At 46.2% G+C, this 57297-nt stretch overlaps 3 protein-coding genes across 5 annotated transcripts; all 3 read right to left on the reverse strand.

Moving 5' to 3' along the window:
- Positions 1–11952: 11952 nt before the first annotated feature.
- Positions 11953–35247, reverse strand: PCBD2 (pterin-4 alpha-carbinolamine dehydratase 2). Of its 2 annotated transcripts, XM_062638074.1 has the most exons (4): positions 35104–35247; positions 32590–32721; positions 15521–15601; positions 11953–14103 (listed from the first exon to the last, which is right to left on the reverse strand). In XM_062638074.1, the coding sequence occupies exons 1-4, from the start codon at positions 35197–35199 to the stop codon at positions 14008–14010; spliced, it is 405 nt and encodes a 134-aa protein (XP_062494058.1). In that variant the 5' UTR covers positions 35200–35247; the 3' UTR covers positions 11953–14007. The 2 variants fall into 2 exon arrangements, with proteins under 2 accessions (XP_062494058.1, XP_062494059.1); XM_062638075.1 differs by lacking the exons at positions 32590–32721; positions 35104–35247 and adding an exon at positions 22019–22077.
- A 288-nt stretch (positions 35248–35535) lies between these two features.
- On the reverse strand, positions 35536–39034 carry TXNDC15 (thioredoxin domain containing 15). The gene is made up of 5 exons (XM_062638073.1): positions 38890–39034; positions 38381–38802; positions 37710–37873; positions 37379–37509; positions 35536–36864 (listed from the first exon to the last, which is right to left on the reverse strand). The coding sequence occupies exons 1-5, from the start codon at positions 38939–38941 to the stop codon at positions 36668–36670; spliced, it is 966 nt and encodes a 321-aa protein (XP_062494057.1). The 5' UTR covers positions 38942–39034; the 3' UTR covers positions 35536–36667.
- A 1832-nt stretch (positions 39035–40866) lies between these two features.
- CUNH5orf24 (chromosome unknown C5orf24 homolog) lies at positions 40867–53929 on the reverse strand. Of its 2 annotated transcripts, XM_062638077.1 has the most exons (3): positions 53787–53928; positions 45154–45583; positions 40867–43281 (listed from the first exon to the last, which is right to left on the reverse strand). In XM_062638077.1, exons 2-3 carry the CDS (start codon positions 45578–45580, stop codon positions 43241–43243), a joined length of 468 nt encoding a protein of 155 aa, XP_062494061.1. In that variant the 5' UTR covers positions 45581–45583; positions 53787–53928; the 3' UTR covers positions 40867–43240. The 2 variants fall into 2 exon arrangements, with proteins under 2 accessions (XP_062494061.1, XP_062494060.1); XM_062638076.1 differs by having other exon boundaries at positions 40867–45583; positions 53787–53929.
- Between the last annotated feature and the right edge of the window lie 3368 nt (positions 53930–57297).

Below are 57297 nucleotides of genomic sequence, written 5' to 3' on the forward strand. Positions count from 1 at the left end.
AAGCAGATCAGAGGCAGTCAGTGCCACGGTTATAGGGGACGATTCCTCCTCCCTTGGCATGTGTGAACTGGGTACACTGAGAGGGAAGACCTGGAGTTTGTCACCCCCCAAACCAGGCTCCCAGGCACTTCCTGGGCTGTGTCCTTCATGCACAGGCCTCCTAGAGTACCACAGCAGCATCAGAGCTTCGCGTGTGCAAGTGCTGCAGTGGGGTGGGCACAGGCTGGAAAGCAGCAATGGCATGGGCAGCTCCAGAGGGCAGCTCAATGGGTGTCCAGAAAACAGCCCCAGGCATGTGCATGCAATGTATGATCATGCACCAATATACACAGACAAGAAAATGATGGTGGGCAGAGGTTTATACTAAACAGACAAGGTCCTATTGGGTTATGAGACAAAATAAGTATCACTTTGGTTAGAGCTAATTAAGAGCAGTTTTATAGGTGCAAGATCCCGCTGTGCCATAGACCAGTAAAACCATGCCTGAATCTTCCAATGGATGTGCACAAGGATGAGTGTAACACGTGGGCCAAACTCGTGCTGAAGGTGTGCTGGTGCCTGCTCATCTCACCTCGTCTGCACAACAGGGCACTGTACATGGGACCCGATTCCCCTCTCATGTCCACGCAGTGGACATTCAGGCATGACTCCACCTGCTTTAGGGGAGCGCAGTCTGATTCCCATCATGTCCAAACCCAAAATAGAGGGCCATGCTCCCAAAAAGCTGGACCAAATATATGGAATTGACTGGACAGAGTCTTTGCAGGTCAGTTTTGAGACAGCAGTGAAAGAGCAGTGCTCAGAGATTGAGTTTGCTCCATTTCCCTATGATCTGGCCACCCAACACCTCCACACTGGGCATCCAGAAATGGCATCAAGCAGCAACAGCCAGAGCCAGGCTTTGGGTTTTCACAGCTCAACACCAGCAGAACGGGCAGGAGGCCGTTTCCAAGATGCCAAAAGGGAAACACAGTGATGGGACTCACGCTTCCTGTCTCCCCATGCACAGCCAGTGAGGGCAGTGCTTGGTTAAACCATTGCCGGGGGCTCAAGCTCATGTTCCCAGACCAAGGCAACGTTTTTAGCAGGCCAGTTTAAACCATCAATAATTGTCTGTTCAACCCCTGCAAGCTCCCGATGCTATGTAAACACAAGTGAATTAAAATGATTTTTTTTCCATCGCTGTTTAAAATGTGTGATGCTTTTTCTAAAGGGCCCCACAAGCGAAAGGGAGAGGCGGGGGGTGGGAGTCTGAAACGGTTCCCTGGACCCCAGCCAGGGCCCAGCGAGTACTTTATATGTCCCTTCAAGCTGGTCAGAGCACGGGGCTTTAAGAGGCTTTGAACACAAACAGCGTTAGGTTGGTTAAGTCCTGCTTCGAGCATCCGAGATGTAAACAGATTTCATTTGAACCAGGCTTAATGTAAGTGGGGTTACAGAGGCACAGCTGATGTCGCCATACATCAGAAGTGGTGTATATTTAGGGTGGCAGTGTGCAGTGAGCAGCATAGGTGCCCCAGCACCAGCACTGACCCCCCCCCCCGCCTCCATGGGCACCCCAGCATCCCCAGTGCTCCTTTATCTGCAGAGTGGAAAGAGCTGACCTGCTTCACAGAGCAAACCTGGAATCAATTAATGTCTAGCCTGCGTTTAGGAGAGGCAAAACACTATATAAACATTATGTATCATTTAGCTTCTGAGGAAAAGCCATCGCCTGACAAAAGGGGCCTCTCCTCTTTATTTTGTGTAGCCCCGTTTACACCGGTGCAGCTCTCCTGGCTTTTTTGGACTGGTTGCAATTTACACCAGCCCGAAGTGCAGGGGCAGCCAGCTCCCAAAGCACATTAATTTCCTTCGTTAATACACAGGGCTCTGTTTGCTGTGAACCCCCATTTCATATCTGGTTGCTCTGTGAGCCTCCCCAGGACAAAGCCAAAGGGCAGCATCACTCCGTGTGTGTTGGGCACGAAAGACACCGGTCAAAGGGGTGTTTCACACTGCCCAGCCTATCCAAAGGGGTTGAGCAGCCTCCTGATACATTCAGACTATGCAGGCAGCATTTCTGGAGGGGTGAACGGTGTGGGAATGGCGAGGGGAAGGTCAATGCCCCACATCCCACCGGTTATCCAGCTCACTGGGCCATACCCCGTGTAGCTGTCGGAGAAAACCAGGTTTTCATCTTGTTTCTCCACTAAAGGGTCGCACCATGCATTAAAGCACCGCACGTGTTCCCATCATGTGGGGGAGTTTTAGGAAGTCTCCCTCGTAAACCACAGAATTGTTACAAATGAAAACAAGCAAAACCAAATCGAGCAGGAGCTCGTGCTGTTGGTTTCTCCCCAGCCCTTTTACAAGGAGCTCCTGTTAGCAGCCCGCAGCCCTCTTGCACCAGCCACCCTTTGGGGCACAAACCCACTGCAAACAGCAAGCCAGGGCTGGCATTGAAAGGGATGCTTTGGAGAACCATGAGACCTCTGGGATCCAGAGGCAGGCAGGGCCATGGCAGCAGCAGGAAGAGCTCTGCTCACTCAGCCCACCTCCATGCAGCCTCTGCTAATCCCTGTTGCCTGCATGACCACGATGGGTCAGGGTGGATGATTCATCATCTCAGGCACATCAGGCACCACCATCAGGGTCCCTGTGCCAGGGCTCTGGGGCTGTAGCTCTGTACCAGTACACCCTGTGCTGTGCAGAGGAACGGCTGCTGCTCTGCAGCACTCCTCTTTCCTTCTCCAATTACCCAAATCCATGCGGCGTGTTTGCGTTAAATCTGCCAGATGAACCCAAGCGGGTTGCTCCAAGATGCTAATCAGCATCAGAGCACAGACATGAGCTGCTTCATTCAGAGGTATCACAATCCATTCCCTTAACATGGCTTTGCTCCAACTCAGCAGCTCCTTCCCTATGCTGAGGTTGCTTGGTCTTAGAAAGAGGGAGCTGGCAGGGAGAGCGCTGGGGGCTTGGGCTCTATTCCCAGCCTTGCATCCACAATGGTGATATCAGAGTGGCAAAAACTCTCTTTGATGTCATCCATAAGCAATCTGACATCTTCACCTGCAGTATCTTGAGCTGCAAAAAGAACAACCCCAGGAAGAAGATGCTGTTCCCAAGGAGGCGACCCTTGGGACTGTCACCCTGTAGACCCCTCCATGTGCTTCACACTGGCTATGGGCTGGAAATGGGGTTGTCTGTGACCCCTATCCCTAATGCACTTTTAGAGCAAGCAGACATGCCAGGCAGTGCTGGAGTTCCAGGGCACTATGGGGATGGGGATGCCGTCCCATGGGAGGTAACCCAGGATCTTCCAGCACGCATCCAGGCAGGCAGGTCTGGCAGGGACCCAGCAGGGACACCCACCCTTGCCCTTGGGACCCAAACCACAGGCCCAAATCGGTCACCCAGTCTAATACTCGGATCAGTGATTCTGAACAAGAGCACTCAACCAAGCCATTCTGAGCTGGTTAGTTTTAAATGACATTTGCTAAGGGCAAGAATGAGCAGAAGAGCTGGGGGGAAACAGGGAGGCACGTTGCTCCAATCATTTACATCTCAGTGACAGCTTTACTGCATCCATTTCAAGTCAGCTTTGCAGAAGCCCTTTATCAAGCAGTGCACAGCTCTCGTGCAGACGCTGCAGCGCGTGTTTCAAGCCTGTAGAAGCATTTTGGATACGTCATAGGGATGGGCTGTGAGAGCATGGAAAGGAGCACGACCTCCCCTGAGAGCCTGCAGACAGCGAGTCCAAGCCGTTTCTGGACGGGGCTCTTGGCTTGACATGATCAGAAAGGATTTCTTGTTAAACTTCTCTTTGAAGTTAAACAAACTCAGACACAACACATCCAAACCCATCAAGAGGGTTTCCCCCACCTTTAGCATGCTTCAACCGCTATGTGCCATCATCACTGTATCCTGGGCTACATCCAAAGGAGTGTGACCAGCAGGTCGAAGGAGGTGATCCTGCCCCTCTGCTCTGCTCTTGTGAGACCTCACCTGGAGCATTGTGTGCAGTTCTGCTGTCCTCAACATAAAAAGGACATGGAACTGTTGGAACAAGTCCAGAGGAGGCCACGAGGATGATCAGGGGCTGGAGCACCTCCTGTATGAAGACAGGCTGAGGAAGTTGGGGCTGTTCAGCCTGGAGAAGAGAAGCTGCATGGAGACCTCATAGCAGCCTTCCAGTATCTGAAGGGGGCCTATAGGGATTCTGGGGATGAACTGTTTATTAGGGACTGTAGTGATAGGACAAGGGGTAACGGGTTAAAACTGAAACAGGGGAAGTTTAGATTGGATATAAGGAGGAAATTCTTTCCTGTGAGGGTGCTGAGGCACTGGAATGGGTTGCCCAGGAAGCTGTGAATGCTCCATCCCTGGCAGTGTTCAAGGCCAGGTTGGACAGAGCCTTGGGTGAGATGGTTTAGTGTGAGGTGTCCCTGCCCATGGCAGGGGGGTTGGAACTGGATGATCTTACTGATTCCAACCCTCACTATTCTATGATTCTATGATTGTATGAATCCTATCAGCTGCATGTATGATGAGCCAACCAAGAAGGCAAATAGGATGCACAGCCTGGGCTGGTATAAAAATAAGCAAGGAAGGAAAAGGTAATTTCTCCTCCATTGAAGGTTCATCCACAGCTTGTGCTATTCAACATCTGACATTTGCAGCCAGCGCTCCCCACTCACAGCTGACCACAGCCCACCTGCTCCAGAGTGACTTGGTTGCTCGTGTTCTTCCCCTGCTCTTTCAGCATCTCCTGTTTCTTCAGCACACGCAGCAGCCGCCTCTGGTGCTTTGCAGTCCTTGCACTTCTAAGGCAAACCCTGCCGGTGGCAGACAGCAGGGATGTGCGTGAGTCCCGCAGCTCACAGGTGGTGGGGGAGAGAGGGGTCAAGGAGAGATCCTGAAGAGGAGGTTGCTCAGTGGGATAAACATGACCAGGAGCACGTGGCTGCTCCTAAACCCATCCATCTTGCACTGTAAGTCCGTCCAAGCATCGACCTGCAAATGTAAGAGAGAGCAGAGAGTGAGTTCCAAACCACAGCATAACTCAGAAGCTGTATGAAATCTTCCTCTTCCTTTTCTTTCTCTTTATAAACTGAGCAGTTTCTCTGTTCCTCAGAGGTGCGGGTTTAAATCAGCTACTACAGCTTCACAGATTTACCCCTCTGAATTTGCAATGCTGGGTAAGGAAGTTTGTCTATCAAAGCAATTGTTCCCAGGGATCTGGAATAGGAAATCACTGCTGAGCAGTTCATACTCTCCCTAATGAAACCACAGGTTAATCAAATAGCTTCTTCAGCAGCACTCAGTCATTTGGCTGAGACAGAGTAGAAAATGCTCTGTACTTGCAGTCACCAAACTGAACAGCTTGAGGAAGGCAGCCTTAACCTGCCCCAGTTTTTAGCGTCTCTGGTTTTGGGATCTCCATCCATGTCCCAGCGTGGCAAATACAAACATCAGCAGGAGCAGCAGGATGAGGGTGTGCATCACTGCACCATCTGGCCAAGAGTCTCTGTATAAACCTGCACAAGGAAAAACAAAGGTGTGCTCCACGGGCGAGGGAGATGCTCGGCAGGGATGAAGGCTGGGAAGTGGGGCTGGGGATGCGGGAGGTGACGGCCTCCCTGGACCACCTCTGAAGCAGCTCCCTTACCTGCATCCACAGGGTTGTGCTGGGAATTAAGGGGAGGGAAGGGGCAGCCACCACGATGCAGAGGCTGTGGCCATGCGTCGGTCTCTTAGACTGGGAAATGGTTCTCGTAGGGCTCAGTGGTGAGTAAGTGGCAAGACCAAGGGCTGCCTGTTGGTCCTGGAAGCATCACACCCAGCACTGTCCATCCATCCATCCATCATCTCTGACTGCCAGCAGCATCTCAGGTTAATGCTTTGGATCGCATCCAGCTGCTTGGATGGTACTGCTTGGAGGGGAAGTTTGTGCAGAGCTAGAACAAGGGGCTTTTCCCCTGTCCTCTGCCTGCCAAGATCCTGAGATGGGTTAAGGATTCCTGCAGCAGCTCCCTACTTTTGCAAGTCATACTTGTCCTAGGTAATCATCCCACCACGCTACGCATGGGATGGGCAGCACCCAAAAGAGACAGCACACAGAGCTGTGCTGTCTGCAGAACCACCTCAGAAAGCCCAAACCAACCACCCTAAACCCATGGAGATTCCTGGAGGAACCAATGGAAGGTTTTCCTGCCTCTGTGCACACGGAGGCCGCTCCAGCAGGCGCAGCAGGGAACAAAAGCCATTCAACCCCCAAATTCAGGCGGCATTTTTGCCATGTTATGTCATGGCATGGGGCAGGTTTGGGCTGTGGCATCTGGTCATAAAGCAAAGCAGCCACCCAGGGCTGGGGGCGGCAGGAGGGCTGTAAGAGTGCCTCCCATGCAGGACCATCACATCAGCTTCAATTGCCAAGGCTTCTCCGGCTGCTTCAGGAACCACTGTGGAGTCCTCTGAGCTTTTATTAAGGAGCTTTGTGGTCTGCAGTCTGCACAGGCAGTAAACTACATGGGAATTAATCCCAAATATATTTGTAAAGGAGCAAAAAAGTGTTTTTTTTCCCTTCCCCCCCCCCCTTTTTTTTTTTAAGGAACAACCTGGCATTTTGGGAGTTTATTTTGAAATTGAAATGAGGATGAATGGGGCCTACACTAAAAGAGGGATTGCAGCAAACAGAACGTCTCTGTATGGAATACAACAAGGAAATTATTTCCTCAAGGTGGAAATTTATTGCTCCGAGGTGGAAGGCAGAGTGTTTTAAAGAGGTTTTTAATTAATAAAGGGAAATGTGCCAAGAATGTGTTGCATGTCAGAGCTCCCTGCATTAAATACTGCTAACCTGTTGAGGGCTAATTGAAGCTTTAATTAATAAACACCAATGCACACAGAGGCATAAACAGCCTCCTGCACCTTCAGCAGAATGCATTCAGCCCTAGCACACGCTAAAGCAAGTTTCAGGCAAAGAGATGCTGTCTCTTGGGATGCCAAGTGGCTCAGGGCACTTGTCCCATCAGGTCAGGACACAACAGCAAGGACCAAATGCCCCTGGAGCTGGGAAGCAGTGGTGCTGCAGGGTTTTGCGGGGCATTTATAGCATCCCTGGAACAGGAAAGGGACTGTGAGAGCCTGAAGAGTTTTCCTCTTCGGTGTCTTTCCCTTGGTAGTGCCATTCGAGGCATTCCCACCCCAAGCCAGGATGCGATTTCCCAGTGGCCCCAGTCCCTCAGGTGTTAAGTCCCATTGACTTCCACCCACCCCTAGTGCTGCATGGCCCAGGTTTTCCAAGGCATTTAAGCTCTTTAAACTTGCAGGTTTGTGCCAAGCAGGGCTTTTTTTTCAAAGCACCTCAACATTTAAAGTGTCTCAGGGGGGGAACGGTGCCAAATCTTATCCTATGCAGCTTCTTCCTTGCAGTCCCCAGATGAGGCATCTCCTGGCTCAGTTCCTCATGTGCATAGCGTGAGGCTCAACCCAACAAACACATGCTTACCCTCATTTAAATGCCCCCCGGTTTTGCCACGCATCCATTTGCTCCCTTATAATCAGCCAACCCAAACTGGAGCATCTGATCCCCCATGCTTAACCCATTCGTTATTTCATGCCCTCCTACGTGTCCCCCCTTCTCCCAGTGACACAGAATAATTAACATATAAAAGTCCGGTGACAAGTGAAGTTTACGATGCAAACCAGAGGAACAGAGGCTCAGAAGTGAACATTATAAGAGCCCTGTGCCCATAAACATCCCACTTCTGGTGGGCTACCCAGCCAATTAATCACACACAGAAATGCTGGCTGAGCATTCGTGGTCCACATAAGCTCCTTGCTGCAAAACAAACCTCCAGAGTGGCCAGGAGAAAACTAAGGAGGAGGTGGTGTGATGGAGGGAAAAATACACGTGAAAAATACATGAGCAAGAATAGGATGTGGTCTATGTCCTATAGGCTGGGTTTTTTTGGTGCCTACTTTGCTGTAGTAAAAAGTCAAATCTCTCCTCTTCCTTTGGGGAAGAAGAAACAGGGGGAAAACCAACAGCCAAGCTGCTTAAAGAATCAGGAATGATAAGTTTTTGCCTTTCCTCATGAGCTGCCACAAGCATCAGTCCCTATTAAGCCAGGCAGCCCCCAATACCTGGGTACAGCAAAGCCTTCCCCTCTTCCTGGGCTTGGGATTCCCCATGTCTGCTGTGATTTAACCACTGACCAGCGCTTTACCTTCATCCTGCTGCTGTGCTTGATGAGCTTGAGTAGGTGGGAGGTCTGAAGACCTCTGTTTGTCCCTTCCAGGTGGGTCCAAGTGGTGGTGCCCATGGGCAAGATGTGCTGGAGGAAGGCAATGAGGGGGATGATGGCATCTGAGCTGTTGTAGCCGCTCTTGCAGTCTCCATCACTCCCAAGTGATGGGATCCATGAACAGCTTCAGCAAAAGCTCAGTGTGATGAAGAAAGCATCCGTGACTTGTACAAAGGAGGAGGTGACCCCAGGCAGGTGCCTGTGGCTGCCAAACCCCATGCACCAAACCAGCAATTCCACATTCAATATCCCCAGCAACATCCCTCTGCCCATGGGGACCATTTCAAACGCGAGCCAAGCTCACCCTGCTGCAGCCATCGTCATGGCTCACTGCCCAGCACAGGAAGGTCCTGGCCACTTCCCAGCACATCATGCACCCCACTGGCCCCTCAGAGCCATTCGCTTCCCTTCACAGAGCCTGGTCCTGCAGCCAGAGCTCTCAGAAACGTCCAGCATTCGTGACTGGGTTTCTTGACATTAGCCAGGCCTGGCTATATATTACTGGGATATATAATTAAGGCTCAGAGGTCTGCATACAGTAGCTGGCTTGTGTAAGACAAGGAAATCAAGGAGCATGACCAAAAGGGATTTTTCAATGTAAAAATGAAGTATTAAAAGGGTGCTTAAACTATATCTGTGCTAAAACCACAGGGAGAAAAGGGCTGCCATGGAAAGGGCTGAACAATTGCATGTTAAGAATGATCATTATCGGATAAGTGAAGGGATCTGAGGCTGAAATGCATTCCATCCAGGCCCTGGGCTAGAGCAGGCAGTGGCACAGGGAAGGAACAGCAGGCTGGAAGCCACCCTGAGCATCTGTAGGGCCTGGACCCCCATCCCCTCCATCCAGCCCCTCCTGGGTACCGAACCTCACCTCCAAATAGGAACCCCAGCACAACAAGCAGCAGCGGTTGGTCCCCACAGCCAGGGAGATGGTGCTGGTGGAGATGATGCAGATCATGAGCATCGCCCAGGAGGGAGGCACAGAACTCGGTGCCCTTCTGCTATCAGAAACAAGGGCAGAGCTGGAGGAGCTCTGACAGCCCTGCCTGGACTCCTTCCAGCGTTCATGTGCAAACGAATTGTCAGCTCCTCACCAAAGGGTCCAATCCTGCAGCAGATCACCAGCCCGAGCAGCGCTGACACGAGCACAGCCTTTGATGTCAATGGGGTAGCTCACACCCATGTCTGCTTCTTGCCGTGGTGGAAGACCTGAAGGTAGCTCACGCAGAACTCATCGGGCTCAGTTAAGTGGCAATCCCTTCGTCAAGCTGAGGGTGGAAAGGCCAGAGGAGATGCGCACGCCTCTGAGTGTGAAGCGCAAGGCTGTCAAAACTGTGCTTTGCATGACTGGAAAGCACAACGAGGAGAGGACCTGGCAGGCTGTGAGGCTGGGCATGGAGGCTGTGCTGGAGCAGGGATCAGGCAAAGCCAGGAATTGTGCTCATCACCAAAGAGCGGGGACGCTGCAGGCACCCCTGAGCCACGGCCAAGCCGCTGTGGGGACAGAGAGCAACAAAAAACTCTGGTCCAATGGGATCTGCCCTGTGGTTTCCCTGTGTTGAACCCCAAGGGCTGCTGGTGGGGCTGTGACCACTGGCACAGCAGCTGGGAAACATCCCAAGGGATGCTTCGATGCCTCCAGCCCCATCCCGGAGTTGGGAATGTGTCACAGACAACAGGGAAGCATCTGGGAAGTAACCACGTCAGTCTGTCCTTCCAGCCTTGAGGAGCTGGGTGAGGACACATCCTCTTCGACCTTCTGATGTCCAAAGAGCCCTTGATGAGAGAGGTTAATTAAGAGCAAACCAACCTCCTCCCCAGGCGCTCCACCACTGCCCCAGTCTGGGCAGCCAGGAGGATGAAGGGGAAGGGCAGGAGGAAACCCAGCACAGCCTGAGCCTAACTCACAAACCAGCACAGGCTGCTGCTTTCTAATCTGACCCTGCAGAGCTGCCTGTGGGGACTCCATCCCCAGAGCCCTCCCAGGGCCAAAGTCACCCCTTTCAATATGATTTTGGCAGTTTACTGGGCCTGAGCTCCCACTCTAGGGAGAGGAAAGGATTATCCCTGGCCCTGGTTCAGAGGCAGTCCTGTGAAGGTGTGATCTCCAGCCTCGCAGGACCGGAGCAGTGATCCCAACCGCTTCGCATGCTGCCAGCATCCTTCCTGCTCGGCTCTCTCAGCCTTTGCTTTTTAATTTCCTGTGGTCACAGAGCACCATATGAGGGTCTCCCAGGGTCGGTGTTTCCCACACTGGGTTGGGGGGAACACAGTGAGTTCAATCAGTCTCTGCACAGGGAAGTTACCTGCAAGGAGGAGCTGGATTTCATGATGGATTATCCACATATTTCAAGCCACAATCAGTGTTAAAGCAAAGAAAACCCCAAATATCCCAGGGGAATATTTAAGCTGGTGGCTGCCAGCCATGAGCTGAGCCTTGCAGTGAAGAGGCAAATGGGATTAGATTGCAGGAAGAGCATTGGGGTGCAGGCACATGGGGACCAAACACCAGCCAGCACAGCCAGGAAAGCTGCATACTGCTTGACCTGTATCATTATGGAGCATCACGTCACCTGGAAAAGACCCAACCCCTGCACCCTGGCTACTTTTGTTCAGAGCAGAGCTGATGATGCTTTTCACAGGAGAAGGTGCCTTAGGCTGTTTCCTGGCCCAAATCCAGCGCCTGTCATTAAATCCTTGCTGTGTACATCTGCTGTGAAGCTCCAGCTCTGTCAGGGAAGCTCCCTCCCCATGGTCCTCAGCATCCTGCACTCACCACACACCAGCAGCACAGTGCTGGTGGAGAAGAGCTGGGGAGATGCAGCAGCATGGAGAGGCTGCAAGCTGGGTGCTGTGGATTTAAGGAGCTACACGGAGGTGGGTCAGGGCTCCTCAGCATCACAGGGCTGAGATGCTGCTGAGATGGGGCTGGAGGTGGAATTCAATGGGTATTCATTGCAGTTTTGGGATGCGCTTCAGAAATGCTGAGAATCTTGTCCATAAAAAGCACCACCCCAAAATAAAAGGTTCTTTTACCATGAAGGAAACCCCTGGGTTCCGGCAGGGTGAAGCTTCCCAGCTCACACAGGGCAGCAGCCAAAAAAAACCAAGCAGGGATGGAGGCAAAGGCACTGCCTGGGAGCCCTGAGGGAACCTCTTCATGGCATCAGCAGCAGCAGGATTTCACTGGTGAGGCTGCCCTGCAGCCAGCACTCGCTGGAAAAGAAAGCAGAAGCCGTTTATTCCCTATTTTCATTCTATTATTGTTGGTGTTGCACAGCAACGCTCGCAAAAGGCACTCACAAGTCTGTGGGATGCCCAGAAGTTAACAGGGAATTGTGGCTAAACAAGTGCTGACCTAGAAACGCCGAGTGCTTCAAAGACATCCTGCCCTTTTCGGGGTGTTTTTGCCTCTTTGCTGCTCAGGCTCCTCCAAGCACCACGGCTGCACAGCTCTGCCATAGCTGGACGCTGCAGCTCTGCAGCAAAATTGGCTGGTGGGGATTCTTTTTGCCTCGGAGTATGTAAATAAACATCAATATTCTAAAGCAAAGACCTCCCAGTAGCTAAACGTTATTTATCTTCAATTTCTCTGAAAACTAAACAGCTTTGTCACATCTGTACAATAATAAAGAAGCAAATCACAGTGGAGGAATTTGATGTGATTGGTTTTATTCGGAGCGCACGCGTTCGGTACCCATTGCTAACAACAGAGTTTTCACAGCTCGTTAGAGATGTTGTTACAACTTTGGGGGAAGCTCCTTTCACACCCCCACCAGTGACAGGAGACATCCCAGCCTCCCTGTTTGTTTTAGCTCTGTTCATCCCTCACAACAGTGACCGCTTCCAACCATATCAGGGAAATACTTCACTGGGGAAAGGCACTTTGTGAGCAGCGAACTTGGAACTCAGAATTTGGGTCTTTTTAGGTCTGAATGCGATCCCCCAAGTAGTGTTACCAATAATAAATACCAACATAGAACCATAGAATAGTTAGGGTTGGAAAGGACCTTAAGATCATCCAGTTCCAACCCCCCTGCCATGGGCAGGGACACCTCACACTAAAGCATCTCACCCAAGACTCTGTCCAACCTGGCCTTGAACACTGCCAGGGATGGAGCATTCACAACCTCCCTGGGCAACCCATTCCAGTGCCTCAGCACCCTCACAGGAAAGAATTTCCTCCTTAGATCCAATCTAAACTTCCCCTGTTTCAGTTTTAACCCGTTACCCCTTGTCCTGTCACTACAGTCCCTAATGAAGAGTCCCTCCCCAGCATCCCTATAGGTCACCTTGCTTCCTGTGACCAATTAGCACATGACAGTGCACTTGCTAAGGATTAACAAAAAATACCTTTCTTATTTTATCCACAGCAACACTCGCGTGGCAGCCACTGGCATTTTGCATCCCACATATCTGAGAGACCACACACCTCGCGTACACCCCCCGATATAGACGCTGGCGCTCGTGGATCTCCCTTCTCAGTAGCTGATGGCTGTGTCATGCGAGCAATGCACTCAGGCATTTGGGAGGTGTCAATCTCCCCCCTGCAAGAGCTGCTTGCAGGGCATGACAGTACACGTCGGGGACACTGCAGCGGGATTGCGGAGCCCAGAGGCCCTTCTGCAAGCCTTAAGCAGGTTGAAACCTCCCTGCCGGCAGTGGAAATCTGTCTCGGTGAGGATCATCGGATAAAAACAAAGACTTTGAAACCAAGGCAGAAATTAAAGCTCGTCAGAGGGATCTGCAGCTCTTGGAACAATGTTGGCGATGAGTAATTGTAGCTACAGAGGGGGAAAAAAAGGGTGAGCATAGCTCCAGAAGAGCCCAGCTTAGCAAGAATCCTGCTAATGCCGCTTCCTTCACTGCCGGCAGCTCTGGATGGTGCCTGGATCCAGCGGGTATGAGTGTTACAACACAAATAATGGCTCAGTCCCACAAGATGATGAGTCCTGACCTGGCCCAGCCACGCACTCAGCCACGTGCTGCACTTCATGGTGTGAATCTGGGCTCTTTTTGTACTTGCTGGACCAAAAGCTAAAGTTTTCAGCAGCTGCAGGACCCAGTGCTGCATCTGAGATGGGGAAGGGTTCTCAGGCAGCCACACTGCTGCTGGGCTGTGTGTGCAAAAGGGCTCAAAGAGCCAGCAGACAAGCACAGAAGAAACACTGAACTGCAAAGCTGTAATTGCCAGTTGAGCTGCAACTCCAAGGAAGCAGCAGCAGCTTGCACTGATCTCACCAGCACCCCTTGTACTTGCCATGGGTCGCTTGCAGAGATGAAGGGACCAGTTCAGAGGGACTGATCCAGCCTGGCTGCTCTCCCACTGTTTGAAGTGCAGAGATGTATAAATCTATAGTAGGGAAGTGCCTGGGCACGGAGCAGGCTCCTGTGGGCCTGGGGAACACCGACCCCTGTGGCTGGGCTCCTGCTTTCATTCCAGCTTGTCAGAGGTTCTAGAAAAGCACTGTTCAAAACTTACTTGTTGGTGATTTATCTGCTACATCCGTGTGCAGTGCCAGCGCCAGCAAAGGACAAGCACAGGCATCCAGAGGGGTCACAAGACTAAGATCTTAAAGGCCAAGAAAGCTAAGCCACTCTTTACAAAGCATCCTGTCTCAGGAGATTTGGGAAATAAGGGTTACAAGGAATGAGGGATACCATTTACATAATACTGGTGGACGCCGTATTGAAGTGGTTTACATCCTGGTTACACTGAGGCAGCAGCTTTGTCAATAAACTGAGCCAGCTTCACATCTCTTTTGGTCAGTCCACCGCAGTCGTGGGAAATCAGAGTTATCTGAACCTGTCAGGAAAGAAAAAGAAAGGGGTTACAAAACCATTCTCATCTCAGACACAGTCGAGCAGCAATTCATCGGGAATGCTGCGTGCCTCTGGCAAGCTGGTTTTACATGATGCTCCCCACCAGCAGCGAGCTGGATGCTCACTGCTCATGTAAACCAGAAGACGTTGTAGGTGGGGATGCTCAACAGAGCCTGAAGTGTAACCAAAGTGAGCCCCTTCACAGAAGAAAACAGGCTTGGTGTTCTTGGGCTTCACCCAAGAAGAGGCGTCTGATTAAATAACTCACTCTTCACGTTTAAATCCCACGGATGGGTTTCATGAAGAACCAAGCTGCCAACGGCCCAGTCAGGGGCTCCAGAGTTTGGTTAAAAACCCAGCACCCTGGAGGTGAAGAACTGGTTAAGCCTGGTGCAGATTAATTCCAAGAAGGGAAACAAACAGGCTGGTGCGTTCTGCTGTGATGCAGCTGCCTGCGCCGGTTTGTGCAGACTAAGGCGGATGACGCGTTGCATTTGTCTCACCTTCGACTGGGATTTTGGGCAAAAAGATGAATTGTGAATAGTCTGGAAACACCCAAAAATGGTGAAGAGCAGGTGAGTAGGTCTTTGCCCAGTGGTCATTTAATGTCCCCTTAAACAGGGGGACCTGAAGGGCTGATGGAGAGGAGCTGGTGCGGCGATGCTGCCACAGGGAATAGAGGTGGAGATGTCCTGCTCTAGTGATTCCAAGCCACAGGCTGCTTGTCCATACCTCCTTTCAGTGTATTTTTACCAGTATGGCTATATTCACCAAATGCTAAACCAACTTGATACAATGCAATGAGAAGTATTAGGAAATAAAAATAAAGGGAGAGCAATAATTTCCCCTTTCACACAGCACCTTTCATTCGAGGGTTGCCATGTACCTTGTAACTCTTGTGAACACGAGACCACCATGAGTTAGGTAATATTATAAACAAATGTTATAAGCTGCTATGTAGAGACATGGGAGCCTATAAGGTTTAGAAAATCAAACCTAAACTGAGAGTGCCAGGCTCCCATTTAGGTACCTACACAGACACCCTACCACCCTACACTGCTGGGCTCCTGACTTGCCACACAGAAAGGAATGAGAGTTGGTGAGTAGTTTCCAAACAGTGATTTATTCAGGATGGCTAAATAAGAGTTTAAAGGCTTCTATTTGATTTTGAGAGGTGAAGTTACAGGTCCAAACCATGCAGCTGGCGGCAACCACAAAGAGCTTGATTCTTGATTCCTCACCACTACAAATATCTCGGTGTCTCTTTAAAATCTCAAATCTCTTTATAAAGACACAATCTATTTCCATTCCCTTATCTTGTATATTATAAGCTACAGGCAGAGAGTGGTTTGGTCTCCTTAACTTGCCATGCCTGTAAATAGAGCTGGTGAACACGTTACCTTGCTGTAGACATTAAACCATTCCGGGTGGTGATTCATCTTCTCTGCTTGTAGAGCAACACGTGTCATAAATCCAAAAGCCTAAGGAGAGAAAAAGCAAAGAGGAAAATACTCCCTTGCCTGCCAAGACTGGCAGGGGATCTGCAAGATTCACTCCAAAACTCCTAGAGATGCTCCAGATTGCTGTACCTCAGGTTTGTGTGTGCTAAAGGAGCATTTCAGCGTCTCACACCACTGGAGCATTTCCTGAGACTGCTGAAATCATCTCCTTCAGACCCTGGTAAATCACTGCTCAGGGCTACTTCCTCCAGGATTCAAAGCCATTGCATGAGATCAATGATTTCACCTCTGGCATCCAACAGTGCTTTTAAACATCCACCCCAAACCCTTCATCACTTACTGCATCTTAGAAACGTGTCATTTCTAATTAAGCATCATGCCACAGTATTACTGCTACAACTTCAAGGAACTCATCCTTCCATGTAACTATCTTTGCTGTTTATTTTACTGGGGGAGGAAAAAGGGACAGGTGGGTTTGCCCCTCTGCTTTAGGAGAAAGCATTTCCCCTTTAAATGAACTAAAATAGGTTTCCCCATGCTCTGCCCCTATATTCTGCACGGCACGCTCCCCCAGGACGCAGGTTTTATCACAGCCCCAAGAAGAAACTAATAGCAGGCTCATGCAAAAATACTTCGGGGCAAATCACTGCATTATGAAGAAAATTAGAATGTCCATGTAAATCAAGGATGCAATTACACAGCGGGGCCCAAAGGGCCTCGGTCCGTGAGCAGGACGCCTCTAAGTCAGCGGGCTTTGTTCATACCCGGCTCCATCCACTGAGGTTCAGGACTTGAATTAACAGGCAAAACTAAAGTAACATCCACATTATAGTCTGGTTCATATTATAACACAAGCTCAACAAAACTCTACCTGATTTAGGTAGGTTTTTAGTGCTAACTTATGGAAGAGAACGTACATAGCCCGCATTCTGCCAAGCGATGGCCATTTCAAACAAACATGTGGTCAATGAATAACATATAATGGTTGATAATAGTTTCAAGTCTTTTTTCCTCTCACAAATTACAAAAACCTTTAAGTAAAGAAAGGAATTGGTGCCTGGATGAAGTATGACTTTGTTAGCTGCTTTGCCAGTCAAACGAACGCAAACGTTATAATCAGAGAAAATCATTCCAATGAGGTTTGTCATTTGGAAATCACCAAACTGTCAGCAATTAAAAAGCTTTTTTCTTTGACCCAAGAGCATTCCAAAATTCAGGAAAACCTGACTTCCCTCGGTTTAGTTTTACTTGGAGCGAACAACTGCTTTTAAAAACTGCAAATGTTTCAGCAGCAGCTTTTGAAGCAGAAAGCTGCAAGTTGTGCATTAGATGTCTGAAATGATTTGGGAAACTTCTGCCTTAATAAAGCCAAATGATTATTTGATTTAAATGGTTTTAGAGTGTCCATACAAATGCTATTTCCAGTACAGGAACCTATAACAGGAATGTCCCCAGAAGTTTAAAACAGCAACTGGATTGCCTTTGTACAAACAATGAGAGTAAAAAATACACATTGTATTTATGAAGATCCCTACTAGGTTCATGTTTGCTCTACTGGTGTCTGTCCATCCCAGGTACTCCCCCGCCTATGCATACACACAGGTTACACTACACAAACACAATTCATTGACTGTGTGATAATAATCGTTGCCCCAATGGAGTGAACCATGCAAGCAAACGAGTCCACTAAATTAATCTGCTCTGCAGACTTTCCTTCACACTTTGTGACTACAAATCCTCCCAGTTAGTGGACCACCAAATCCTTTCCAAACGGTGCACCACAACAACCCACCACCTCTTCCCCTGCAGACAGCAAAATGTCTTCAAGGTGCATAAAAGGGATGCTAGGGAGGGACTCTTCATTAGGGACTGTAGTGACAGGACAAGGGGTAACGGGTTAAAACTGAAACAGGGGAAGTTTAGATTGGATATAAGGAGGAAATTCTTTCCTGTGAGGGTGGTGAGGCACTGGAATGGGTTGCCCAGGGAGGTTGTGAATGCTCCATCCCTGGCAGTGTTCAAGGCCAGGTTGGACAGAGTCTTGAGTGGCATGGTTTAGTGTGAGGTGTCCCTCTCTGCACATGGAATGGTTCGGGTTGGAAAGGACCTTACGATCATCTAGTTCCATCACCCAAAACAACTTATTTCTTGCATTTTAGCTTATTTTAATGATACACAAAGTGTATCTCCCACTAATAAATGAGCCACGGCTCTACCAAGCAATTTCACCGCTGCAATCTCCATTAAGGTCCTAAATACTTCCTTTGCTAATTAAACGCATTGCAACGCTATTGTTGATGAATCACCTTTATATTTGTAGAGCCGTAACCTTGCTTAGGGAAAATACAATTGGCTCTGGAAGGAAAAGATATTTAGGTTTGATTGGATATGAAAACACTATTACACAAAATCAGTTTGGACATTTCTTCACGTCTTGAAACTTGATCGGTAATTTGGTCTAATTGGTGATCAAGGAAACTATCTTGTGATCAATTAAAGTAATTACCACATTCCGGCGACACAACCAACCTTAATTGGAGCAGGAGTCTGCACTTCTTCAACGTGAATTAAAAATAACGGGAATTATTCTGCAGTCTGCAGTGCAAGATCACTGCCAAGCCTGCATTGGTGGGCAGAGTTTATCGGACCATCACACGTTTCTTGATGAAAGTGGGACAAGTACTTTACTCACGCCAGTAAGACTCAACACAGTCCTGACTTTCACTATTAATAACAGAGATCTGCAGCCCCTTGGTCACTAACAAGAACTTTTATCGATTTTGCCTTCAAAACTAAAAGGGAGGAAAAAGAAAGGATTGGTGCATTTTCTAGAAGCCATAAAGAAGTATTAAGTGAGGGTTTGATGTACTAAGTATGATAAAGTATTCGGATATTTCAGTGACAGGCATATAAGACAGACATTTTCAACTTAATCCTTTTAGGACATTTGGGCTAAAATAACATCCAGGTTACGTTAAATGAGTACATCAAGTCACCTAAGTAATGCAGACTGCAGAGTCCCTGCAGGGAACCACGAAGAGCCACAGCACCAGCAACGAGTGAAGCAATCCTACAGACAACGACATGCCTTGAGCTCCCTTCATGCCTGTTAAGACCATGAAAGAAGGAACTAAAAACCAATGGTGTAATGGTGTTTCAGTCATAACATCACTTCCAAAATGGCTTTTAAATACTGGCAGCCGTAGTACGTCTTTATGAGATAAAAATCAGGGCTACTCTTAGAACGAGTTAACCTAATAGAGTAAAACAAACCCCCAAACAAATCAGGTAACACACAATTCTCCAAGACTGGCCAAACTGCTTTTGAAATACACGATCACAACATAAGATTTAAGGCGACTTTTTTTTTGCCTGAGAATGGGAAAACCAGGGCCAGACACTTTGCTGTCAGAAGTGGGAGGAAAGATGAAATTCCATCCGCCCCTCTGCACCGCACAACGCAGCACGGCTCCGGGAGAACCACAGTATCCCAGAGCTAATCTGCTATTATTCTTCCTTTCACACTTCTTAAGCAAGGAATCAATTCATCTTAATACTTTTTAAACATGCTGCCTTTTGTACAATGCTTGCCAACATTATCTTGATGAGTTATACATCAGAGGAACACAGGTCGATATGTCGTGCTAATACATCACCCGCCCGCGAGTCCCTGGTGATGGATTACCCCAGTGCATCTCCAGAACACAGCAGCTGACAGTACTTGACTCAAAAGCGCAGATATTCAAGGAAAACAGCTGAAAGGCTCAACAATAAAACCATACACACTTTTTATTTGTTTGTTTTAACATGTGAACGCTATGAAGTGCGGACCAGGGCTTCTTAAATCCTTCGGACACTCAGCCAAGGAAACCATATGCTAATCACAAGTACATTAAGGTTTCTGCCTCCCATCTGTCATTATAATGCTGGAGGTAGCATTAACCTTGACCTTCTGCGGTACGAGGGCTACCTGTCTTCCCTTCCCCACCCACACAGGCTTCATCTGTATCATTTATCAGTGGGGAATGAACAAGTAAAACAAGTTATAGAGTCCTTGTCATACAAGGCAAGAGAAGACTGCTTCACACATTTGCTTTCCATTCACCCAGAGTAAAAAATACTCAGGATACAGCACATGTTCTCCTTAGCAGCTTGACACTTATAACAACAATAAACTCGAATCATTAAGGTTCACTTCCAAACTGCAGAAGCTTTCACACATCCAGCTGACATTGCTACCTAAGAGCGAGCTACAGGCCAGCAGATAAAAGCAAAAAGCTCTTTAATGTTGAGCTATTGGAAGTTATGCTTAGCTCACCACAAGGGTTGCCATGATGTTTTATGTTGTGCTCTGAAGACAAATGCTGGTTTCATTCCATTTACTCCATTAAGAAGGGCTCACAAAGCCACACTCTTCACCTGAGAGTGACACCGTGGTTAAAACAGCAAAAGAGAGGAACCCAACTAGTGATGGCAGCACAGGAGGACAGGCATTCATTCTCAAAACCATGTACCCATTTTGGGATTCTTCCCTGTTGACATCATCAACCTACCTGAACCATTCCCACAGGCATTGGATCCATGCAGCATTAGGTATTTTCCTTTTTTTTTCTTTCAAGCCTTGTTTGGATTCACCCATGACATAAATCAGGGGAACACCTTCCCGTTGCTCTCCCCCTTTTAAATATCATTCCAAGAACAACAGGAGACAATGCAACTAAAACACACCCCAAAAAAGAACTGAACTCAGCTTATTCACATCCCTATCCAGTGAGAGTGTGCCCGCATTTCCCTACTCCCTCCATCCCACCCCATCCAGGAACCCCCAGAATGGTCTGGAGGTGAAAACCACCCACTGGCAGAGATCTGGTTTTCTCCTCTTTAATAGCTTGAGCATCATTCCCAACGCATCACTCGTGATGGGGTAGAGCAGTGTTCCTAACCCTGAAGGACACTAATAAAGAGAAAGGAGGGAAGAGGAACACTACAGACACACTGGCATGCACTGAGATGCCATTTCTGTCTTCATAATAAAATATGAAGCTGTAACAAAACCCCCACAACTACTTCATTTCTGTGCTTTCCTGCATTTACAATATTCCTTTCAAAGCCAGGGCTGACCGCTCGCATCCCCCATGCTTCTCTGCACACATCATTTATCCAAAAGTGAAATGCTGCTTTGCCCTCCCAAAAACTTACCTATTTATAGTCCTATTCTAGCTGTAAACACTGCTCTCCATGTTAGACCTGCAGCAGCGTATGTGAAAACCTTTACACCATGTCCCACAAAAGAAGGCTGTTTCTGTCTCCCAACACTTGTTTACAATTATGTCGGTGAAGAAACTAGCTCGCCAGCTCTATATCAAACATTTTTGACAGCAAAAGCACAAACACTGATCTATTCTAAGTAGTTTGCCACTCGCTGTAATCTTGGAAAAGGCAGCCTTGCCTTTGATTCGAAAAATGTTTATACTTCATACATTATGCAAATAGTTTTTATATATTAAGAAATAATGCAAGCAAAGCTCAAGTTAAATTTAATTCCCCAACAATAACCTTGCCAAAGCACTGATTTTCCTATTACAAAAATTATTCCAATTTGTTGATCTTACATTGGATGAAACATACTGTAACAATCTTCATAATTTATGTCCTGTTGGGACACTATGATTTAAAGTAACATAATACAGACCAGCATCACTGCTAATCTAAACCACCTGACCAGATAAACAACAGTTTCCCCTTCTCTCTTCATTGAGGGTATTTCTGTTTATTGTCATATGATTTACCAATTTCAAGAACATGAAGAATAAATGGAGGCAGAGAGCAGCGGAGCTCGGAGGCATGGCCTTTCCTCCACGGGAACGTTTCTCACACAGGTACCGGTACAATGTCAAGAGCTGCAGGAGATGACAGAAGGCAATTCCAGGAATGCTGTCCCAGGAAAAGCCTGAGCAGCTCACGGCCAAGGGAAGTTTATGCTCACTCAGCACAAGCCAGACCAGGTGCTGCACAAGACGTGACATGGTCCTAATGATGCTCAAGATGCAGCTCTCCAGAAGAAGTCCAAGTCAGAGGCTTCTTCCAAGCCCAATCCATGACATCACTTTGCCATAAAGCAGGTGCAAGCGTAATTTGCCCCATCTGAGGTTCAACTGGTCTGAAAAGCAGATGCAGATTTTCTGCTGAGGCCGAGGGATGTGGATCAATGCAAGAAGAGGGTCCGAGAGGAAGGCAGAGAGCACTGACCTGCTCTCAGAGCCTTCTCCTTGCTTTGCCTTTGTCTTCCCTCGTGCTTAATAAAACCTCAACTGCACAAACCCCCTCAACATTTATCTTTCCTCAGCCCGTTTACATCAGGATTTTCATAACTGCTGAATTTATACCTATTCTTCTCCTATTGGTGATAACACGATGCAAAACGTTACTTTCTATTACCTTCTTCCTCGTCACATCTTGACTTTTCCAGCAGCCTCAGTGCCAAGGCTCACTTTCCCTATTCTCATTTTTATTACAGTAAGTGATTGCACCTGGATTTCACGAACAGAAAGCAGATAATATTGTCAGTGATTCAACGAACAGACTTCACACCAAAATTAACCACCTATTCCTCCAACTAGATGGAGTAGAAGTAGGGGAACACGGAGATGTCTTAAAGCAGCATAGAAACTTCTTTCTGGGAGTGATAAAAGTCAATACAACCATACTAAAAAATACATTCATTTGCTTATAAGATACAAATAATTATAGCTGCCCATAAAGATGACTGCAAAGTAGACATCCTAAATCCCAACCAAACCTGGAACAAGGGGCTGTGGAATTTGTGATATATCGCTTTGTATAGAAATATGCAAAATAAATGCCTTTTTTCTCCCCAGTTCCTTAGCACTTTCGGCGAACACAGACTCACAAATGTTATTTTACACATTAAAACATGCAGATGTCTAAATTGTTTTTTAAGAAAATGAAGGAAAATAATGCCAGCTTCAGGACTGAATTAGAACATGGAAGAAATCCTCCAGCCACAGTCAGCTAAATGCAGCTCTCCACCTCGCAAGCCATTTCTGTGTGCTTTGTGCTAAGAAAAAAGGAATAGGAAGGTTGCACTTAGGAGGTTTACACCAAATAAAATAGCTGTTTCAAGGAACATGACTTTTCAAAATGAGCTTTTTGCACCCTACCTAAAAACATGAAATAATACAGCAAAGCCCCCATTAACCCAGCACCTGCTAAAGCAATCAGTCACTTAGAATAATAAACTCTCCTGGCTGTGCAACTGAAGGAACAATGATAATTTCACTTGTTAACACAAATGTTTGGCCCAGCAAATCAAACCCGTGGCTGCACCCTAATAAAACCATCACACAAACCACTATAAAAATAAACTAGTAACAAGGTGCAGTCAGTCCCCAGTTCCAAGCTTTCCAATCCCTGCTAAGGGACTCTGCTCACTGATGTGTTTCATACTGCACAAGGATGCTGTTGCTCAGGCAATGAACCGTCCTTGATCTCTCAGTGCCAGCCCATGACATGAAGCTATTGTAAACCAGAGCAAGCAAGAATTAATTGAAGTGAATGCTCCACTTCCAAAAGGTGCTCAAATCCTCTGGCTTTTATAGGGCTCAGGTATGGGTGTAGAAGGGAGTTCGTTATCCCACTGCACCACGTTCTGGATGGAACAGACCTGGCTACAGAATGAAATACCACTGTTTTCCCCAGTGTTTCTTTTTACTTGTATGAGAAGGAATGACTTCATTCTGTAGATATGAAAGTGAAGCTCACATGCCATACATGCTGTTGATATCACAGGGAGTGCTCAGGCAAAACTCTCCTTGGTCTTCTGGCCAAGATTACACACACTACCAGTTTAATATCCAAGATCTTCTCTGCTGAGTATTCAAGGGTAATCATATCCTGCCTCTGATAATCCTCTAAATCTCTGCCATTTATGATTCTCAGAAAACATCAAGGAGTGATAAGAAAGGCATTGCTTTATGATGGATTAAGAGAAGCGGCTGGTCTCATGACCAGCTCATTTCATCTTCCAGCATCCTCACCCACTACACTGTCAGCTTTTCTGTTTCTCCTTGTTATGTTAAAGACAAGGTCAGCAACTCAAACATGCAACAAAGAACTCGTGATGGAGGTGCGAGGAATTTGAAGAGGTCTTATACTGACCCTCTTGGCCAAGCCAGAATCTAAAAAGACCTAAAGCTGTGAAGTAAAGCAAACTGAGGAACATTTACTCAGGGAATCATTTCACTCAACTACGTTGGTAAAGAATCCTACTGTGTTGTTAGAATGGATCTTCATGCTTGCAAGCCTTTTATAGTAGAAAAGAAACAGTTTCTCTTCAGGGCTCCCTCCAACCTCTAAGCAGAGGGTTACCTGGTTTACCATGCCCACTGTTCCCTATGCAATCTGTAGGTCAATCTGGACCTGTGCTTCATCCATCTCCTGCCTCTGGTATTTGGATGAGTGGTTGGAGCAGGTAATGGAGAACTGGACAAAGGCAGTTACGTTAAATGACATTACTACACCGTTTATACATGAGAACATTTGGAAACAGAGAGATTGGCTCACAGGGGAGACAAACACTAATTCTCCAGTGAACATCCAATTTCTGTTAGAAGCTCATAGGAGCACAGCACAAAGGAAAACCCTTTGTGCACTTCTGGGTTTATTAAGTTAGGCATTACAAGACACATGCATAAACACAACGTCCTGGGCTTGTACAACTGACAGTCGTTTTGCTTGCTACAAGCACCCACCCAGTGTATCACAGAGTAAAGAGTCTCCCAGCCTCGGACGCCTTGGTCATACTCAGACATACATAAACCTATTGCTTTTCTCATCACAGCATGAGGAAAATCACAGTAAACCATTAAATCAGGACTCTCTCTAATCCTGGGAATACAAAATGTATTCTTACAGAGCACCCTTAGCGATAAATGAACCTAACAGTGTGGAGCTGACTCAGCACAGGGCTCCCACCAACCCCCCTCTAAGCTTTATGTTTGTCCAAGGCAACTTTTCACCTCAGCCCAACAAAACTCAAGGAAGAAAAGGGCAATGGGAAGAGGAAGAAGGGAAGCTCTCCCTACAGAAAACCTACACGAAGCAGGTTTGCAGCTTTACAGAAGAGGCACAAACCAGTTCCCCTCTCCTCGCCCTGATAAACCACGGCCCTGGCAGTGGCTTGGGAGAGCAGATGTAACGTTTTAGCCAGCCGTGATTGTTTGTGAAAGAAATGATTCTGATCAAGCCCTGAAATTGCAGCCAGCAGAAGCGCTGCTCTTCGTCACGTTAATCCGGCCTGACGGGGAGCGGCGAGCGGAGATTCCTACTGCGAGAAGAGCAGATGCGAGAGGTCAGCGCCGGCCCGCGACTTCAAACCCCTTAACGTGTAAAACAGTGTGCATTAAAGCCCGAGACGGCTCAGGGCGGGATTAACGGATGTCCGCTAAGTGGGTTTGATGTGCTTTTGGTGAGTAATGGTTCATTTGGAAATAGGGGCGGTGGGGAAGTTTTATTTCGGTTTATTTCTGCCAGCCCGAGCCCACTTCGAACTGCAAGTGCAGAGAAGCATATCCCAAAGCGTGTGTCTCCTGTGGGGGAAAGGGCAATTCATGGTCTGAAAACACAGGCATTATCCTGAAAGCGAGGGGATGCAAAAGGTGGAACAACTAAGATTGAGGGATGTGCTGCATGCACTTTATCAGCATCTTTCCAGCATTCCCATAAAAACCCATTTTAGTGCATAAAAAGCTAGAAGACGAGATCTCCTTCAGTGAAAAGGTAAAAGAATTATTCTGAGGGATCATCTTTTCATCAGCACCGTCAGCCTGACTTGCTCTTTCCCAAACAAAGGTGTCCAACTGAATTCAAACCCATTGGATTTACCATTCCTTTTCCAAAGGTGTTTTAGCAAGGAAACAGCCCAAACTGTAGCTCAAATCAAACTGTGCTGCTCATACTTGCTCTCTGTTGGTACGAACGTGCAGCAGCCCTGCGTCCACGGCCGGTAGAACGTTTGTTCTGCTTAACTCAGACAGAGTGAACAATCAATGTGGGCAGCTGAAAAAGAGGAGGAACGTTTCTTCCACTCCAAAGCTACAAGACAGCTTGTGAAACCCAAAAGGCATTTTGACAGATAATTCCTTTTGCACTTTGAGATCAATGCATGCAACAAGCACAGGGCAAACGCTGTAATAATTTCTACTTGAGTGATAATAAATCCATCTCTTAGGCAAAGCAGCTGCATTAGAGCCAACTGGAGAGCAGCCCAAAGGTCAGCTGGGCAGATTTAAGCAATGGCCTGCTTAAATGGAGATACAACAGATCTACTCGGGGGGGGGGGGGGGGGGGGGGGGGGAAATGCAGCAATTAGAAATGCCATTGCCCCCGGTAATTATAAATAATAAAAGAATGGTTTATTCTAGGGGAAATATGACTTAACACATCAAGAAAATCAGCATCCCTAATTACGGTTCAATCACAAGAAAGAATTAAACTGATGCAACTTCTGCAATACCCAGGATGGGACATTGTGCATGGTGGCGATGAAGGACACGTGCCCACTTTGAGACTTCAATTTAAATATAATTTCATTTAAATATGATTAATATAACGACATCTTAAATAATCCTCGTAGCCTGACACCAGTGGAATTGCCATGATGATAGTGGAATGGGGACACTGGTCCTGTTATGATGCTTGTCACAGGCAGATAGGATGTGAGGGTGGTGGGATCTCTATGCATAGACCTGGCCAAAGAGGAGATGAGATATGCCATAGTACGAAAAGGAGGAATCACTGCTCACCATCTGTCTGACACTGATCAGCCACTAATTTCTTCTATGCATTACAACTGTGACGGTCTAATAAAGGGACTGAAGGACAAAACTAGGTTCCCAGACATATAAGAAAAGGCCAGTGGTGAAGACTTTGCCTTTAAAAGATGTAAGAGGCTGCTGGTGCACTAACGCAACTCTATTTAGAACAGAAGAATGTTGCCAAATACAAAGCACTGGTCCGAAAACATTCTGGAGCACAGGCTGATCTTACATACACTGCCCATGAGAAGAAAATGAATCCTTTATTTCCCAATTCCCAGCACCAAGGATTTCATTTCTGCCTAGATGCAACCCAATCACATACTTCCACCAATACGGATTTCCTCACTCACATCATTTCCCACCACTGGCTACCAGTTAACTGGAAGCATCACTGGACACAGGACATGCTGATCAGGGAACCGGTGCCATCTCCCCCTCAGCCATGGTAGGAGACTCATAAGCGTTCAAACAAGCCATGTCCCAAACCTTCTCCTTTCATTTCACCCCCAACCCGAGCTCCCTGCCTTCCATGGGCAGTGCCAGGCAGCGGCGCAGCAGGACCAAGCCCAGGTCCTGCAGCTGCACCCTGACCCTCCAAAGCCGAGGCGAGAGTGTTATTTCCTCCGTCAATCACCAGAATAAGCTCAAGGAAGGTGCGAGCATCCAGGAATCATATATTTTTACTGTGCTCCGCTCCCAGACACTACATTCAGCGCCAGTTCATTCAGCCTGCACGTTAACCTCTGCCAGTCCCCAAAGCTTCGCTATCAGTTTCTAATAAAGGAAAATGTCAACGGGCAGATACGCCAGAAATTCATTATTCTCAGATACAAAGATTTTTCTCAACTCTCTAAATCCACTCATAAATAACTCTGATTTATTGTAACTCCGTTACTGCATTCATAAAGGTGGGGAAGTTAGTGAACAACCTAACTACCACCAGAAATACCTTCATAACTTCGCAGGTGCACAAATCACAGCATATGGGAGAGGACTCAAAGGATAATGGAAAACGAAGCAGTTTAGGAAAGCCTATATGAAAACCAGCACCTACCTAGGCGGATAAAAAACGTAATTCATTTCCATTCAATGGGCAAACGAACGCAAAACTCTATCAGACCAACACTCCATTAAAATAGCGATTCCCCCCCCAAATGAATGAAAACAAGTTCACCTTTTGCTTAGCACAAGTGACAGTCGGGGGCTGAGGCTGCTCAGGCTTTGAGGTTAAACACAACTGACATAAGCTGTGCCTGAATCCAATCACTCCCCGTGCTCTGAGAAGATTCACATGCGAGAACCAAATTTGTCACAACTGGGTTGGTTTCCGATCCTCCTGCAGCCAACTTGCTTTATTCTGACCTCCATTTAACAAATCAACTTAATGGGCACTGGGAGTGCCATAAAACTTAACAATGGAGTGATTTTTACTTTTAAAATATACTCATGAAGCAAAACGTTGGAGAGCTCCTTCAATACTGGAAATCAAATTAAATCTAGACATTTTTTAGCAGTCTTGACAGATATAATCCTAGTTACCATGTAAATTTATGGTAAGCTGCTGTGATATTAGCCACAGGTGCTACTTTTAATATATGGCCCGCATCTGGCTGGGAATAAAATTTCTCAGAGGACTGAAAATGACCTCACTATCAGACAATGGAGAAGAAAAAAAAACCCCACAAGACCACTGTGGCATATAAAAAGCTGGAGATGTGGCCCACGACCGAATATTTAACATGAAATTCATTTCAGCTCTGCAGATTGTAGGTTAAAGGATATTATGTTTTCAATATATAAAAGGCGTGGACGTATTTCAGCCCAACAGCCAAAAGATTAAGTGCATAAAGCAGCAATGAAATACACAGCCTACATATATAAGAACAACTTTTCCATTCTTTGATCAATGCAGAAGACAAAGCAATGTGCAGGGAGCTGAAATATCAATGCCGATTACATTACAGGGACTGGCACAGAGTACCCCCATCAAAATAACTCTAGAGTATCCACTGCATATCCCACCAAATTCATTCTGATGTGTAACTGGCATAATACAACAAGGATGATGAATTTAAAGGAGCAAATCTGAGCATGTCTCTCTATAGCTAAAGGAAAATAATCGGCATTTCAATGAGGGGAAAAGAAATCAAAGCATCTACCATAACATGCTCTGTCTGCTACTTTTTTCCCTGGATTACAAGCAAGCGAGCTAGTGAATTTGGGAAGGAAATGCAAAGTGAGAATAAGAACTGATTTAATAGTTCCAGAGGTTTTGCACATCTTTAAATCACTATTCAAAACCCCAGACTCCACAATGGCAACGCAACACATGTGCTTCCACTCTCCCTGCACACTGGGCTCCAAAGCATCTCCTCACTGTCCTCTCCACTCAGGCTCATCTTTCGCCTGGGTCCTGCAGCCTCCAAACACAAGATGTATTTAAACCAGCTTCTCAGGCTCTTAGAGCATTTGATTTCCTGTCATTTCATAAATGACGTTAGAGGTCTTATGCAGACTTCCTACATGATTTACTCCTTTTCTTTAAAAAACAACCTTAATTAAAAACGGACCCTATAAAAGAAAGCAGCTGTAAATGCTGAACCTGACCATCAGCAAACTTGCCCACCTTTGTAATTTCCTAACTGCATTTTCTGCCTTGGCGTGATTACCTAAGGAAATGTAATCACACAGGCAGTTGCCCCTTAAACCTTCTGGTCAAATCCAACCGACTTTGACAAGAGACATGGAAGACTCGAGAAAAGAACCACATATCCTATGGAGCCAGGCTGAGAGAGCTGGGCTGGGTCAGCCTGGAGAAGAGAAGGCTCCTGAAGGGGAGACCTTAGAGCAGCTCCAGTGCCTGAAGGCACTCCAGGAGAGCTGGAGAGGGGCTTTGGACAAGGGCCTGTAGGGACAGGCCAAGGGGAATGGCTTTAACCTGCCAGAGGGGAGACTGAGATGAGCTCTTAGGCAGAAGCTCTTCCCTGTGAGGGTGCTGAGGCGCTGGCACAGGGTGCCCAGAGAAGCTGTGGCTGCCCCATCCCTGGCAGTGCTCAAGGCCAGGTTGGACACAGGGGCTTGGAGCAAGCTGCTCTAGTGGAAGGTGTTCCTGCCCGTGGCAGGGGCTGGAGCTGGATGAGCTTTAAGCTCCCTTCCAACCCAAACCATTCTATGATTCTATGTTCCTGCAAATTTGGACTAACAAACAGCATGAGTGCTTTCAAGCTGTGGGTTACAAATTCCATAAGCCAGAAGTGTCATTAGCTTGTCAGCCTTACAAAGGCAGACCCTGCCGCTGATCGCTTTTAACTGAGCTAATCTCAGCCTGAAAGCTTCAGGAATCTAAATAACTCTTGTTTCACAGAAGTTTCATTTCATTCTCATGCTGAAAATAATACACATCAAGCAAGCTCATGTCTACACATTTGCACGACTCCATAATGAAAGTTGTGTTTATATTCCTAACATCTGTTGACATACACAGACTTTGTAAACCTGGCATAGATTTTAAAGGCACAGAATTTTCCATGCATCATGAACATTATCTGCGAGAAGCAATAAAGAATAGAGAGCAATGAATACATTCATCATCCCAATATCATCTGCAACACATAAATCTGGAATACCCTTCCTGTCAGCTCAGCTGCCTTGTTTTGCTGTTATTAGTATTTTACACACCTGATTTTACACCATCTGTAACAGGGCAGCGGGAAGATCACCAAGGAAATGATATTTCCAAGTCCTTTGACTTTTAATAAATATTCATACTTTCAATACTGCAAACAGAACATTTATTCTCTGAAAGAATTTGTTCCTACAAGTTCTATATTTTTCACTGCAGAACAAGTACAACACGGGTATAGCCCCACTTCTGCCATTTGTTCCCTAGGTTGTAATCAACACAGTATTTACTAACAGTCATTCTAAGCATCAATAAGCACACATGCATAAGTTTAATTTACTTTCAGCTTCATCTTATTGAAAGGCAAATTCTTGCTCCCTAATTCCCTAACGCCCTGGGGATCCGCACACTGAGCCCTTTCCTGCACTGGTGTAACAGGACTGGCTTCTGCCCTCTGCAACCGCACATGGAGACACTGCAGCTAGTTCGTAACAATCAGCAGGTGAAACTGTGCCCTCAGATATTCACATAGAACCTTCTTCCACCCAGAACCCCCTGCCCAGCTTGATGTTCAGTTGTGAAGTCAATTCCCAGCCTTCCGCTCTCCTTTCTGCCTTACCTGACATCCATAAAGGCCAACCAAGAACGAAAGAGGCTGCACCAACATCTTCCAAACCATTCAAGATGCGGTTCTGCTGGAGTACCCTTTCTAAGGTGAATTATAAATGTATAGCTCATCACTTATTAATGAGCATACTTGAATAATAATCAGCTTCTTATACTGGTATACTTCACCAATCCTCAAATGAGGAAGACATGGATATGACCCTATCAGATGAATCTACAGCCAAAAAAAACCCACAACTTTGTAAATGTTTGCCAAAGCAGTGGGTTTCCTAGGTATCTGCTGGTGCAACACACAGATTTGTCTCTTGACCTGTCTGTGGGCACACTGGCTAAGTCCTCCTGACCAAATTGCCTTAGTTACAGCGTGCAAACCCACTTCTTAGTTAAGGGAGAAAAATAAGTCATTTCTAGCTGTGCAGAGCCAACAAAGACTTTGACCCATTCCCTGTCAGAAATGCCACTGCATGAACAGTCAAAGCACAAAGGCTGAAAATCTTAACTCCTCCAAGAGCTACTTTATCCAATCGGTGTCAAATGTGCTGGTCTCTCCCTGTTGCTCTACCAAGTATCTCACCGAGGTTTCATCTGAGCTCCCTCTCACGGGCTTCCCTCCTTTGCTGCCCTCTGAATCAGCTGATGCAGTTCTATGTGTTCTGTATTACTGTTCAGGTTTGAAGTGCAATCCAGGAAATCATGTACTCGTGGCTCCAGATGTGCTCATCGTCCAGCACTGCCCTGCTCAGGAGCTGGATTCTTCTGCAGTTGTTTTCTCTTTTGCTTTCACCCAGCTCAAAGGGGCAGGGAGCACTTCACTCACCTTCTCTCTACTGCCTGGGCTTTCCTTACCATGATAGCTACTGTCTGAAAGAGCAAGAGAAGAGCCAGTGTTCCAAAGTGCTGTTTACCTAGCTCACTGTGGCTTCCTAAAACATCTCGCTCCGGGTTTAGGCACAAGGTCTGTGTAAATAAACAGCTCACTGCATAGCTCCTGGTCCCTACACACCAACAAACCACAGCCTCCCTCAGCCTGGAGCTTGCTGCGTCCCTCCCATAGTAAGGAAAAGCTCAGCAAGAGCCATTGCCCAAACGAAGCCCTGGGTTTTTTCTCCCTACCAAGGAAGCGCTCACCTCTCCTGCAGAAACAAAACAGAAGGGAAATGCCTGCTCTTGGAGCATGATTCTTGTCTAAGCAATGTCATGACTCCTCAGTTGTTTAGGGGGATGCAGCTGACTGCAGATCTTGATATAAACTCAGTATTCCTATAGCAAGTTTGCATCCAAGGTGTCTTCTTGTGAGTTTGAGATGTGGGTCAGGATCCTTACACCTAATAGAAGCCCAGCGAGGTCTAACCAGCAGTCTGATGTGGTGAACACACTGTGAGATCAGCTACTATGATTCATAGGATCACAGAAGATTCAAAACAGAATCACAGATTCATTCAAGAACATAATGGAACTCTGTCTTCCTGCTTAGAAAGTGAATGTATCACATTCTCCCTACCTTATTTGCCAAAAGTCTTCTATTTACCCATTTTCCTTGAGTTTTTCCCTGATGAAAATGAACTCCATTGCCCATCACTTACATATTTCCAGTATTCACTTGGAAGTGCTAATAATGAGGAAAAAAACAACCCAGAATCAAATATTATTTCTCTAATCCCATATTAATGGCCCTGACCCTGATATTCTAATCAAGAAACTGTAATATTAGAACAAATCTACTTAACACCTTCAAACCAGAATTAAGTGCCTCCACCTAATGAGCTCAGGATCAGAGAGCACCCGTTGAGGCAAACCCAAGGGTTTGGCTCCACACAGCTATTCCCGAATTTCTGAATATAAATGTTTTCCCATCCGGAGCCCATGGAAATCAAAGCCATTGCGTTTCCTTTATATGAAAAGTGGTATCTGGCAATAATTACCTGATTAAAACTCTTGAAATTGAACTCTTTGTAGATGGCATCTCTTTCGCTCAACTCCACCCAGCCTGAAGCCTTGAGATCCAGTAAAACCTGGTTCCTCTCCTCCGTCGTCAACCAGTGGGCCTGTGAAGACTATTGAGGAGAAATGAACACAAACGTGACACGGGGGAGGCTGAGGCTCTCTTTTGTTCAACAATAAGAAAACCACACAATGAAATCATGGTTATGGATTGCAGAAAGGTGAGGAGTTGGGAAATTCACTCTGTCATTTCATAGAGCAGCTTAACTTAAAGCAGCCCAAAAGCACCACTGCAGCTTGGTCAGTTAAATGCTAAACGCTTTTGCACAGAACTAGGGAAAAGCAATAGAAAGCAACATGGACATCATGTACCTGTACCCATCTCCTGTTCATCTGAATTGGTACAGATGCTGTAACACTTGAAGCATTTTCCAATCTTCCATATAAATAAAGGATTATTTACATTATATTCTAAAGGTACAATGATAAGGCTAAAAGGGAGAAGCAAACCAGGAGATTACATTCTATCTGTCTTGTATTTTACTACTTCCAAGAAAATAGGAATATTACTCATACTATTTCTTTTACTATTGCTAAAAAAGCAGGAATGGATTTAAGGATAATTTAAGGCTAACATGCGCTATTATTCCTACTGGTGCTTGTTCTACAAGCAACAAAGAGCTCTCCTTAACAGTGAAAAGGAAGAAAACTGACAATACAGATGCAAACATGGGAAGTTACAAGTTACTGCTACGAGCACGCAATTCTGCAAAGCGTTTCTGTTTAAATCTGTCTGATTTGAAGCAAGAGCAGCCTGTTTGAAGCCACTGCAAGCACAGACAGCACAGATCAAACTACCTGCTTAAATACCTGAATCAGTGCTGGAGCTGTGTGTGACGCCAGAGCTTCCAGAAGGAAGTTCCATGGGGCATTTGCAAGAGGCTTGATATTTTCCCTCAAAGCAGAGACTAAAAGCAGTAACCTATATGATATATTGTGACCGATGGGTCTCAAATCCACGCTCCCAGCACAACGCTTGCATGGGAAGAACCTCTCTCCCCAGCGCAGCAACATTCCAATTGCTTTCGTGTGTGTACCAGCAGCCAGCACAGCTTTGTGAGAGTGTCTGCAAAAGGGATGAGCAATTTTGCCCCAAAGCTTCACAGAGACCTTGCAGGTTTGTGGGTATCAGCTCAGGTAATCTCTTCCCTCTGCCAGTTGGTGAGAGACCAGCAGCAGCCCCAGTGCCACCAGATGGGGCTGTGAGCCCGAGCAGAGCAGGAATTAATGCAATTAAGGCGTCCCGAGCGAGGCTTTAAGGGGCAGGCAGCCAAAGAGCAACATTTTCACCAATACTAAGGGACAAAACCAACCCCAAACAGCATAAAGCAATCGCATAGCATCGCTGCCACCACTTGTGTTCAGTTGGATACACCCAACCCAAGAGACAGGGTTTACAGGTCCCAAATGGAGCTAATTCAGGCTCTTTATGCTTCAAATGCAACTTTGGACTTGCAATAACACACCTATCAGATTTGTTGCTATAACAGCAGTTGCAGACATCAGTTTCTAATGTTCTTTTTCCAAGAAGATACAAGAATTGCCAAAGCTAACGGCTGGCTTGAAATACATTATCTAGCATTGGGATGAAGTTAGTTGATAATATACAGGAATAATGGGGGTGGAGGGTTTTATTTGCAATAGCAAAGTCCAGGACCGTGACCAGGAGGCAGCACAAAGTTCATTCCTCTGGCTGGCAGCAGAGATGTTCTCTGTTAGATTTAGGGATGTTGCAGTTACTTTCCTAAGGCCTCACCAGGACACACAGGTACTGATGAGAAAATGCTCATGTGACTTGGAATGAAATCATACAGATCTTAACAGAAATAGAGACTGAGCTTGATGCAAGCCCTGGAGCACAGCGATGGCAGAGTTTTGCTCAGGAACAGGTTGGGAAGGCAAGGTCCTGAATCAGCCCCTCCAACACATCACAACTATATGCAGAAACGCAGCAGAAAGCAGCAGGAACTTGCTTGTAAAGAGAAGAGAAGGTGGGAGATGTCACTTGCATCTTCACAGTTTTGCATACATAACACCACGCCACGGGCAGGGCACATGCAGTGAGACCAGCAAGGCATGGGCATCAGCACACAAATAGTACCTTAGCACACAGCATGACAGCACCCAACCTGCGACACACTATGATACGGTGAGTTTAGCCTGGCTGTTGGTGACATTCATTTTGAGGGGAAAAGAGCTGTTAGTTACATAAAACGTTAGTACAAGGTGGGGGTCTGAACCTGAGCTGCAATTACCCATTGGGTCCATGTAAAACACAAACACTCGCCCACAGCGTCGCGGCTCACGGCCATGGCAGGCAGGGAACGCGGACGGCTCAAACCCCAAGCACGTGCGGCCGTATCCCAGTTCCGGTCCCCCCTCCCCGGGCAGGGCCCAGCGCGGTCCCGCCGCCCTCCCTCCGCCGCGCCCCTCACCATGGCAGCGCGGCTCCCACCGGCAGCTCCCCGCGGCCTCGCCGCCCTCCGCGCTCCCAGCAGCGCCCTGCGCAGCGCTGCCCCTCCGCCTGCCATGGCCCCGGCCCCGGCTCCGCCTCCCGCTGCAGCGCCGGCCCGAGCCCCCGCCGCTGCCTTCCGGTGCACCGGGACGCGCGGCCCGGGGAGAACCGAGCAACAGCGGCCCCGGCCCGTGGGCGGCGGCCGCTGGGAGCGGAACGAGCGCGGTGCAAGGGGAGCTGCACCGAGCCCGGCCCTTCCGGCAGCGGAGGGGCGCTGCTCCCAAGACAGCGGTGTTTGGCCAGGTGACACCCGTTATCCAGGTATGGGTTAGGAATTACCGCCATTCCTGGGGAAGGTCCTGCCCTTACTCTCTAACTGACTGCCTGGCCGAGGCAAAACCGCTCCCATTCATTCAGATTCTTCATTCTTTATTAGTAAATTACAGCCTGGCTTTAGCTGCAGCAATACCAACGTTGTATTTGCACAGTTTCCTTCTCATACACAGAAATACAGAGCCTGGGGCTGCTAAAGGGGAAAGACACATCCACCAGAAAAATACCTGATAAATAACTGCTCTGCAAACAATGAATCTTACTGAGTTTGTGTGTCTTTGTTTCATTTCAGCTCAATTTACACTCTAAAGCTTCCTGTCAGGGTACTATGTCAAGCCTCCCCTGTGTATAAATGCCACGCAATCAGATAATCCAAGCCCCCACACAAAATACCAGTCCATACCTCATTCAAAGTCTTCCACACTATTTATAGCTAGAAACCATATCAGTTCTTTGCATAGCCTCAGCTGCAGCCTGTGCAACCAAATCTCTGGCTTTGCTAAGTGGGGCAGGTGACCAGTACTTCAGAAGTTCATGCTTTTAGTCCTGTGAGAAAGTGACTTAAAAGGTTACACTAAAAACCTGATTTATTAAAAAAAAAGAGTAAGGCCAAAACATCTTTTTTCTCATAGTTAATTTTCCTGACAGTCAATTAGCACCATGACCACTCACCCGTGGTTTCCTCTGAAACATTCCAGGAATACACAAGCCAAAACCCGAAAATGATTTGTGTGGTCAACACATCCTAATTCTATGTGTCTACCACACCGCACAACAGCTTTAGTTCCTATGTCTGTAGGATCTGAAAAAGATCCACAGGTTGTACCAGAGCAGAAGTGCCTCTGCTCCTGTGCCAGGCAGCGCCGCACAGCCAGGCCAGGGTGATGCTGTACACATCTTGATCGATGGAGCTTGAGGACCTCTTCAGGAGAGGAGAGGAGAACTGCACCACCTATTTGTTACAGTCCAGGAACAATAAGCTGATCATCTTAAGAAATACTTGTTTAGTTCATGGTTTTCATATTTGTTTACTTACCACAGTAATTGCCACATGTTCGCTTTTTACAGCTTGATGAATAAAGCAGACATTTAGTCAATGTTATAAATTACAACCACCAAATTCAACAGCTCGTCCTTCTGTGCTTGTAGTCCATACAAATTCCTGCATTACCAATAAGCAGGAAATTCTTTTCCTGTTTCAGGATCTCAGATTATTCCTGATGCTCATGCTCTTGTCCCGGGATCAGCCACCGAATACTCTCCGTGCGCACGGTGGCATAGAGGACAAAGCTGGCCAGGAAGAGCAGTGAGAACAGGAGCAACCAGTCTATGCCCTTTGTCAGAACGCTGGGCAGGGGCCCTTCCCAGTCCTCCTTGGTCACAACCACGTCACTTTTCGCTTCTATTCCTGAAAGAGAAAGCACTTGATCAACACCAGAAATAACCATTAAACACAGAGAAGCTGGTTCCATTTGGAGCTTTGTTCCTGATCCCAGACTACAGTATGTGTACAGCCCTCACAGCATCTCTGTGGACTCCTCTAGATTCGCTCCAACACATCCCTCTTGTGTTGTTGTCTGAGAGCTGGACACTGGACTGCAGGGGTGTCTCCCCAGAGATGAGCAGAGGGGAAGAATCCCTTCCCTCAACCTGCTGGGCAAGAGGATGTGCTCAAACCTTCTAGCACCCTCTCTAGTTAAACACCGCTGTTTCCCCCTGTTCTGTGACAGCAGCCCAGTGAGTTGAGTTCCTGCTTTCAGCACACTCTGAAGCCCAGCTGACTACAGCAATGGATTCTATAAACCTCTGCTGGGTCTTCATGAAATTAATTTCAAAGAACAAACAGCAGGGAGAGGAAAGCCCAGCTTGGAGCTACAACCAGCCTCTTCCTCCTAATGACACATCAGGGCTGATTCACTTACCTGTTTGATTAAAAATGAACTCTTTCAGTGTTTCCAGTGTCCTGTCTGTATGATTAAATCTAGCCATAGGCTTAGCACCTTGGAAAAGGAGGATATTGGGTACAGCCACAGTTCCAAATCTCGTTGATAAACTGGTGGACATAAAGCAAATACAATGCATGAAGGAGAAGGAATCCACTGGATGAAGAAACAAAGATACCAACAACACACAAAGTGGCAGTTTTACTAAATTAAACTGACACTTTATAAGAAAAAAAAAAAGCCACCCTGTTTTAAAAGACAGATTGCTAAAGGAAATAAACTGATGCTAGAGACAGGGAGTACAAGTTACCTGCTGTGCTGAGATGCATCCAGCGCCAGGAAGCGAAGAGTTGGAAACGCTCGAGGTAAGGAATTAAAATGAGGTGCCAGGCTGGCAGAAAAGCGGCACCACGGTGTGTAGAACAAGACCAACGTGCAGTCACTGCTGTTTGGGTTTAGGAACTCCATCAGGTCCTTAGAAAATGAAGGAGAAAACCAAATATGGATGATTATGTATTTGATAGAGTTGAATTCTATGCAGGAACACATCAGTCAGCAATCGATTAGACTCTCGGCAATACTTATCAAGTAGCTGCACCTTTGTTTAACCTTTTTAATAGATGAAGAATTACATTTAAACTTTTAAAAAGGTTGTTTTAAAAGCTTATTACTTAACAGTATATATACACACAGCCACTACAAGAAACAAACTAGAAATAGGTGCTGGCAATAAGCACCACTAACAGTTTCAGAGAGACACACTAATCCATGCAGCACAAAGATTGATGGTTCACTGCATACAGATGAGACACAGGCATGTGGACTGAGATGTTATCTTCATTTTTTTGTGCTCAGAATGACACAAAAGGCCTCTTTGGCCAGACACTTCCTCCTGTTGATAGCACAGAGGACGTTACACAAGGACATTCACACAGCCAGACACTGAAAGCAACACACACATGGTGCTGAAAGGTAACCCACCTGCGACACGTTCAGGATCTGCAGCATTAGGCGCTCCATACCAGTCGTGTTCCTCTCTTCGCAATTCACTTTGGGAGCCTTGGCGCTGTCGGTGCTGTTGGTCTCCTCGGCGGGCGCAGGCGACACCGTCTCCAGCCCGGCTTGCTCCCGGGACTGGCTGCCCGTCGCGCCGCTCCCCGCGCCGCATGCATCACCTCCGGCCAACGCATCGCAAACCCCGGTAGCCCCGGCGGCCTCCGGGCCGTCCTTCGCCTCCCCGGGCACCACCGAGAGCACCACGGCCTGCTGCGGCGTGGGGACCCCGCAGCCCTGCATCGCGTCCGCCATCTCCGCAGTCCGGTACCGCACCGGCTCGCCGCCGTCCTGCGCGGGGCCGCCCCCTTGGCAGCGGGGCTGCCCTCCCGCGCTCTGCTCCGCCGCCCCTGCGCCGGGAGGGAGATGTCAGCTCCGCGCATCGACCGGGCCCTAGAGCCCACCGCGGCTCCAGCGCCGGCACCCCCCGCCCTCACCTGCAGGCAGGGCCCTGCCGAGCCAGGCCAGCGCCAGCAGCAGCCGCCACATCCCGGTGCCGGTCCCGCCGCCTCAGCACCACGGCGTCTCCCCGGACAACGGCCACTTCCGCCGGGGCCCTGCTCCACTTCCGCTTCCGGCGTGACACCGCCGTGCGTGTGCGTGCCTAGCGCAGTGAGGGGGGAGAGCCGCCATCTTGTCTTGGCCCCGGGGCAGTGGCTGGGGTCGGGAGCAGCTCCGTGAACGCCGGTGCTCAGCGCGGGCCCGGCCTCTTCCAGCACCACACACACCGGGCTGGGTTTGTCTCCCGCGGGGACCTGCAACCCAAGGGCCTGCTGCAGCCAGGGCGTCCCGGCAGCCACATCTGCCTGCCCGCCCACCCACCGCAGTGAAGCAGATCAGAGACTGGGAAGAAGCTCTTCGCTGTGAGGGTGCTGAGGCGTTACCCCATCCCTGGCAGTGTTCAAGGCCAGGTTGGACACAGGGGCTTGGAGCATCCGTGATTCTATGAAAAATAATGTATTTTGACATAAGTAACCCGTATACTGAATATATGTAATGTGTATGTTTTAACTGTACATGCGCCTTAGTGTGAGAAGAGGAACAAAGCTCCAAATAGAACCTAAACCTTGCTACAAAGCGAGTAAGCCTTGGTGTCTGATCATATATTAAAGGATGTAAAATCTTCATTTCATTACATGGCAGAGAACACAGTGGCCATGGGAGCAGCCAGGCAACTTCCAACACAGCCAAAAAACCTGGATTCTTGTACAATATAATCAATGACTGACAATACCCCAATACTGACAGTTTCTTCACAATCAATAAACTGATCTCTTTTGCTCAGGGTATTGCATTCAGGAACTGATTTTTAGGCTAGGAGGGAGCAAGCTGTGCTGTGGAACTCTGTGCTGGACATACCCAGTCATCTTGAAAGCCACGTATATAGAATCACCACAATGGCCAGAAACAAACTAAACTGGCATCAGATGTCTTTTTCAGTTAAAAGCAACCTAAATGTCTGCAACTGACATTTAAATGTTTCAACCCTGTATTGAAACGTTTGGAAGTACATGGAGAAGAAAACAGAGGGTGCTGGAGAGCAAGGGAGGACAGGGACCTTGGTCTGGCTGCTAGGTAGCACTGGCTGGCTTCCCCACCATCACTGAAAAACATCAGTAGAGGGGAAAACTAAACTACACTAAACTAAAAAAGGGAGTTGGGGGGTATGCAAAGCACATCTTACCAACAAAGAGAAACTGGAATATTGCTGGAATACAGGGATAAACAGATCTCATTCATCACAGAATAATGAACAAGGAGCACCATTCTGTGAAAGTGTACTTTATGAGCATTACAAATTGATATCTATGTGCAACAGAGGAAAAAAGAAGTTAGCAGCTTACTATTTATATGGAACTCCTTTCCTCCCCTCTTCTCATATTTGAGTGCAAAGGTAAGAACAATTACGTTACTGTAGCAGTATTTTCAATTCATTAAAATAACCAATATTCCCCTATTTTTTGATACCTTGCAATTCATTCAGGCATTCTGCCTTAATTCAAACCTACGGGACTTGCCTGTAGCAAGCAATACACCTCTCATGCTGGAATTCAGAAAGCAAAGTATACTGAAAGGGCAGGGTTATTTAATTGAAACATCAATTTAATTCCATTCATCCAGTCACCTGACACAGTGACCTCCCAACACTCACCAACCCTGTGTGCGTTCTGAAGTGCACACAGGCATGAACACAGTCCATCAGTGTCAGTTACACTTCGAGAGGCAGTGGACAAACCCTAACCCTGATCTAAGGGTTTGAAGTGAAATGTGGACAAAGTAGCCCAAAACATTTCAGTGCCAGTTTGCGTCACTTGTCTCTGACCGAGATGTCAGGAGAACAAACATATTTCCATATCCAAGAGGCATCTTCATGCAGGATTTAAATGAAAAAATAGAAAAACGAGGGAAAAAACAGGTTTTAAAGTATTAACTTTATTAATAAATATACATCCATATGATGATGTAAATACAGATCATGAACACTACTCCATTCCCATACACATAATTGCACACGAGTAGCTCAAGTTCATGGACATAAAAACATACACAGTATCTAATCAGGCTTTTTACAGCAGAGGATGGGGTGCCAATACTAGTTATTTGATTACTGCTTCCCCCAAAGTAAACCTGTGGAAAAGCAAATGATGAAAGATTAAAGTATCAGAAAGTGGTTCAAATTTTAGAATACAGGTGTTTCTATTTGGGAAGAAAAAAAAAAAATCACAAGGAGAAAGGTCTAATCTCTACTAATGTCATAAATATATTTAAGCAGTGTTAAAATATATGCATTAAAATAGAGAAGAATAAACTTTTTTTTTGTGGTCAGAAATGAAGTCTGCAGTTTAAAGTATTTATGATTGTTATCAGCTGTTTTAACTGTCAACTCTTAAGCGTGAAACATTATTATACATATAACAAAGACAGCAGAGTCACAGCTAATGAAACCATCAGACAAATGACTTCACATTGCTCTGCCTTTTAAAGCTCTTCAAACGTGGGGGAGGGAGTTCAATTCTCATCTGAATTACTCTGTGTATTGTAGTTCCAAGTAATTCTTTTCACAGACACATCACTTTTCGCTTACAAGGCTTGGGTTTGTCCTGACTGAACTCAAGGATCTTTCATTCAGAACAGAGATCTTTAATGGCTCTTGATACATAGAATGGTTCGGGTTGGAAATGACTTTAAGATCATCGAGTTCCAACCCCCCTTTCAATTCATTTCAACTAAATCCAAGATACAAGAACATTGCTTCAATGACAAAGCTAACTGCTGACTTTAAAGATACTATCTTTGCTATCAGTCAGCACTTCTGATGGTGTCTCATTTTTCTTCTGCCAAAATACGGTGCGAGCATCTTGAATATGTCCAGTGCAAGACTTTATAGTAGCAAAATTATTTGGTTTTAAAGTTTAAGTAAATTTAATCAGAAACTGAATAGTAGTTACTATATGTATATTAAACAGTGAACTCGTATAGCATCATGAAGGAATAATAGCAAGCTAATACATTTCACTGATGTATAAATAAGACGTTAAAAACTTGATAATTAAAAGGAGTTCTTAAAACCCAAACTTGACATGGAGATCTTCTGAACAGTGTTAACACACAACAGTGATCCTAGCTTACCAATAGCTGAATTATGAGAGATAATATAAAATAAGCAATTTAACCTTACAAGTAATGTTTTCATCCTATGGGGGGAAAAGGCCAGTTTTCCCATTGGTACTAATAAAGTTTAGGCATTAACATGCTGTTTCAGTGTTTCTCATGGAAAGAAAAGTGTTGAAAAAAGCACAATGTATTCTGTAGATTATACATAGGAAAAGCAGAAGTATTTGAAAATTCCATTTCTGGTTCACTTTGAACCTCTGTAACTTCATTTTCCTTCTCCTCGCTGCATGGCACCAGGAAGCTATAGCCAGACAGAAAATCAACTGGAATTTGGAAATGCCCAGCAGTGCCCTTCTGGGTCTCCTGGCTAAATCCAGAGTGCCAAGGAGCCCATTACAGGCTCTCTGAACACTTTTCTACTTTATGCTCATCATCCCACGATTGACAACATTAATTGCTTTTTACTGGGATTATATTCCATCTGATGTAATTAATAAACACTGTAATGAACAGGAATTGCTTAGCTGATTTCATTATTTCATCAGCATACTCAAATACAGAATTCATTATACTAGCAGAACAGCAATACATCGGCGTTATCTCCTGACACACAGCACAGCACCATTGAGGAGATGCACAAGTGAGAAACAAACAGGAGCAACAGGATCAACAGGAGGAGGTAAGAAGTGGAGTTTCTCCAAGGTACAGTGCTGACATGCAACGCGCTCCTTGCCAGTGAGGTGGGACGCTCCTGCGTTATTACATTCAGCTGAAGAGGAACTGCTTTCCCAGCTGAGCTCAGCAAAGAACTTAGAGCAGTCTTTTGGGGAAAAATCATCTGATTAAAACCAGCCAATACAACACAGATCCTGAGGGTTAACTCACGTTAACATTTTGCATGTGTCAGAAGTTACAGTGTTCTGAGAAAGACTGCTAAGTTTCAGACTTCAGAGTTTGGTGAGGAACAGAACGTATAACTGGATTTCATAGTTTCAGCATGAAGAAACTCTACCTTTTAGTAGCAGTTTAGCTGCCATTAGTTCCTCTATCGCCTAAGGAGCCATCCAGTACAGTTGAGGTTCATTGTCTTAGTTGCCAGTGCATACACAGTTCCCCCAAAACAATTCAACACACCTATTGTAAAGTACAGCATAAAGTCCAGCTCAATATGTGTTAGGCATCACTGGAACACCTGAAGGCTTGCTGCTTTTTTCCTGACAAAAAAGGTATGAAACATGACATCTGTTTCGTAAGTTGTCATCACTGAAAGCAAGAGGTCTCATCAAAATGACAGCAGGCCAGAATAGCATTATGTTAACAAAAAATACCAGCATCATTCAGCACAGGCTCAATTCACCCAAACTTTTATGCTCCCCCAAATCTGCAATGTCTTTATATATATATATATTCCCCCTCCCCAGATATTTTAAGCTACAAATAATAGCATATTATATATGGAAACAACTTAAATGTAAACTTTCTTCCTGATGGAAGAAAGAAAGGAAAAGCTTTAATTCCAGTAAAATAAATGTAGCACAAACAAGCTGCAACATTGAGGAGTGATTTTCTGAGTCTAAAGGAGAGTCTTTTACACACACACACACACACACACACACACACACACACACACACACACACACACACACACACACACACACACTCTCTCACACTTAAAAATCAAATGCACCCAGCTGAAAAATGGAACATTTCTTTTGGATGGAGGGAAGGGTTTAGTTTGAGACAAGAAAGGTTATTTATAGCTAACGCAGAACAACTTTTTTCAGCTTGCATGCATAGATGGATTACTTTCTAACTGGGGTCTAGCAGTGCAGTAAACTACATCCTGTTTGCATCAGCTATAGAGTCTGCTTTTATAAATCATGAAAATGGTGTCCTTTGGTAGATATATAAGCTTCCATAACTTAAATAGGAGTGACAAACAACAAAATAACTGTATTTCCAGGAATATCTGGCGAAAGGAAGTATGAAAACTTGGCAACAGTGTCTTATTTAAAAACACTTTTGTCAGTGTTTGTATTTGTAAACATTATAGGTTAATATTTTAAAAGCTATTAAACTGTTGCCACCTAAACACAGATTTTAAAGGCAAAACCCAGTGTAAATAGCTATTTACAGATTTAAGAACATACTGTTTAATATTGATCAAGTGTGTAACTAGAATGAACAGTACTTAATGTCTTAGAAAATACTTCAGTTTTCAAAGGATTATCTCTGGTTTGGTATAGGTACTATTAGGCATTTCAAAACGACACAGCAGAATCCTGTACCAGCAGAACTAAAGGAACAGCTATCACCTAAAGGCAAACGAGCTTGTATTAATAAGGCTCTGTGAATGTCCTGTACAAATGCTCAGTTTCCTGCAGCTCCAAAAACAAAAGCCACCTGAACTGAGCACTTTAAAAACAGGTTGGGGTTTTGTTTGTTTAAGTTTTTAAGTGTCTATTTGAGGTCTGTAGAAGCTCCTGCACAAGTGGAAAATGCAGCATGCTGCTTTCTTCATCAGGTTTTCTTATCAAGTAAGAACTCATCTGGCTAAGCTCCCTGTTGTGGGATAGGCCACATCATGACCCAAGAGCGAGCTAATTCTGTCCTCCTTATTTCACTTATTTAATGCATAACCACACAACTAGATTTTCCAGAAATTAAATGTAAAACTAGGGACACGACATTACTTAAGTATTGACACCAAGTCATAATGCATCACTTCAGACTTTCTTAGAAATGATCATTTAAAACCCACAAACCCCCCTTTAAGCCAGGGCCTTCTCAACATTACTTTTAGTTACTGAATTGCACCCGCAGGCTATGGCATTATCCGAACAAAAATAAAAGCTAGAAACTCAGGCAAACACTACAACCAAATGCAAGAAACATGCCAAAATTCAGAGTAAAGCGGATTAGTAAGGAGTTCCTAATTCCCTCCTTTCATTCATTAGGCTGTTTGATTTTGCTGCTAGTCTCCCCAGCAGCATGTACTCCTCTGTTATGCACCATAGGATAAGGAAAAGCTGCACTGCCACAAGTATAACTTAGATTTGCAAGCCGTGATAGAGCTTTAATGCTACCTGGAGGTCTGCCTGGGCTGACTTTGTATCCTGCTGCTTTAGTTGTACCCAAGGGTCTGCCTGGACTTGTCTTAAATCCAGCTGCTTTGGTGGTCCCGAGGGGTCGACCTGTGCTGGTTCGGTACCCTGCTGATTTTGTGGTCCCTGATGGCCTTCCACGTTTCCCAGATCGGTTGAGGTTTTTCTTTTTCTTTAGTTCATCTTTTGTCTCTATACTCCTGCCACTTGTGGTCTGCAAGTGCGACTCGTTCAACGCATCTTGTCTCTGGCATGCAATGGGTTTGTGGCTGACTGCGTGGCTGTATTTACTTTGCTGCGTGGCATACAAGTCAAACTGATCGGCAGATCTCACATTGTCTTCGTTAAGGCAAGAACTCTTGCCGGTCCCACAGAAAGCTGGATTACTGCTGGCAACAGGGTGCATCATTTTCTACCAAAAAATAAGAGAGACAAATAGATATCAGTACATAACACTGCAGAGTGCCACAAGTGAGAATCTTACAAAAGCTACCTCTAGTTCTTAAAGTTAGTCCAAGCTACTTTGTCTATTTGTAGTAAACAGTATTGATGTCAGTCAATTACTTTTAAAAGAGTTTTATTAAGCTTTCACTTGAGGTTTTGCATATACATATTATATATATTGACTGATATATAAATATAACCTTTACATATGGTTACAAAAGACAATTTAAACCACATATTATTCAGACAGATGAAGAAGTGTATGTTAAGGAAGTGGACAAGAGCATTTCACCAAGATATACAATATTCAGTCACCCACTATGGTTTTAAAACCTTTCTAACTGAATCTCATCTAAATTCTAACCATTCTATTTGTAAGAATAACCTATCACCTGTGAGCCAAGGAAAAGTATGGTGTCATTGTCTTGATTATGTATACAAAGGCTTCTAAGGACTTTTTTTTTTTACAGCAGATTAATAAAACACTGATCAGTTTTGTCATTTCTTGTCACAACTGATATGAAAGAAAGAAACAGGTAAGGCATTCAGCAAAGACTATGGTGTCACAGTTGGACAGCTGAAGGATGAAATGAATCTATTATGAAGTACAAGATGCTGGACTGCAGAAATGCCACCACTGTCCTAGTTAGAAGGGCAGGTACAAACTGCTGGTAATGCCAGCTCTGAGGTAACAACACAAAACTGACTTGAGCTGTGCTCTGCTTACAGAGGTTTATTTGTTTCAACAAGGATCGAAGCCCTGTCTTCAGGACAGCAGAAGGGTGACTCTCACCATGTTACCACAGGTTAACCCCAGTTCCAATGCATGAAGTGACGTCCAGCTGCTAGAAACCATGAACCATCACTGTCATAGTTACAAGCAACTGAGGGTGCTGAAGCACTGGCACAGGGTGCTCAGAGAAGCTGTGGCTGCCCCATCCCTGGCAGTGTTCAAGGCCAGGATGGACAGGGCTTGAAGCAAGCTGCTCTAGTGGAAGGTGTCCCTGCCTATGATTCTATGAACTATTTCTAAGTGAATTGGTTCTGCTTATGTCCATCATATCAAATCCTTGTAACACATGTACTGGGGTAGAATCACAACAATTAACAATATTACTGGTATTCTAGAACATTTTAGTATTAATGCTTCTGAATGCCAACTACACAGATCAGATTTCTTAACGGGGGCAATACTGTATGAAGCCAGCAAAGCACTCAAGGAACAACACGGCAATATTTTCACCCATTCAACTATACTGGTTCTACAAGTTAAATCAGCTGAAAATACTCAGTTTAAGATAATATTTAGCCATGCTACAGAGAAGATGAAGCCAATCAATATCTGGCACATCAGAGTATTTCTGCACCCTACAGTCATGCTGAGGGCACCAAATACTTCTTCCTGTGATAAATTTCTCTAGTACATAAGGTCTGGAAGATTTATTGCACTTTCCATGCAGTGTCTCTGGAATATCACCTGGAGCAGCCCAATTTAAACTCTGCCACTGATTACTGAATTTATTTGGCAGTTATGAATGTTTCTTCCCAGCCAGAAGCCAGACAGCACAGACAGTCTATTTACTCAGGAATAAATCCTTGTGCCCTTTTCTTCTGATTACGATGGATACATTCCCTGCTGTAACACCCAATTTACCTTGGCTTGTCAAATGCTCATTACAGTGTATGCACTACTCCTGGGCAAATATATGAATATGGTTTGATGTCAAATAGTGAAATTATGATAGTCATATAGTCTAAATATTAGATGGTTCTAACAGAGATTATCCAAATGCTGCAATTCTGCTGTGATGCATGGGGTACAGTGGAACAAACATGAAACCACACTTACTGCAAACGCTGACTAGCAAACGGTACAGCTAAGAATAATTAGCAGGCCCGTGGTTAACAAAGCACAAAGGAAGCAAGCTACAGGTCAGGAGACCAGACAGACTTTTCTGTGCAGCACAAAAAAAGGAAACGTCAGATTTTCTACAATTAGCAGTCAAAAAAAACGTTACCTTCCTTTAACCCCACTAAAATAAGGCCCACAAAAAAATAGCTGAGATTTTTGAGGACGCGTAACTGCAAACATACCGGTTCTGATAATGTACTTCTGCTGCCGAGAGAGTAAGCCCAGCAGCTCTGAAAGGCTATTCATCTCTTTGCTAATACACTGGAGGACACTTGGAGCAGTTACCAGCATTCTTGTCTGAATACTCCCTTTAAACACTGGCTTCAGCCCCAAAAAGCTGCTCGGAGCTCAACTGCCACAAAGAAGGATCAGTTCAGCTGCCTGGTATCCGGGGAACACACCAGAGCAGGGAAAAGGCACTGAATTATGTGGGGGCCCCTGGCATTTCTCAGGAGACCGAGCACTGCTCAGAGTCATTCCTGCTTATGTTACATTCTTGTTCTCCACCTTTTTTCCCTCAACCCAGGGGGATTTTTCCTACAGACTGCATCCATCTTTCCTGGGGAGAACCATCGCAGGTACTCCTAGACAGTGAATATACCCTGCTGTAGCAGCCAAACATTGGAGCCTCATCATCATTTGCATGTGTTTTGTATCTACTGTAATATCCCTGAGAGTTCTAACTTTACATACAAAACCTGACTGATGCTTGTTTACCTTCCATCTGGCCACAGCCAGCATCACTGTAACTGATGAGAGAAGAAAGCCAAACAAATCAGTAACTGTTTCAAATTTCTTACCAGATGAAGTATAAAAACCCCACCATCTTGGTGGAAAACTGCCAATGAGCTTTTTCTGTTCTGCTTCCCCCCTCACCTTGCAGCAGTTTTCATCAAACCATGAAAATTTCAAGTAGGAGCCGAGGTTTGTTTTCTGTGGGTTTTGATTTATCCTAGAATCCCAGACTCTCTCAGCCTGTACCTCTTGCGTTGTTGCCCCAGAGCTGGACACAGGACTGCAGTGGGGGGGGGGTGTCTCCTCTACTGAGAGGCAGAATCCCCTCCCTCGACCTGCTCTGGGGATGCAGCTCAGCACATGGCTGGCTTTCCAGGCTGGAAGTGCGCTCTGCTGGGTCATGGGGAGCTTGAAGACTTTTTTTTCTTACGTTTTAAAAAGGAAATCTGTAATTGAGCTTAATTCCCCTAACATGGACATCTCCAGCATAATTTTACTTCATTCACATTACAGCAGGGAATAAAAGAATGTAATGAGTCCGTCTGTAGAGTGGAAGCAGGTTTCTTGGCAGGGAGATACACGGGATAAATCAGAATTGGTATAAAATGCAAAGCTATGCCAATTTAAAAATAACACTAGCTAAACTGTATAGCTAAACACACACACGCTTGTGTGCAAGAAGCCTTAAACAAAACCAGCCACAAAAGTTTCCAGCAGAATAGAACTTACTTGGTTTAAACTTGTAAAAGATATTTGTAACAGTTTACTTGAATCAGTTTTTAAACTGATTCAACTGACTGGTTGAACATCCCTGTGTAAACAAACAGTTAAGATGAGGCCTTGAGGTAACATTTAGTTGCATTTCAAACAGGTTTTTACTGGGAACTGGCTGTAGAGGATTTTCTGTATGGATCCTTTTTCCTCTGGTATTTTATTTCTATACAAATGCTGGGGAAGGGAGGAGAGAACTGGATAAGCTAGCTTTGGGAAAAGAGAGGCAGCATTAGAGCTTTATGTGTAACAAAGCACAGAAGCTTCACCACTGCTAGAAATAAAGAAACAAACAGGTCAATCCATCCATCCGAGACCCGCAAAGCTTTGCTGCAGGGGCATTTCTGGACATGGCAAGGAGCTCTCCTTTTAAAGCACAGCTGCACTGCAAGGTTTACCTGCTGCAGCACTAGCAAAGCGAGTCAGGTTTTGTTTTACTCAGATGACAGCCAGGCCTATTGGTCGGTCAATACACAACATATGAGGCTGCTTTTTTTTTGTACTTCACAGTCAAGCTTGGTATGGTTTGTTTTCTTCTGCAAGGAGATGAAACAGAAGCCATATTTATAGGTGATACAGATGAACCGAGAAACTTAAGTAATTACACCTAATTCCAGTAATATTACAGGTTTTGGATGGACAGAGTGCATCCTTGTAGCCCTAAACACATGTTAACACACTACACAGTTCAAGCTTACAGCTACTAAAGCTTGTGCTATGGTATGGTCCATCTCTCTCTAAGCTTGAAACTCTGCAGAAACCCCCTGTTCATTTCTTGTACACTACAAAATATTGTAAGATCAAAGCTACACAAATCACTTGTCATAAAAACACCCTCCATCAAGCAGAATACTTAGTTCCCACATAAGCAGCAGCAGCAGGCAACTGCTCTGGTCTCACCCACTCCAACCTGCTTACTCAAACTACAACCTGGTCAGCCCCAAAACAGCCCTGAGTCGACAATGCTTCTGACGTTAAAACACCCTGAATCAGAGCAAAACTGAACAAAGATGGAAGCACGCCTATATTACAGCTCTCCAAATTATGAATATCAGGAAAAGCACACTCCTCTCACCAACAGGGACAATTTTGCTTTCAATGAGGGTTTGTGCATAAAACCCCACTCATTTTCTGGAGGCTTGCTCTGCCGAGCCCACAGTACTTTCAACAGAATCGATGGAGCTGTAGGAGGCCACAGCAGCACATTTTCATCATCATCCAACACACAAAAAGCACATGACATACTACCTAAAACCACAAGCAGCTACAAGTATTATTTCTGCACTAGTACCCTGCATGTCACTTCTACCAAGTAAAGCGGCTGGAGCGGAGCACAGGAGCAGCTCTGTTCAGAACGCAGCTGCATAAAGAACGCTCTGTGCCACGTGCCACACGCAGGGGCTGCATGCCCTGGAGAATACCAAAGGGCTCCTTTACTTTGCAGGGAGGAGAGTTTAAGCAGCAGCAGAAGCAGGGATATTTTCCCTTTCAAGACTGCAACAGAGATATGGTATCAGTTCTGCTTTTCCCTCTTAGGGATAGAGGGTGTAAGAAACACTTTCACCACTCAGTTAAAAGAATAAATTGTATCAGTTTAAATGTTCTTCAAGTGTCCCTTTCACTGTCAGCTTCTTTTCTACACCTTAACCCTTGCTGAAGTAGGGCCTTCCCCGAGTCTTAAAAACCTGTAACTGCTCATTTTCACAATGTTGCACCTTACCACGTGTATTCCCATAAATGTAAATATTTTAAAAACACCAAGTATGAAATCCTATCACTGGCACAATATGCACTCTAACACCTGACCCTGCATTTGGAACCTGTTCTACTTCTGAAGCTGGATAACCGCTTTCACCAAACCATGCTTATGAAGCACTTTCCACAGCTGATTGCATGATTTTCATTTGACACTAGGTAAAATACATTAAAACCAGCCAAAACACACAACAGCTTCTTTACAGCAGTGACTCACTAGAGCTACCACATGACAACATGAGACTGCAAACTAAACATGATTTTGAAAAGTTTGTTTCTCAGTTATTCTCAGTGCAAAAAAAAAAGGACTAAGCAACACAAGGACTTACAAGTACAGTCCTTCCCTGTGACCCAGGGTCACTTTCTTACATGACTGAAGTTAAATGAAGAGTTATTTGGAGATGATACACCCACCCCTTCAAATTCCTCTTCTCCCAAGATGTGCCAGGCAGAGGGGAAGCCTTCCCTTCCAGTGGGGCTGTGATTCCTGGTCCTTACCAGAGAGCTGTAACCTGGCTGCATCTCTGTGCCTTTGGGAGTTCTTTTGACTCAGATGCCCTTGGAGAAACACTGCTCTCCAATGCCTAACCACCAGCTTTGTATTAAAGACAAAGATCAGTGCTGCTCCCACAAAGTTTAGATGTTGTCAGGCACTAGGTAGGCTAAGCGTCAAGTAAACTGAGAACTTTTAGGCATCATTCATTATTTGATTGAAAAACCAGGCAAGCAAGTAACTGTTAGGTTTTCTGACCTTAAAAACCAAATAAGTCATACCTAAGGGCAGAGTTTCATTAGATGCTAACATCAGCAAGAACATCAGCTGACTTCTCCCACCCCAAAGTTAAGATCATATAAACATGTGATGAGAAACAGGACACTTGAAAAGGTTAAGAGCTTCACAAAAATTAAGGAAGATCACATCAATGGTTTAATTAAGTGCACACCTCCAGTTACACTGACACAACTGACAGGCTGGTTTCATAATCAATAGAAACCACTCTGAATCTGTATTTTTTCTGAACAGGACAATCTTGCCCTTTCCTCTTCTCCCATGTTCCCACTCCTTGTGCCAACACTATTGTGCAAGAGCAGGACAAACCAACACAAGGGCTCTGACCCAGGTGAAAACCAATCCAGCAGGAAAGCAAAAGGACCAGTTGGCTGGCAGTGAGGCAAGAGACGAACAGAAACAAATTTCCATTATAAGCATACAGAAAGACTGAGCTCCCAGGTCAGCTTAAGCTCACCAGACTTCACAAAGCTGATTTTGACAACTTAATGGACTTAGAAGACTTGAATGAAGGGCATAACAAGCCCCAAACACACCACAGGGAATAGAAGGTGGGGAAAACTCCCACAGTTGGGGATGGGGCAGCACAGAATGAAGGCAGCCATCAGGCCAGATAGACTGGCTTAGAGGAGTGAGGTTATGAAACTGCACCCTGATTATCCTGCGGTTCTCTCATTACCAAACTTCAAGGCAATCTACATATGCATATGAATGATGGAGCAGGTAGAGATCTTTATAAAGAGAGGACTGTTAGTGTTTGTGAATTGTCCATTCACCTCAAGGAGCTATTCCCAGCTAAACAGGAGCAGACCACAACAACGGCTTTGAGGAGCTGGAGATGCTCGTTCATCTCAGTGGGTGTTCTCGCCCACCCGTTCCTCTCCCCAGGGAACAGACCTAATGCAGCCTGGAACAATAGCTCGGAGAGATACAAGGTGCTCATTCATCTCAGTGGGTGTTCTCACCTACCCTCTCCTCCTTCCCTAGCCTCTTTCCACAAAAGGATTTGGGAGCTTAAGAGATGGATCAAACATCTGCCTGATGTGCGCTTCCACAGGACTTAGTGCAAAAGGCTCCGGGCACCTTTCAGCACACCCAAACACCACCACTGCAGCGCACTTATGTGAGAATGCAGAAAGGCAAAGTCCTGAATCTGTTCAACAACGGTCAATGGACAAACACACGGGACTTTTCTGTTTAAGGTTGCATCTAAAACCTGGAGGATACAGACAGATTACAAAGAGCAACTGTGGTATGTGAAATAGAAATAAACCATAATTTAAGAACTGTATTAACCAACTTTTTCACTGCACAAAAATAACCACATGGATCAACATAACTGTCACTTTTTTCCAGAGAGAAATGCACGTGAAGTGAAGGTGCAACTACTCACTAATTAATTACCCCAGAAGGACTATGCACAAATAAGGGTGTAGTAAACTCTCAGTAACTACGTGCAAGCATATACACCACTTAGAGGGATTACTCTGGAACGCAAACACAGAAGGAACACACCGGCGGGTATCCAGACACCCTGACACGCAGGTGAATGGAGGCACTACTTAACTATGGCAAGGTAATACACCCGTGGACTGCATTCATGCGTTACAACCGCACACGCTCATGGAAACACTCTCCAAGTACAAGCACTGCACACACACACACACACACCACCCCCACCACGGGAGCCATGGGTGCTGGGGGGAATTAACAACAATTCCCGAGCACGGCGAGGCCCCGGTGGGGAGCAGCGGGAGGCCCCGGCTCCACCTGCGGAGGCCAAGGGCCAGCTGAGGGGACAAAGGGGCGGCGCAGCCCCACCACCGCCGCCGGTGGGTCACCGGGGGCTCGCCTCCCGTGTCACCTGCCTTGTGCGGGCAACAGGAAACAGGCCCCGGCCCAAAGCCCCGCTCCGGTGCAGGGCACGGCCCGGCTCCCTCCCGCCGGGCGGGGGACAGAGGGACGGGGCGGCGATGGCGCAGCTCCACTCCCGCGGGGCGCGCAGGCCGGGCCCCCCCATGGAGACCGAAGGATCCCCCTCAGCGGCGGGGCCGAACGCGGCCGGCGGCGGAGGGGAAGGGAAGGGAGCGGAACGGAGCGAACCCTCTCCGCTCCCCTCCCCCGCCGGCCGCGTCTCCATCTTGCCCGGCCACCGCCTCCCACCCCGCGGAGAAGGGTCCGGGGGACGCGGGTCCGGTCCGCACCTACCTGAGGGGATCGGGGCGGCCTGCGGGGCGGCGGCGTGCGGGCGGGCGGGAGCGAGCGGCCGCCTCCCCCACACCCCGCCGGGCAGCTGCAGGGAGCGGCGCTGCGGCGGGCGCGGGCGGGAGGGAGGGCGGGGCGCGCTCCCGAGCGGGGCCGCGCCGCGGGGGCGCGCGGCGAGCGTGCGCGGGGCGGGGCCGGCGGGGGGCTCCTCCCGCCTCTGAAGCGCTCAATGTGAGGCAGCGGCCGCCATTTTGTCCTAGCGGGCGGGAGGGCGCCATCGCCTCTGTGGCAGGGCATGGGAGCGCCTGAGTTGAGCTGCCTTTGCTATTCCTCTCCGTTATTCACATGCTTCTTTGCACCTGGCTCCTAAGGATAAAGCGCTGATTTACTGTATGGTGAAGTGAATCATAGAATCACAGAACTTAAAGCTCATCCAGTTCCAACCCCATGCCACAGGCAGGGACACCTTCCACTAGAGCAGGTTCCTCCAAGCCCTGTCCAAATACTGTAAATGCTGAAGCATGTGCATGGAAGCTGATGTAGGATCTGTGGTATTCCCATTACTTTGATTCGGATGGAGGAGTGTGGTACAATGCATTATAGTCAAGGTATTTATTGTTGATGGTCAAATACTTTGCCCTGTTTCATCCATCTATGTCCTAGGGAGTTCAGCACTGCAGTCGCACTTCACTATAAACAAGCCTTTATCCCTTTAAGCAGGTATAAAGTTGCTGCTTCAATTATTTCCATGAGAATCCCATTGAAAGAGGATTTTTAAGAGCCCAGCACTTTCCATAATCCACCCTTTTGTCTTCAGTGTCACATTTAGCAAAACAATGTGACTTTGTGGAGGGCTCTGACCAGCAGATTGCTTTATCCGCCTGTTTGTTAATGACCACAACTGCATCGGTGCCTCTCTGTATTCATCCAGCCCTTCCTGCCTGCTGTTCGCACCCTTGGGCCACTTTGGGCCACAAACCTTCAAATCACAGGCTCTACATGAGCATGGAAGGCCTTAAATTAATACCTGGGAATAAAGGGTTAACATTGTGCCTGCTTGCTGAAGCAGTCATTGTGCCTGGCAAAGCAGAACCGTAGGAGTCAACGTTGGTAGAATGGTGAAGCAGAATTGGAGGAGTTACAGCTGCCAGGCAGGATTGTAGTAGATGAGATTCATAACTTGTGTGAGGAACATTGAAGACATTCTTGTTTAAGCAGTATCCATAGAAAGAAAAGGAACAAAAGATAAGCAGAGTAACAACATTTGCAAAGTTGACAAGTTTCTGCTTAAGATACATAAAACCGGCTTGTACCGAACCTGAGGTTTGGATGGGAGCCGAAACCCTATTGAGTCTGTGTGAAAGCAAGAGGTGACTCATGGTGATGAAGAGGAACTCCAGGCCTTCATCCTCACGACCCCCTAACGACCACCACCAGGAGGCACTGCGCAAGCGCACCAATGGGACAAATGCCAGTAAACTAATTATAATACTAGACAGGAATAGGTTTTGCATATGTATTAGGCGTGAAGTAATCTCATGTTTAGGTAATCATTACATGTAATATAAACAAACTGAGTGGCAAAGAAAAGGTGCGCATGCCTTTGGAGGAGCCATCCCCCATGCGCCTCAGCACCGAATAAAGCATACCTACTTTAAAACTTTAATGGGTTGTGGAGTCTATCCGTGTATCAAAGTGACATATGAAAGGGTCTGGAAGCTGTTCTGCATTATTCAGATGAGGTCTTAGGAAATAAAACCAGAAAAGAGCAGGCAAAAAAAAAAAAGAACCTGCAGCTTTTACAAAGGGCTAATTCTGTTTTTCTACGTACTTCCCTCTCGTGCTGTTGTTTGGGGAGCTGACTGCTGTACTCCAACCCTCGGGTATTCCATTGCTATGGTACTTGGAGCTCCTCAGGCTGAAAATTGCTGTGAAACATCCTGCCAAGACGATGGTTTGTGTTTTTCTGCCAGTGCTTCCTAATGCATGCAGGAATCCTCACTTGCAATGTAAGCATCAGGGGAAAGCAGCATTTATTTAGCTTAATTTAGCAAATGATTCACTTTATTTACGAACCTTTCTGCTGGTTTTAACTCTTGGTTGGAAATGCTGCCACCAACCAAAAGTGGTTGAGTTTGATACCTCCTTGGTTATCATGTTTTAATATCAGACTGGAAGGGGATGGAAACCTGGCCATGCTCAGGCTCCTGATTTATCAAGAAGAAACCATGATCTCAACAGAACACAGAAGCAGTCATACTGTAGAGGAGTGAACCTGTAATGTGAAGCAGTGAAAGGTTCCATGCCCACAGTGCTCAAATATGAATCTGGTAGCAGCTGTGCTAATGAAAACAGGACCCAAACAAAACATAAACCAGTCAAGCTCCACAGAGCCTGAAACACGGCTGTTACTCAGGTTGTGAATCTGCTTCCTCCTCTAGACTGCTCTCACTGGCAGTAGCAAATGATTACATCCATTATCTGTAAGGTAAACGATGCAATGAAATGCTGCCCCTTCTACAGCTGGACTGCAAAGTCCTGTTCTCCTCTTCTTTCTGCAATCTCCACGTCTTCTAGGGGAGAGGAAGGGCCTAAGAGCATGAGTTCGTCCTCCTGCCAACACAAGAGCTTCTCACTGTCCTCAGCTATGCAGCATGCTGAGCGAGCAGGGAGAATTCAGTACTGTAACTGCCACCACCTCCTGTCCATTCAGCTATGAATTACTGGAGCTGGTGATTTCTGCAAATTCACTTCCTTGCTAACGTGCACAGGCAGAGGAAACACAGGTTTTAGTTGGAATTAAGGATTTTCACTGAATACAACATTTTCCTTGCTTGGCAGTTAGTTTCACAACAGTTGCCTGGTGGTATTTATTGTTCTATGAAACATGTTTGTGATGATGAATTTCATAGTCAGAATGGCCAAAGTATAAAATAACTTTAAGAATCATGTTATTAAGAATTCCTTAGCTCACTAGAACAACTTAGTTCTGAGATGCTCATTAATTCACCTCTGCTTATGCTGGTCAGCTTGACAATTCTGTATCTGTTTGACAACAGAAGAAGATTTAAGCCTGTTTCAAATGCGAAGTCTCAGAGAAGCAATGTTTGGGTGGCAATCACTCAGCCTAATGGTCATTTATTTAAAAACAATTATTTCCACTGTAGCTAAAATGATGAAAACCAATCTTCCTGCCTAGCACTGTATAAACATTGTGCAAAATGTACATTTTGGGACAGACTGGAGTCCAGCTGTGTGCCTTTCATCTTCACATTCTTAGGTTGCTCCCTGCCTCCGCTCCCCCCCCTACAGCCACAGTAAGCTGGAAGCCACGATTTCTTCTGCAAATGCCCGAGCTCCAAGAACACCAACTTGTTTAAGCTGAGACCATATTTGGAAGAGATCTGGGTCAAGAAAAATAATCAAAGGGAAGTGCATTCCTGGAGCATCACGTGAGGAGGCCAGAGCACGCAGGCAGGACCAGACCGCGCTGGGAGACCGCAAAGGGGCCGTG

Source organism: Pezoporus occidentalis, unplaced genomic scaffold, assembly GCF_034315485.1.
Source record: "Pezoporus occidentalis ecotype Australia unplaced genomic scaffold, CSIRO_AGI_Poc_V1 ctg55, whole genome shotgun sequence".
NCBI lineage: Eukaryota > Metazoa > Chordata > Aves > Psittaciformes > Psittacidae > Pezoporus > Pezoporus occidentalis.

Excerpts from the sequence above, each read along its gene's own strand:
- PCBD2 (XM_062638074.1), bottom strand. The coding sequence starts at position 35,199 with ATGGCAGGCGGAGGGGCAGCGCTGCGCAGGGCGCTGCTGGGAGCGCGG. Across the intron at positions 15,602-32,589 it reads ATTTCAAGAGTTTTAATCAG|GCTTTTGGATTTATGACACG; the intron begins GTAATTATTGCC and ends TTCTCTCCTTAG. Across the intron at positions 14,104-15,520 it reads GGTTTAATGTCTACAGCAAG|GTTCAGATAACTCTGATTTC; the intron begins GTAACGTGTTCA and ends CTTTCCTGACAG.
- TXNDC15 (XM_062638073.1), bottom strand. The coding sequence starts at position 38,941 with ATGTGGCGGCTGCTGCTGGCGCTGGCCTGGCTCGGCAGGGCCCTGCCT. Across the intron at positions 38,803-38,889 it reads CGGCAGGGCCCTGCCTGCAG|GGGCGGCGGAGCAGAGCGCG; the intron begins GTGAGGGCGGGG and ends CTCCCGGCGCAG. Across the intron at positions 36,865-37,378 it reads GTTCATTTTTAATCAAACAG|GAATAGAAGCGAAAAGTGAC; the intron begins GTAAGTGAATCA and ends TTTCTCTTTCAG.
- CUNH5orf24 (XM_062638076.1), bottom strand. The coding sequence starts at position 45,580 with ATGATGCACCCTGTTGCCAGCAGTAATCCAGCTTTCTGTGGGACCGGC.